Raw genomic sequence first — 72,089 nt, 5'->3', positions numbered from 1 at the left:
TCCTGGCATGCACAGTTTACAGTAGGGTTTGTGCTCCTGTGAGAATCTAATGCTGCCACTGATCTGACAGGAGGCAGAGCTCAGGTGGTGACACGAGTGATGGGGAGTGGCTGTGAATACAGATGAAGCCGAAGCTTCGCTGGCTCATCAGCCACTTACCTCCTGCTGTGTGGCCTGGTTCCTAATAGGCCATGGATCAGTATTGTGGCCTGGGGGTCAAGGACTGCAGTTTTAAAGGGACAAAGAAAAATGAAGGGCACAGGATAAGTGGGAATAGCGTTTATTTCAGGAAAATTTGTGTTGCATAGCTCCTAGATGCATATAACTATGCGTTTTTCTGTGTTTCAGAACAAAAATGTTGTTCAGCAATACAGGAAACATTGGCTAAAGGAAACAAATATAGACATCCACATATGCCATGATCTGTGAGTTTCAGGATGGGATAGGTGTGCAAAAATTATTTTTCATGCTTAGATTATACTATACATAAAACTACTATGACATTGAATACCAAATGTTTTTATGAGGGTGCAGCCTCTGCAGCTACATTATCTGGGTTCAATTTTAATTGTATCATTTATTTCTTGGGTAACTTTGGACAAATTAGCTAAGTTATCTATGCTTCAGATTTGTACAATGGAATCTCTTAGAGTTGTTCTGAAGAGTCAGTGAATTACTAGAGGTAAAGTACTCTAGTAATTGATACAGGAGAGTAAGGCATTCTCAGAAGTCACTCTCATCCTGACCTTGCCCTTTCTTCATGGCTGACTGCTAAGCCATTAGCTAAGCAATTAGATCCAGACCATGACAGTTGCCCTATTTTTCCCCTTCCAGGCCATATGGGTTACTTTCCTCTAATAAGTTTGCCTAAAGCCAAGGAACAGTCCATCTGCCACTTAAGAATAAATTTATTGCTTTAACTTAAAAAAAGAAGAGAAAGAAAGGAAGGAAACAAAAGAAGGAAGGAAGGAAAGAAAGAGAAAGAGAGGAAAGAAAGAAAGAAGAAAGAGAGAGAGGAAGGAAGGAAGGAAAGAAAGAAAAAGAAAAAGAAAGAAAGAAAAGAAAGAAAGAAAGAAAGAAAGAAAGAAAGAAAGAAAGAAAGAAAGAAAGAAAGAAAGAAAGAAAGAAAGAAAGAAAAGAAAAGAAAAAAGAAGAAAAGAAAAGAAAAGAAGAGAAAAAAGAAAAGAAAAGAAAAGAAATGAAAAGAAAGCATCTCTGTAAAGATGAGCTCTTCCTTGTGGTAGCCTCCTAGTCAGGGCTGGGCAGCTGGTGCAGCCAGGCATCCAGGCACTGGGGCACAGCTGAGAGAGAACGCAGGGGCTGGCACTCCAAAGGGGAGGTGACATAAGGATCTGTAATCACTGATCCAGCAACTCCAATACTGTCTTTGTTTCACTGAGTTTTATATTTGCTGAAGAACTGGAAGTCTCCCAGCCATTCATCACTGGTCAGTCTAAGTGTGTGCTGTAGAAGAGTCTCCGTTGCTAGCAAGTGAGGAGAGGGAGGTGAGGGCCGCTCTGGGCCTGATTTCAGCTGCCAGGGAAATCCTGGCCCTGGTTAGCACTCTGCTACATGGTTGGCATGGAGCGTAGATAATAGAGACTACCTAACAACTGGGGACTTAGGGGAATGACAAGTCCTGGTTATTTTATTAGCCTTTTGCTGGTATATTTCTTTCCTTCTTCTTTGGGCTGCCTCATTAGAACCCAAGCTATTAATATTGTGTGTGTGTGTGTGTGTGTGGTTGTAAGGGCCTACTCAACTTACTTAATAAAACATTTAATTTAGTTCTATTTAATTTTTAAAAATAGATAATACCTTCAAATGCTTCAAAATTCAAAAGGTACAATGATGCAATCCCATTTCCATTCTCAAAGCCATTTAATGATACCAGCTCCTTATGCATCTATAATCAATAACACATGAACATATGTACATATATTATACACATATCTAGTCTTTTCTGTCAATCTGTCAATCCATTTATGCATCATTATTATATTATTTTAATTACTGTAGCTTTATAATATGCTTTAATATCTGATAAAGCTAGTCTACCCTTATTACTCCTCATTTTCAGAATTTTCTTCTCCTATACTTGCTTATTTACTATTGTATATGAATGTGAAATATTAATTTTAACATATTAATATTAAATATGATTATATTGCTATAAAAATCCTTTTGTTAGGACTGCATTACATTTATGGCTTAGCTTAAGGAGATTTGATATCTTTGTGATCCTGTCTTGCCATCTAAGAAAGTCTTATGCCAGAGAGCAACACAGATGTGACATCCCTGGGAGCTTTTAACAAAAATGCTAAGCGCTTGTATGCACTGTGCGTGCCAAGTGTTTGAAGCAGGTCATGCACTAGTGCAGCAATAAATTTTACTTTAGGACTTGAGCAAAACATTTCACACTGTATTGTGGTTGTGTCTCCACAGTGAATAGTAAACATTTTTAATTTAAAAACACATATTAAGAGCCTTAAAAATTCACATTCTAATAATTCTCTTCGAAAGCAAGGAAATTAGAGACATGAAGAAAGCATTGTATACCAGTGCTTATTATAATGTTTTTATAATAATAAAAATTAGAAATGATGTAAATACATATTGGTGGAGGCTTGGTTAAATCATGGCAATCCTTATCTTGAAATGCCTTTCAGTGATTCAAAATTTTTCTTTTCATACATATTTATTGACATAAACATTCCAATTATAATTTTAAGTTATAAAAAACAAGAAAGTAAAAATACATTTAGTATGGCTTGGATTTGTTTTTAAAAGTTGAGTTGTATACATTATGAATACTTTGAAAAAAGACAGGAAGGCAGTAAACCAAAATGTTAGTATTAGCCATCTTAAGGGTTGGATGGTACAACTATATTTTTTTCTTTGTGTTTTGTATTTTCCAATTTTTCTACAAGAAGCAGGATTATTTTATAATCTAAATAATGAAATTCTTAAAAATTAGTTTCCATAACAAGGTTGTAGTTGAATAACAAACATAGGAGGTATATTAGTGGTTAACAAATACAGCATTATCCAAAATCAGAGCAGCCTACAAATGCTGAATGTTTTCTTCATTTTATTTATGACATGGCTGCCCTTCCTAACGGAATTCTTATTGAATCATGCTTTTATTAAAGAATGACTGATATATAAAAACATAGCTTTAAAAATGGTGGCTGTAGAAATTTTTTAAAAGAATCACAATAGTGAAATTAAATGTGCATATTTAGAAAGAAAAGTAATCATTAGACAATTTTATTACTTGCCAGTAGCATGACTACTGTACACTTCTTTTAAAATAAAGCAAAGCAACGTAAAAAAAGAGAAATCACTTATCGTTATAATTTTACCATCAAAGGAAGTTTTAACCACCTATAAATCAGCAAGGACAGAAAGAGGCTAATTCCACGATCGTGATGTGGATGAGCAGCAGATGAGGATGCCAATGTGTCTGCCCTGTTTTTACTGCTGCTGAAATATCTATTTCACATAGAGCAGCATCTGCTTCCCATAGTGTGTTTATATGCTCTCAGGGTGAGCTTTATCAACTATCTGCTACTAATCCTGTGCCAAGGAGTTATATTTACTTCTCTCAGACACAGGGAAATTTGAGAACTTGGAATCACTTTAAGAAATGAACGTGTCTTTTAAATTTGGTTTTATTTGAAATGTGTCTAGAATGCCTTTTCTACTTATTCCAAAAAGTGTTTTATTGCTGAGTTTTTAAATGTTATTCCTGAATTTTGTGAGAACTTCAGTTTATAATACACATAAACTGGAGACTTTCCTGGAGACTTGGGCAATGAACTACTTTGGGCTGGAAATTTGTTGACATCTTACTATAAATTTTAATCAATGAAAGTACATTAGGGTTTAAAATGACAAGGGAAGATTTATGTACTTTCACGTTGGAATTTGGGGAGAATAAAAAAAATTTTTGGAAATATGTGGTTTTTTATTTTATACTAAGACTGTCATTTATATATTTGTGTGTAAGATACCTGTAATTAAATGTTTTTCCAAAAAGTGATGATTTTTCTAAGGTTGAGAAATAGAATTTATAGCTCCCAATTGTTGGAGTCTAGAGCTAATCCTACCCTCACCTATACTTTCATTCAAAATCTTTTATTGAGCACATACTGTACTATGCACCATACATTGTGCAAGAGGCTGAAGATAGATAAATAAGACATGATTCCTGCCCTCAAGGAACATTCAGATGAGTGAAAGACAGAAGCCAAGTAACAGGATGGCCATAGTGACAGAGTAAACTCCATATACCAGGTGTTATGAGAGATGGGAGAGGAGCACTTGGACTCTGAACAGTGACCTAGAAATTTCACCCCGTGGGTGGCATGCTCAGTGGAGGGGGTGATAATGCTGCTGCTGCCGACTGATGATGCTGACAACAGTGATAACAGGGCCAGGCACTGTGCTCGGCACTGTATATATACATATATATTACCTGTTTCATCTACACCTTATTCCAATGAAATAGGTAGTACAATAATTTCTTTTTACAAAGGAGGAAGCAAAGTTACCAACAAAAAGAGGCAGAGTTGAGGCATAAAACTGGATCCATTTGACTTGGTGTCTAAGCCTTTAAAGTGTTTGGGCTTTGGAGTTCTACAGAGCTGGATTTAAATTCTAGTGCCACGTGTTCTAGCTGAGTAATTGTTGGCAAGTTAGTTAACCTCTGTAAGCTTCAGTTTTCTCCTTTGTAAAATGAGGATGATGATAGCACCTGTGAATGATGATGTCGGCTTCCTACCTAACAGTGACCCTTTCTTCCCTCCTTCTTCCTTGCCCATAGAGCCCACCCCCAATCAGTGCAGCTGAAAATCACAGATCCTCACGATCTCAGCTGCCCTTGCAGCGAGGGCCTGAACACATGACCTAGTCCTGGCCAATGGGGTCCAAGGGGAGAAATCAGTGGGAGGAACATTTCCTCTCTAATAAAAGGATGCTAGAAATCTGCTTTCACGATATATGGTCGCGTGAAACCTGGAACCACTCTAGCCGACTTGCAATGTAAAAAGAAGACGCCGTGGACACACTGAGGAGAGCTGCAGAAAGTCAGTAAGTGAAAGAGTCCTTGTTGACATCACTGAGCCAATGGCCTCACTGAACTGTGTGAGACGGTAAATTTCATTATTTAAACCACTTTTAATTGAACATTCTCGTACTTATAGATACATCAAATTTATTGAGGTTTAGATGAGTTAAATTCTGTAAAACATTTAGTATAATACTGGTATACAAGTGCCCAATGATAGAGGCTATTAGAATCTTCTTGGTCAAAGTCATCTAAGCATGTTTTCTTTTTTTTTTTATTTTGTAGCTTTTGAATATTAGTAAGGCATGGAGTTTTCTTTCCTTTTTTAATAACCATTTCTAAATTTACCAAATCTGAGCATATAAGTAATTATGTTAAGTAATAATGTGTATACTAAGTGAGCATATTATGTATAAGTAATATATAAACCAAATAGTTGATGCTGTTTGACTTCTCAAGAGATTTAACATATTGCAAAGTAATGGCTAAGTGAATTAACACAGAACATTGAACTATTAGATGAGCTTCTGGATTGATCATTAATTTACTTTGCGTATCCATTCAACTTATTCAAGTTTTATGTAATAATTTGTATTAAAGGAATATAGGCATCCACATGAAAGAGATTTTCATTTTCAAAAATTAAAATAGCATACGATTGACCATCAGAAGCACACGTGCAGTTGAACAAGATAAGTTTACTGCCCACTGCAGAGAGGGAGAGCATACCCCACAGGAGACCATGGAGCACCTCAGTGAAAGGGCGTGAAAAGAACCTCTTATGGGGTCAGGCTTTGGTAGGGGGATTTGGGAACGGGTCTAAGAGAGTGAGGGTTTGTTCTAGACCGCAGACTACAAGAAAGCAGGAACAATGCTATGATTGGATATCTCAATAAGTCTTATCTATAGGAAGGGGAGATTAGAATGAGGATAAAATTATAAGTGGTCAATAAGTAGCAGTCAATTATTTTGGCCAAGAGAGGGGATGTTTGATATTCTGTGGGTGGCACACTGACTTTGTTTTTTTTTTTTTTTCTATCCATAGATAAAATTATAAAGAGACCTTATTTTGTCTCATTTTATCATGGCCTTAGAGTAACATTGTCCAAGGTTAATATTCTATGAGATGATTTATGTATAGTAGGAGAGTAACATGGCTTAGTGTAAGGTGAACTTCTGAATGTCAGGGGCTGTCATTTTGATTTTCTTTTCAATGCAAGGTGCAGCAATATAAAATGCACATCTGCCTTTTTATATGTAATGTATTTCAAAATTCAAAATTAAAATCAATAAGGTGATTGTACTTTAATAAAAAAAAAGAGCAAAATACTGTAGTTTCTATTAGTGGTCCACACTGGGAAAGTTCTATAGTTCTCTTTGCTGATTTAAGGAAGTTAGATTGGGAATTCCCCAACAATAGAAGAAAAATATTTCCTTAAAAGAGGATGGTCTTAGACTGGCCATATCCTTCATCCTGGTACAAAAGATAAAAGGAAATTTCTATTCTATGTTTCAGTCATTTCACAATTACATTTTGGCAATCAAATCCCAGTTAACATTCTTAGTTTAAAAAAAATTCAGTGTTTACTTTTTAAAAAAATCTTTTGACTGTCCTAAGTTTCTCTTGTCTGTATGTTTTTAAAAAAGATTTTAAAAGATCATGGTAATAACTTCTTAATTAATATACAGGGAATAATATTATGAGTCACAGATGAGCTTCAGTTGTGTTTTAGTTCTGGAAATATTTTAATGCCAATGGCCAGTTGAAAACTGATAATAAACTATGAAGACATAGGTGTAGGAATAATGATAAAACCTGCAATTAGATTCTGGATTACAAGTTGGAAAATAAACTAGGAAAAAGTCAAGGAGACACAATAAAAGTATTTTATTAAATTCTATTTCTGACAAAACGTTTTTAAAAGATAATACTTGGATGATAACTGAAGTAGATGTTTCACTACTGACTCGAAATAGGCAAAAACCCTGTATCTCTCCCTCAAAACACCCCTGATATATATGAATTCAACTTAGGGTTTTATTTATTTCATTTTTATTGCACAATTTTCTTTATTCAGAACGATATAAATGCCTGTATTCTAAAATCTTTTTGTTTTCCATGTGAGAGATCTCGAGGGTGAAGATTACCATAGAGCTCTCTCATTGCTTTGGGTTTCTTCTTTTGCATCATGATACTGATCACGACACCCCACGATGGAAAGCAAGATGGGCAGCATGTTGAGACTGTTGCTCCCTCCCACACGTCCCGACAGAAAGGCTCTGGTGTGAGAATAGAGGAAGCCACATCCAGGCTGATGACTCGGCTCTACGGATCTCAGGATGCTTAGCAGTGGACGATAAGGGGGAAAATGCTGTTGCTGTGGTTCTCACACCTCATTGCGCATCAAAATGACCCAGAAAGTGTGTTAAAACACAGCTTGCTGAGCCCCACCCTGAAGAGTTTCTGATTCCTTAGGTCTCACGTAGGGCTCAAGAATCTGCATTTTCACCAACTTCTCAGGTGATGGTGATACTGCTGGTACAGGAACCACACTTTAAAAACCATTACTATATTGGAAAAGGAATTACTTAAATTCCTACCTGTTGAACCCCTGCCAGGTGGGTTATATGTTCCTCTGTTCAAGGCTAATCTTTCAACGTGAGTCTGATGTGGCCCAGCTTCAAGTCTCCTCCTGTTGCTGAGGCCCTGACTCTGTCTCCTAGACCTCTTGTCTAGAGCCTGAGTCCTGAATCCCAGCCATCTTAGGCTGCATGTTCTCCTGGCCTCCCGCACCTACCCCACTCGCAGTGCCTGCCGGCTTCTCTTCTGCCTGCACCAACCGTTCTGGGCCTGCCCGGTTCTATTATCACCTAAGTCCCCCATGAAACTTATTGCCTGTGAAACTGATTTATTTCATTTCCACTGCTCTGATTTATATAATGAACTAGAATTTTCCTTGGGGGGGGGGCGGTTCAAGAGAAATAAAAATGTTTGATGTCATAGAGTTTTAAAGCAGGGATATATGAATTGTTGGTTGAATCATTATAACTAATAGGACAATGAGCAATTGATTGGAATAGTAATGGACTTCACTCATACCAAGAAATATTTACATTGAACAGAGCCAATAAATATTTGGGAATTGTATTAGTTTTCTCTTGCTGTATAATAAATTACCACAAACTCAGTGGCTTAAAATGATACCCATTTCTTAGTTCGCGGTTCTGTCCGTCAGAGTCCGGCACAGCAGAGCAGGGCTCCCTGCTCAGAATCTCACAGGGCTGAAATCCAAGTGTCAGCTGGCTGCATTCTCCACTGGAGGCTCAACTAAGGAAGACTCAATCTGTTTCCAAGCTCAGGTTGCTTGCTCACTGTCAGCCGGGGCCCACGCTTCACCCCTGGAGGCCATTCCCTCTCACAGGCCCCCTCCAAGAGGGCAGTAACAGAATCTTTTGAGGTCAGCAGGAGAATCTCCCTTAAATTGAATCCTCTTCGTGCTTTGAATTCCTCTGTCTTCTGCTGCTGCCACCAGCCAGAGAAAACTCTTCACTGCTAAAGGGCTTGTGTAATTAGATTAAGTAGGCCTAACTGGATGATCTCCCTTTTGATATATAACGGAGCATACTCACGGGGGTAATGTTTCATTATATTTACAGGTTCCTCCCACACTCAAAAGGGAGACAATTGTAACAGGTCGCGGGTCACTGGGATAGAATTCTGACTGCTACAGTCCACCCCCGACCCCCAATGATCCACATCTGTCCCACATTCAAAATACATGCACTCTCTTCAAAGGTCTCCAAGGGTCTTTTTCCTGTATAGGATCAGTTCAAAGTCTAAAATCTCATCTAAATATCATCAGCTCAAATGTCCAAAATATCATCACGAAAATCAGGTTTTGATGAGGCTCCTGTGTATAATTAATTCTGAGCACGGTTCCTATCTATTTATGGGCCTATGAAACTAAAGAGACAAGTTACCTGCCCCACACTCTCAACATACAATGTGGGACAGGCATAAGGTAACAGTTACAGGTATTCCAGTTCAAAAAGAAGGTACAAAGAAGTGAACAGTCCAAAGCACAGCCAGCTGGGCCGACTCCACTGGGTTTCAAAACTTGGGAATAATTCTTCCTGGCTCTCCGCTTCAATCTCTAGGGTCTTGGCTTTTCCCATCCAGGCTTTTGGCTCTTCCCTCTGGATGAGGGTCATTGGGGGTCATCCTTTGAATTCTGCCTACCATAGCAATGATTTGACTTTTTGTGTAACCCACATTTCAGATATCTTGAGGGATTGATGGCAGATACATAGGAACACCTAATATAGTGACAAGTATACTATAACCCAAATGTTTATAAAGCTAATGAAATGGCACCCCAGTTTTTAAGCATGATGATGTTAATCACCATATGCCAAATGATGACTAAGTCCCTTGGTATATTTCCCCAGGGGTGATCTAATACTCATAAGTGATGACTTCTAGAAGTAAAGAGCATCCATTGGTATGGTGATCTGACAGATGATTATCTCAGTAATGAAGTATGAGGAAACAAAAGAACTGAGAAAAAAGTTCCCAATAAATGCTTTAAACAAACCAATTAACATTTGTTTAAGCCAATGTTTCTGTAGAATAGTTAATTCTCATCAATAAGAAAAAGCCAAGCAAATATCACTTGCATTTGGGTAGTTGATTTCCTAGTCTAAAATAAGGGGTCCCTAAGACCGAATGTAGGCACAATGTCTAGCACATGGAAGACTTCTGGGGGAATTTCAGAAGTGGCGTTTAAATCTTGCAACCTTGGAGACCACTTCCATGCAAGCTATCCTGAGTGGGAACTTTGGGCAAAGTCATGAGGAGGTTGACATGGGCAAAAGAGAGGGGAGAGTATAGTTAACAATAATTTATTGTATATTTCAAAATAGCTAAAAGAGAAGAATTAGAGTGTTCCTAACATAAAGAAAAGATAAACATTTGTGGTGATGTATTTCCCAATCACTCTGATTCGATCATTACACAGTATAAACATGTATCAAAATATCACATGTACCCCCAAAATATGTACAACTATTATACATTAATTTAAAAAAGAGAGAGAGAGAAAATCTTTAAAGAACTATGGTAGACAGGGGCAAAGGTAAAGACCACCTAGTACTTGAAGCCTAGAACATAATTGTGTGCCTGAGTCTGATTCAGGGGTTATCTCTGAGATTTCTGAATAGAGGAAGTAGAAGGGTTATTGTTGGAACAGCAGGGCAGAGATAATACTGGGAATAGAGTGGGAAGTGGGCTGGTGGACAGAGGTGAGCTGAGGATGGGGGAAGAAGTTACAGTGATAGATAATGTGCACATTTCGTTCTTCACGTATTAAAACAATGGTCCGGGCCTGCTGTCAGCACAGAATGTTCCCTGAGGCATTTTTCAAGAAACACTCATGGATTTGTGCTAATGTAGTCATCTTTTCTTGTCCAGTCTCTCCTGTGAACAAGGCCAAGGATTGTAGTGGGTTATTGTTGCAATTACTACAGTGCACAGGGTTATGTGAAAATTCAGTTTGTGGTGAGAGAACCACACAAATTTCACCAGCACAGGTAGAACAAGAACTCTGGATTTTGGCTTTTTTAGATAATCTAATGGATACCATTTATTGAGTACCTCCTGTGAGTAAAACACTGTATTATGTGTTTTTAAAATGTCATCTCATTTAGTTTTCAAAGAAATCCTTTGGTGGTAGGAATTTTTGGTCCCAATTTAAAGTCGAGGCAACTGGGGCTCTGAGAGAGGTTATTATTAATATTTCCCAAGGACAAAGTGGTGGTTGCCTCCGTAGCACTCTGCATACTTTTCTTACAATTTACCCATTAAATTGAGATGGCCTGTGTATGTGTCTGTCGCCCACACCAGACTGTGAGGTCATGAGGAGGGGCCTCTTCTTATTCTGAACCTAACGTGGGCAGCACACGTGTGTTGAACTGAATCGTCTGCCTCTAAAGCCTGTGCTCTTATCCTCTGGCATGATGTGCTAACCACCTAAACTCAGTAGCCATGAAAACATCATAAAAATGTGGCAGGGACACAATTAGGGCCTGCAGTCAAGGAGAGCCACAGCATTTTAGTACTGGAAGGCCTTCTAGAAATGGCCTATGTCCTTCCCTTCAGAAGAATTCATTCCCAAAATTCTTTGTTCAAGGACTTTCCTCTTGATGATGAGAAACTGGACTCCATGAACAGCACATAGAAACCGTCGTGAAAAGCTTTCTTCCTCTAACTTCCTCTTGCCCCCCCTCCACCAGCACACGGAATAACAACAGAGGTTCGACAATAGTTATGGTATGCGCCCTGTGCTCCTGGCACTACTGCTTGGCCCTGTAGAACAGGACCACGGAGCGACAGGTTCACAGACAGTAAACGAGGCGCGACAGCAGTGAGAGCGCAGGGGCGATGGGAATCAACTAGGGGGGCCCAACTTAGTCTTCAGGGTGAGGACAGGTGTGAGGGCCGTTTAAGTGGAGGCCTAAAGGCGGCGTGGTTCAGTAGGCATCAGCCAGGAACAGGCTGTGCACAGGGACTGAAGCTGAGTGACGCACGAGAGTCTAACACAGGCACAAAGCAACGTCACTATGGCAGATGAGACGTGGAGGAGAGAGGTAGGAATCAAAGGCGTAGAGCAGGTGGAGGCCAGATCCTGGAGGGTCTTGGAAACCACAAGAACATCTGTAGACTTTTCCTAAGAGCAGGGGGAAGCCACTGAATCTGGAGGAGCAGCATGGCATATGTGCCTTTCTCTCTGGGCAGCTGGGGGGAACTTTGGTTAACGAGGCAAGAGCAGTTGTGGGTAGACCAGTTAGGAGGCTAAAACCTAAGGCTGGAAGGGTGGATGACACAGTTTTTAAAATATCCCCCTGCCTGGCACCACCACTCCTACATTCACCACCAAGTTATGTCTCTGATGGATACTTTGTGTCCATCACGGAATAGTCTGGAAACTCCATGATTACAGTGCTGTGGACTCTGTGGTCAGGCCCCTGCCTGCCTCTAGCTTGTGGGTCCAGATCTCCCTCTCATTTGCATTCACAAATATTATATTCACTTTGGCTTTCTTTTACTTTCACAAGGGCACTGGGTTCTTTTCTCACCCCAGGACGGGCCCTTAGCAAACTCCACCTGGACGGACCACCCTTTCTCCCTGCTCTCATTTGCTAGTTAACTGCTCCTCTAGCTTTCCCACTTGGTGATGTTTCCTCAGGGCCGCCCACCCTGACCCCTAAGAATAGGTCAGGCCTCCTGTCGTACGTCCTCAAAAGTATCCTGTGTTTCTTCTTCCTAGTGCTTCTCTCACTTTGTATACATACTATGTTGATTTGTCTACGATTTGTCAGGAACCCTTTGAGAGCAGTGAGTGAAATCCAACTCAAAACAACCTAAGCAAAAGACAAAAAGTGAGGGGAGGGGATGAGAGGCTGGGACAGGGCTACACGTTGCCTAGCTCCAGGGAGCACCATTCCACAGTCCTGGAGGTGAGCGACAGTGGTACTGGCTGGCCTCTGATGTGGCAGTTCCATCTCTCTTTGTTCATGTTGACTTCAGGTGCTAGAAGGCTAGCTCCGTGTGCTGGACCCCAGAGGCTCCAGGCTCATGTCCTCCCAGCTTCAGACACAGCCGGAAGGATTTTCTTTATCACCAGATTCACAGAAAGTCCCCAGACTGATTTCAAAAATAAAAGTGAGGCATATAGAAAGAATTTCTCTCTTAGGTAAAAGAAATCCAGAGCTAAGTGGTTTCTGGCATGTCTGTTGCTCCTCAGTGCCAGGGACACAGACCAAGGCCTCATGTCTGGGCCCCCCACTGGCACGGACATCCTCAGGGAGGCCTCTCCTGCAGGTAGGGTTCAGAGGATGGGATTCTCTGGTAAGGTGTTTACTCAAAGAAGCCAGACACAACAAAACAAGAGGATTGAGTCCAAACCATAATCAATCTGAGCTATCCATAGATGATCCAGTGGAACATGGTCATGTGTCAGGTCTAAGGGCAGATACATCTACAAATGGGCAGTGAATCCAGGGCTTAGGAGTCTAGGGGGCAGGAATGGGGGAAGAAGGCAGGTAGGAAGCAACTTAAGGGAAACAGCTCAGGATATAAACCATAAGCTAGAACAGGGTGGAGGGGGCCATTCTTGCTGGTATTTCTCCAGCAATGGGGATGTGAGCCTGTTAGCTACAAGTTGCAGGGTAGGTTTCAGAGAAGTGAGAGTCTTTCAAGGAGCCAACTAAACCCAGCAGTTCATTCTCAGATCTAGGGACCGAGGGGGCAGGGAGAACGGCAACTCGGAGAGCAAACACCCATTACGGAGGAAATACATTGGGGAGGCGATGTAGCACCTCCGTTCTGGAGTCAGATTGTCTGGGTACAAATTCTAGCCTGCCACTTACTAGCTGCGTGATTTTGCTTAAATTACTCAACTTCTCTAACCCTTGTTTTCCCCATGTGTGAAGAAGTATTTACAATGTCTGTCATGAAAATTAAATAATGTAGCAATCCCAACTTTTTTGCACAGCTTCTTACACACAGAAACACTAGATAAATGTTCACTGTCATTGTCAGTAGCAGCAAATTATAATAATAATTAGCAACAAAGGAAACTGAGGAACAAATTGGAAACCATAGTCAGCCCTAGAGCCCTCGGATGCTGGCTTTGAATTGCCACACCCTTTTCTCGTTCGGGACTTTCCATAAGGTATTCCTCATGCCTGGAACTTCTTTTCCCTCCTCTACATCTGGCTAAAACTTCCACAGCTCCTTCAGACCTCAGCTGACATGTCCCTTGCTCGAGCGTGGGGCCTCCAGTGGTCCTAGGGGCACTGGCCTGATGAGTACGCTGAGGACATTTGAATTTGCCGCGCTGTGTCTAGTTTGGCCTGGGAAGTCGGGCAGAGGCTAAGTTCAAGGTCCAGCTTGGTATCTGACACAGGGGTGAACTGAGTCTCCACGTGCATTCATTCATTTTTATTCAGCAAATATGCACTGAATACATCCACCGTGCCAGGCACTCTGCTGAATTGTGGTGATTCAGAGTTGAACATCCAAATAGGCCCTTGCCTGCCCTCTTGGGCCTTCTTGTTGTACAAGGGAAACAGACACAGCATCGTGAGGCTCCTGAAAGAGGAGATAAGAGTACGATGGGAGGTATGGAGGGGGTGGAGGAAGTAGGCAGGACATCAAGTGGCATCCAGTTATAACAAGGGAGATACAGAGGCTGAGAAATTGGCAGGGCCCACCTTGACTCAGCATGTAGACGTTTTTCTTTGAAATGGAAAAGCAGATACCTTGCAAGTACATTTTGTGAGTTTTCCTCTACAAATGGAGTTTAAAAATACATATTTCTCAGAGTCATTATGAATGGAATAGAAATTATATGTTTCTCCTCTCCCTGGCCTCAGAACCAGGGCACTGCTCAAACCACTTTACTTTCCCAACACATCTAACATTTTCATTTAGGGTTTTAGCAACTTCATGTTTCCCCAGGAACAGTGGGTGGGAACTTTACATCACCGTAACTGAGGGACCCAGAATGGTGATTTCACCAAAACAAACACACCCTGGGTATTATTGTTTATTCTGAGGTTGGATGAAGCAGAACAGTAACAGGGTTCTTCCGGGAAGGAAAAACATGGGATTCTAGCCCCAGAACCTACTGAATAGACACACTGGATTGAGTATGTGCTATTTTTTACATTTGTTTTTGTGGTTTTTGTTTTGTTTTTGAGATGGGGATGGAACAAGGGCAAATTGCTTTTTTTACTCATTGATCCAGAAGGCACACCTTGAGATCTAAGTCAAAGACTTGTCCTCTGGGGCCCCTTTGGCTTTGTAGCCAGTGACTTAGCTGGATAGTTTTCAGTAAATTGTGTCCATCTAGCTGTCAGTACAACCGAATGTTGATTTTTACTTGGCACCCTCCAGGCTAGCAGAAACTAGGCCTAGTTCCCATATGCTCAGGCTTGGGTTCTACCTGAGGAAAAATGTATAGCCATAGCATCAAGTTCAAATTACTTACATGACTTCCTAAGATGCTCCCTGACCTGCTTCTTCATTTCTCACTGCTCCCCTGTTGCAGATTATTTACCAGCCAGGCGGGGCTTCTTTCAGTTCTTCAGCAGCCAGCCCTTCTCTTGCCACTGAGCATTTCTCTCTGCTGCAACTTTCATCATATCTCCTCTTCATCTGTGAAAACACCTACTTAGCCTCCAGGCTTTTGCTCAGTCATCACTGCCTCTGCAAAGCCTTCCTCCCACCACGCCTCAGCCCAGAGGAGGCTGTTCAGATGCTCCAGGAAGGCACAGACGACATGATCTTGCTCATGCACACTGTGTTCCCAGCTCGTCACTGGGCCTTGCACATAGTCAGCAAGAAATACCTGTCGAAAGAATGAATGACTGAATGAATCAATGAATGAGTAGATGGACAAAATATGCCTGTCTTCTGCAAATGACCAATCAGAGGATTATTTTCAATAGGGACTTGGAAGGTAAAGGGTGTTTTTGGTGTGCTTGGACTGGATGTCTCAGACTAAGGATTTGAAGCTTGTCTAAAGAACGTGGGAAAACAGTTATTAGTTAAAATAACAGTAAACTGATTTAGTAAAAAAAAAAAATCATGGTAAACTATTTGTACTGAGCCTAAGTACGATGGATGCACAGCAGTAGTCAGTTTCAAGGACACAGCTGCCAGCCTGCTCCTGAGGGTCTGAGCTACACTTCTCAAGGGGAGAACCTTGAGTCTATACCACAGATCTACACTACTGAGAGGGTTTAGATGGTTCCCCACGGTTGCCCCACAGCAGTTGAATTCACAAAACTGACACTAAGGGACTATCTTCTTCTGCCTCGGAATCATAAATTTGGTAAGTATGGTAAGCTACTCTGGTCATACGTGGCAGGCAGAGAGGCCAAGACTTGGCATGAGCCCTACCTACTAGATTGGGACAGGCTTTGAAGAACTAACCTAGTCGCAGAGAATAATGCCAGGGGAAGGGCCACCATCACCAAGAAGCACAGCAGCCTCAGTCAAAATATGGGCAACAAGTGGCGAGGGGGCTTCCAGTCACCCGTACTGGGAGTCTGAAGGTGAGTTCATGGCTGGCTCCAGCGGGAAAGAGTCCTTACCATCAGGTGGAGTTCAGGACTGGGGTGTGGACAAGACATGTTGGAACTGCCAGTTGGTGGCAGGAGAAAGAAGCCAGAAACAGGTTGGATTGGGCCTGGAAAAAGTGACCCTGCTGAGGCACTGGCCTCTTCAGAGAGTGGCCAGCAGTGAAACGTGCTGGGCCTGTGTAGGAAGGACCTAAAGGTAGAGTCAGTGGACACAGTCACTAGACACCCAGGAGGTCAGGGGCATGGGAGGTGAGGTGCATCTGCTCCCAGGGCAGAATCATCTTACAGAATGCCACATGGGATATAGAGGATTCCACTGGGAGGATGAATGGCATGAGGTTCCTAGAGCTATGAGCATCTTCTGGGAGCTGTTGAAGCAGCTCTGGAATTTGGGAAAATCACCTTGGCAGAGAGAGAATCATCAATACTAACTCATTCCAATTGCATAGGGGGAAGAGGGGGTGAGTGTCCAAGGAGGTGGCTGGAAGCTGCTCCACAGGGGATGGTGTTGGTGGGTGTGTAAGAAGGCAGCTTTGACACAGAGGCTGGAACTGGGGCAGGATGTGAAGACACCAAAAGAGTGAGGTTGGAAAAGCAAAGTTCATTTTGCGGGCTCTGAAAGAAGTAAATCACCAAAAGATCATTAGGGTGTTTAGGGCTTGGCCAGCAGGGACTTTGCAGTGGCGTCTGACGTGTTCTTCCCAGGGCTGGGGCTGGGGGTGGGAGTGCTGTAGACCCAGGCAGGGGAGGCAATAGGGACTCCCTGTTCTCTGTGGAGACCTAGATAGACTACTGGGTTAAAGAGATCTGACTCCTCCCTTTCCTATAAAGTGTGGCTCCAGTGATTGGGTGGGGGCTCATATGTTTGTAACTGACAAGAACCTGGCCCCATCTCACATCAGTCCGGGTGGTGACAGAGAACTCAAGACCAGAGTTCCTCACTTAGGGTGTGGCTTATTAGACTGTAAACTGGGTTGATAAACTCACTAACAAATAATTCTTTTAACATGTGTGTGCTAACCCTTTAGCCATAAGGCCATATATCTGTGGGCCTGGGCTAACAAGCTCCATGTAGCAGTCCTGGGTTTTCTGTCCGACATACCCTACTAAGCAGAGACTCACTTAATGGGAAGGAAACATGTCTGGGACTCACAGCAACCAGACAAGTGACTGGGACCCACACCTGTGATGTCACCTTCTCTTGAGAAAGTTGGAGGACAAGGACCTATAAGGCATGGGTCTCAAACTTAGGAGGCATAAAAATCACCTCTAAAATTTGTTAAAAATGCAGACTCTTGTACTTCACATCAGAACTAATGAATCTGAATTTCTGAGAGTATGTCCCAGGAATCTTCATTTTTAATAAATTTCCTAGGTGGTTTTGTATGCTGCGACCTGCAAGCCATATTCTAAGAAACAACAAAGTGGAGGCCCATTCTGGGGCAGCAGAGATGGATTTTTCATTTTATGAGGATTGGGCCTAGATGTAGTTATAAGGAGTTGGGGAGAGATGTAGACAAACTGTGCAACAATTAATAAAAATGAGATGAGATGGATAGACATTGAGGCTGGATAATTTCTGGACTTGTCAGGCAGACTGGGGCTGAGGCCAAGGAATTCCTGGTGAGGTTGGAGCTTTCCTGGTTGACTGGACAGACATCCACACAGGCACGGACAGCCTGTCAGAGTCACAGACAGAGGTCAGGGCAGGAGGAAGGACTGAGACTAAAGCTGCAGCCAAGGTCACCAACACCCAGAGATCACTTTCAGCTATTCTTGCTGTGCTGACAGGAGTCTGCTGATGACTGGCCTTATGTCGGGGGTGACTTTGGCCTCTTTCCTCTGTCCTACTTCCGGGAGACTCTTTTAAGCCATAAGGAATTCTCAGAACAGATCCTCTGCTCCCAGGTTATGAATGAATCCTCATCTCTCCAAGAAACTTGGGCTTCTGTGCTAGAAAGTCTGGGTGGTTTTGGGATGGGCTGGGCTGGGATGTGAGCACAAAGCTACCAATGGGTAGAAGGTGATTCTTAGGATTCATTCTTAAGATTCCTTTTCATTAATTACTCCTAGAGAGCTAGAGTTAGGGCCCTGACAACTTCAGGAAATAAGATAACGGAAGAAAGGAACAGATACTTTTACAATAACACAAGATTTCTAGCTTGTGATAATGTGATGAGTAAAACCATACCAAAGAGGGAGACTGTGCCAAGAGAAAATTACCAGGATTTGGTGACTGAGTTCCGGCCTCCCCATATCTTGTATCACTCAGGGAAGTAGACACTAGACCAAAATACACAAGAGGAACCTGGAAATCTGCCTGCTAAAGAATTCTGCCCTCTATATTTTTGTGACTTTAAGATTCATTTTGGTACACAAGTTTTCTTTTTAAAACACTAGTATCTCAAGGAAGAATTCTTGCTTTAAGGAGATAACTTTAATCAGGTTGCACTCCTAAAACTTGTAAGAGAGCAGCTACACTGAGACAATGTGAATTTCTGGTTGATTTGCAGAAATAGGAAGCGGTATATTAGTATTAGGATGTACTTTGAGGGAAGGGAGTGTTCATCTAACAGGGAGCCTAGGGTACCAACCTCTACCTGGTGGGGGTGGGGAGGGGAAGAAAGTGGGGCCATCTCGTGTGTTCTCTCAGCTCCCTGCATCCTGGATACTGTTCCTTCCCTTCTACTGCCTTGTGGCTGGGCACTCCCACTAAGTCTTTAAGATTCAGTTTAACCTTCACCTCCTTCCCAGACTTGCCCAAGCAGAGATAGCAGCTCTGTCCTTTGGGCTTTCACTGTCATTTATATTCATATTTTGTTCTGACCTGTTTATAGCTACATTTCTCTCACAGACCATCAATTCCTTGAAAGCAGGGATCATGTCATATTCATCTGGCACCTAACATAATACACAATAGGATCAAATAACTTTTGACATGATAAATGAATTTATGAAAATTAAAATACCTCACCTTGGCTAAGCAAATTATCAGTGTTAAAAAAATAAACTTCTTATAAAAGAAAGATATTTCTAAATAGCACAGGGAGCATACACATTGCTATGCTATTTTTGCATAACTTTTATATTTATTAAAGTAGTTTCCTTTCATACTTTTCTAAATATAACTGTTACCCAGTTAGTTACAAAAAACTAGAGGTATATTTTTATTTGTCCTGGCCTTTCCCCAAATTAGACCAAGTTAACAAAGTGTACCAAAACCATGCAACAGACTGTTTCATTAAAGATTATAGTTTAAACATAGACCTGCAGGAACAAAACATTTAGAAATTCCCAGCAGGAATACTGTAGAAGGAATACTCTGAATATTCTACTAATTATAAGAGATTACATAGACAAAAAAAATCACAAGGTGGCCAAGCAAATCTGGGAAACTTTGAGATACCATTTTACACAAGCCTTGGGCCTCAGGCAAGGCAGAGGCATCAGTGCTCTGGATGTAGGTAACACGCTGCTCCTCCTCAGGGTAGACTGAGTCACCTTGGCTCCTGGAAGTGGTTCTTCTTTTTGTCTATCATCCCTCGGCACTACCTGAATGGGTAATTCAGAGGCTATCTCTGGTCTGTTTCCCCTTTGCCAGTTTTCTGGCTCCTACCTGCACCATCTGCAGACTCCTTATACTTGAGTTCATGATTCTTCTTTTTATACCCCCAGAAGCATTCTGAGGCTTTCAGGAAGACAATAATTGCTGATTAAACCAGAATCCAAAGTCTTAACAACCAAATCAAACAAAAAAGTGGTCCTTCCCATTCATAGATGGTAGGGAGGAGGTGGGTATGTATAAACACAATGTAAGGTCTATATAAAAGGAAATTTAGTTCAGTTTCTATTTAAGAAAAAAAATTATCAAAAGATTGGAAGAACAAATATTGCCACAATCTTTAGAAATGGAAACAACCCCTGATAGGGGGTTGATAAATGAACCAGTGGTCTTCAAACATTTTTGCCCACACATGAAATACTATGTACCCTCTTGCATATTTCTCAATTGACATCTAAAATTTTTCATCATAAGTTTAAGTAGTTGCAAAGGATGGAATTTCCCACATACTATAAAAATTGACATTTTCAAATAAAACAGTCATACTTTTAAATGAATCCAATGAAATCTAAATATCATAGCAGTTATGCAGACCATCAACCATTTAAAAAATATATGAACAAACTCTTTTTTACCTATAGGATATTCTACATAATTTCTTTTTCTTTTTTCCTTTTTTTTTGCTGGGAAAAACTCAGGTGAAATATATGATTTGTTTTTCTTTTCACACTTATAATTCCATTTTGTATTCCCATCCCTCAGGAGTATATCCTAATTAATGTATTTTTATGTTTGAATGTGTTTTATGAATCACCCTATCATATTTCTCTGCAATGAAAATACATGTAAATTTAAATTTTAAATTTGCTATGACTGAAAGACTGTAAATGTTCATTTTCTTCTAGATTGAGGCATCATTATATTTATTAGTAATTATCAAGTATTCAAAACAATACAGAATTTATTACAAACTTTTATAATTATTAAACGTGATGTTTAACAATTAGTGCATGCATTTGTTGTTAAATACTACTTCTTACTAGAATGAGACAGAGTTCAGTATCAATGTTCTATCAATGTTTCATTTTTATAAGTTCTGAGAAAATGTTTTCACATTAAGAAGTAGATGGGTCTATAAAGAGTTTTGTCATTATCAATGTCACTAAATTTTTTGAACTCCTTCCAATTTATAAACTCAGTGATCTTTAGGTCATATTTTGTCAAAAGCAATTATTTGGAAATCATCTGACTTGCAAAAGAATTTGTTACCCAGGCATTAGGAGTATACACTTTCTCATTACAGCCCAGTATTTTAAACTGATAAAGAACTGACAATGATTTCCTGAGGTTTTTTACAACCCAGAGCCATGCAACTTCTTTTTACAAATTAGGAATTATACAACTATTGTGAAAATGTAAAATGAACCAGTCAGACACCTTGACCACGTTCCTTCACCAGCAGATAAATTTTAGGAAAGAATACAGGCATATATTGCAGATTCAGAAACTGGTGTCCCTCAAATTAAGTGTCCACTTACCCCTTAAATATTCCATGGGGGATACACACCACAGTTTGAAGATCACTGGTGTAAAATTTTACATCATCTTATTGAATTAGTCGGACAGGTCAGCTCAGGTTAAGTCTTGGTTAGGACACTGTACACCGGTGTCTGTACCCTAGAAATACAGAACTGTGATCTACACCCTAGGGATAAAGCAGTCAGTCTTTTTGGTGGTTTAATTTTTATAGATGGCTGATCTCACCCTTTACACTCTCTTCTCAGTGGTAGTAACCTTAACGTCAATTTTGGGAATCTGATGTTGAGTGTATATACTGACTGCCAAAGGGAAATACTGTGCTCCACTTAAAAATGATCATTAAGACTGTAAAAACATGAGAAATGTTCAGAGCATGACATGGGGAAAAAGTAAAATATATAGTTTTATGAAAATTATTTCAATTATGCAAAACTACATAAACTTCTGAACAATCTATATGTAAATATGCAAAAATGAAGTTGTGTTTTTTTTATAAAATGTTTTTAGTGGCTTCTAACATGATGATGATTACATCCATGATGCTGGGGGGTCACTGTCTGCTGTAATATTCTCTTTCTCTAAGTGTACTAGGAATTGTGTGAGTTTAAGTTCCCCCAAATAAAGTGTTCAAGAGGTTGAAGGTCTGTTTTCAAAAACTGTTTTCTCATCATGATTCATTATGGGTGTTATTCCCCAATCATGTTTAAACTCTTCTTCAACCTACTTTAATACACCCCAGGTCTTAATGGCACGAATTCCAAACTTTTTAGCTTTCTTTCATTTCCTGTTTTTATTACCCAGAGTTCAAGAACTCGACCTTGTTGACTTTATACTGCTCTTAAGTTTTACCATTTCCCGTAGCCTTTATATTTTTTAGAGACTATATTTTAAAAATCAGTCATGTTTGGCAGGCTGCAAAACTCATCTCATCTTCTGAAATACGTTTTCTCTGCGTATTCTGAAGCATAATTACGACCTCGGCATATTCCAGGGCCCACCAAAGCAAGGGCAGTGGAGACTACTAGTCCGAGAGTGTTGCTGCGTACGGGAAAGTAACATTGTTTACTACTCCCCAGGGAGCTCTGGGATGCGACCAAAGATTATCTACACGAGCGTCTTTCAAAAGCGCGAGTACATGGATCCCGCGAGATCTCGGTAGACTCTCAGTCTACTTCGGGCCGCCGCGATGCAGCAGGGTCCCACCCCCTCGCAACGCCCCGCCCCCGGCGCGCCGCACGCAGGCGCGTCCGTCGCAGTGCTCGCGGCCCCGCCCCTTCCACGGTGCTCCGCCCCGGCCGCGGCACCCCGCCCCGCCCCTAGGCGGTTGCTCGCTGCAGCCGCCGCCCTCCCCCGGCCCAATGGCGCGGCTGCCGCGTCAGTGATGTGAAGCGGTGTTTAAGCTTGTCCGGCCCCCGGCCCGCAGCCCATTACACCATCCGCCGCGGCAGCAGCTGCAGCCGCTGCAGCCGCTGCAGCCAGAGCAGACTCAGAGGGCGGGAGGCTGCTCGGCGTGGCGGGGCGGGGCGAGCAGCGCGGCCGGATTCATTCCTGTGCGGCGCGGGGCATGGAGGAGCTGTGCGGCCGCAGGCAGAGCAGGGCGGCCCGGGCGACGGCGGGCACAACGGTTTCCATCTGAAGGGGGCGGCCCGAGCCCGAGCGGCAGGCGGCGGCGGGGAGGACTTGCCCCCGGGCAGGTAGTGGCGGCGGTGGCGGCCTGCCAGGGCCCGGGCCGCGGCCTGAGGCGCCCGCGGGAGGCCTGGGCGGGAAGGAGGGCGCCCCCGGGAGCGGAAGGCGGGCGGCGGGCTGGAGGCCACGGGCTCATCGGCCCGTCGGGAGGGTTGTGGTCGATCGAGGAGCTCGGGAAGGCGCTGCTGGCGTCTGGAGTATGTGTAGTCGGAGGTTCTGTAGGGGCGACTGTGGTTTAAGGAACCCGCGGATCCCTGGGGTGAGGGGTGATCAAAACGGGGCGGGCGAAGTTAATGGCTAAAAGGCAGCCGGATTTCCTGAGAGGCTCAAGTAGTTACAAAGGAAAGCGAACCTTTCGGGTAAGGGTTTTGACCTTAAGCTGTTAAGGGGTTTGGTGTGTCCGACGTTTTTGTTTCTTGTCGAAACCCATCTCAGCCACAACGAGGCCTTCCAGCCTCGCGCCCTTGGCCAGCTCTCCTGCAGATGCAAAAAAGAAACATTTCTTAACCCACGGCTCCTGCCTCTTTCGGTTGTACTCTCCCTGGGCGTGTGCAAAGCAAAACTAGAACAAAGCTTGGCTGGTTAGAGCTGGAGGCGAGAAAACCGGTTGCCTGTAGTGTTTAAATTTTCCGCACACGGGGAAGAGACTGCTTCCCACCAAAACATTTGGGTCTCTGTGTGCACCCTTCTGTATTTTCCTTTTCCACCTTTTTTTTGGGGGGGGGCGGCAGAATAATCGTTCAAGTATGACTTTTTTCTCCGTTGCCGCAGAAGTGGAAATCAAGAAAATTTAGTGCTTTTGCCTTTACCTATGGAAAATTCAAAACTGCTTTTTTTCTTTCTCTAGTTTGGTGCTCTGGTTGTCAGATGTTGGAAGGAAGTAGGACAGAACATACTCTCCGTGGTTTTATATCCGTTCTGAGGTGCAGTGATTAACATTGCACTTTGGTTCCCGTAACTCCTGCCTGTGTCGGTAGAGTTAAGCTGGAGCTCTGCTTTGAAGGATAAATAAAGCACAGCCTCTGAGTTGGACATAAATGGATCTAAAGACAGCAGTATTTAACGCAGCTCGGGATGGCAAACTCCGGCTTCTCACCAAGTTGTTGGCAAGCAAATCCAAAGAGGAAGTTTCCTCCTTGATCTCTGAAAAAACAAATGGGGCCACTCCACTCTTGATGGCTGCCAGGTATGGGCACCTTGACATGGTGGAATTCCTCCTAGAGCAGTGCAGTGCCTCCATAGAAGTCGGGGGTTCAGTCAATTTTGATGGTGAAACCATTGAGGGGGCTCCCCCTTTGTGGGCTGCTTCTGCAGCAGGACATCTGAAGGTGGTCCAGTCTTTGTTAAATCATGGAGCGTCTGTTAACAATACAACTTTAACCAATTCAACTCCTCTTCGAGCTGCATGTTTTGATGGCCATTTGGAAATAGTGAAGTACCTTGTAGAACACAAAGCTGATTTGGAAGTGTCAAATCGACATGGGCATACGTGCTTGATGATTTCATGTTACAAAGGACATAAAGAGATTGCTCAGTATTTACTTGAAAAGGGGGCAGATGTTAATAGAAAAAGTGTTAAAGGTGAGTTCACCTTCTTTGTTTTTATTTTTTAAGTGTCTACCACTTATTTTCAGGAAGTTTGATATATAATTAGAAACATTGGTGTTGAGTAAGCCAACATTGACAGACCTGTTTTGATTAGGTAACTCTTCCAGTATAACCTTGTAGAGTGTTTCTCTGATATTTGATAAAACATTGAACAAGTGTGATAAAAGACCTCTGTTACTATGTTAAGCAGCATTTTCTCTCGTTTGGAGTTACTTCCAATTCCTGGGAAACGGGTCCTCCACAGTTACAGAGCATATTAATGGTAGTTGACCTGAGCACTTAGGTGTATATTTAATCTACCTGGGAATATAGTTAAATGTAATACATTTTTCTTAGCTTTTTTCTTTTTTTTTAAGAAAAACTTCGGAGTAGGAACTACTGTATTTAATGAGTCATTGTTTTGTTTGTTCTAGGTAGGCATTTCATTTGTTATTCTGTCAGGAAGGCTAGGCCAAACTGACCTGGAAGGATTAATACCAGTGGAAAGGAAGAAAATCTGTTCACTTATTTCATATTTATTTGTGGCCAATAGAAATTCCTTTTATATAGAACATGTATTAAATATAGCAAGAGAGAAAACAGATTTTTAAAACTGCTTCAATACTGAGTATGCAAAACAAGTACTAGGTTAAACAGATGTGGATTTGTTGGCTAGCAACAAGGTAAACACCTTTTTCCAGAAGAAGAGCTCAGGTTTACAATTGTGTATAATTTTCATTGACTGTAATAGACTCAAAGCAGCAAAGGTAGTTTAGAATTTTTTTAAACCCTTAAAAGCAACTGTTTTCATAGCATAATTTTGATCCTTGTTTTCCTTAAGTCTATTTATACAAAAGCAAAGTGATTTACTACCTAATTTTAAAAAACTATTAAAATTTAAAAGTAGCATACAGATATATTAAAAAAATTCAAACAACACAAATTGGTTTACAATAAAAGATAAGTCTTATTACCGCTGTTCTAGACATGCACCCCACTGGCAACCACCATTTACAGTTTTTTGTGTGTCCTCTTAGAGATAGTCTGTGCAAATACAAGCATACTTCTCTGTGGTCTTCTCTCCCTCGCTTTCTCCTCGCTGTTGGTTGCCAGGTACTGTTCTGTCGTTATTTATTTACAACCTTAATTTATCATGGATGTCATTCAACTCCAACACACATAGCTACCTCATTCTGTTTCATGGCTATACAGTATTTCATTGTATGAATATACATAATTTATCTAGTCTCTATTGGTGGACCTTTAGATCATATCTGGTACTTTGTAATATAAACAATCCTGCTGTGAACATTCTTGAACAAAAATGTGTCTTTGCACACTTGTGTGAGAATAGCTGTAGTATAAATACCTGTATTTGGAATTGCTGAATCAAAGTGAATATGCACTGGTAATTGTGATAGTGTCTGATTGCCTTTCAGAAAGGTTAAACCACACAATTATGGGACACTACATAGTGCATACTTACTGAAGATAGTATGATCTTTTTGGAAAAAAAAGGGTTGTTGCAAAAATGATACAAGATCATTGTGATTTTCTGAAATTTTTTTTCAGGGAAAGTATAAAAATCTCACAAAATCCCAGTACTCAGAGTTAATCCTTCCAAAGATGTTTCTGAATTTTGCTTGCAGATATATATACAATTTTATATGCTGTTCTATAACCTATTTTTTAGCTTATTAAATGTTATCTTTAATGTCATTAATTATAGCTCTTTAATTTCAGCAGCTACATACTCTTCTAATGGAGTTTTATGTTGCTTCCAGTTTTTCTTCATGATAAAAATTGTTTCTGTAAACATTCTTTGTTATAAATTTTTTTATTTCTGATTATCTTTAGAGGTAGTTTGTTGGGTCAGAAGACAGCATGGCTTTTTCCTTTTAAACAATCATCTTTTGAAGAATGCATAAGGGAACAAATTACTGCTGAACTATTAATATTGGGAGTGCTTTGAAATCATAACTAGAAGTGGAAGGGTTAAGATGTATGACTGCTTGTTTAGGCTTGTTGGATTTTTGTTTCTTTGTTTAGGTGTGTTATTCATCACCTTAATGACGTGCAGATTATTGATAAACTCATATATTTAAGCCAAATTGGGGTATGTTTTAAACTCTTATGTCATTGGAGAGATGAGTGCTGGTACTATTTCCCTTATGTTTTTTAAAGCTGCTTTATATGCTTTTGGAGACAGAGTATATGAAGAAACTATAATATAAACAGCTCATATTTTGTCAGCATTTTTCCCTAATAAACTGTGAACAGTATTTAACTTGATTACCTTTGAACTCTTTTGGAAGAATGTTCCCTTTATCATCACCATCATCTTATAGCCTTATACGTGAGGGTGTGTATGCTCCCACTTTTGGACACATGGTCTGCTAATTCTAAGTCATTTTTTCTCCAGTGTCAATATCTAGCATATATTCCTTTAAAAAAATACACACAAATACACATAAGAAAACCATTTCATACTAAAAGTCGTTTTCAGATAATCTCAATTTCATAACATATAGACTTTATCACTTTGTGTGCAGTACTTTTACCTTTTCATGGTGCCTTATAATTTCAACAGTGATTCTTCATGAATGTTGGGGGCAGATTAAAGTACATATGCATCGTCCCTTACTCTGGTTCTAAAGCTTCATTTCTGTGGTAACCATTCTATTATTTATTCTGGACTTTTTAATGAGTTAATGGTAATTAAAAAAGCAGGAACCAATTGAAACTGAGGCATGAATACTGGAGAGGAGTCTTACATAGCAGCAAGGAAGGATTTTTCCCACATTTTAAATCCTCGTCCAAAAAGTGGAAAAGACCAATAGGACTAGGGATAAAATGGAATAATTTCTTAAGACATTTTAATGTGTCATCCGTGGTTGTGAGGAAAGAAAATGCCAATAGATTGTGTTTGGTCTGCTTAAATATAAAATGCATGTGACTTCTACATTCCATTACTTTTTAACAGGCAGTTGATATTTGAATATATTATTTAACCTCTTTTCATTACTTTTTAACAGGCTGTTGGCATTTGAACATGTTTTAACCTAAGGTGGAATTCATTAATTGAGAGAGCATTTGTTGAGTCCCTCAGTGTGCCAGGCTGTTAGACTTAGGATATACAAAGATGAGTAAAACAAGATATCCAGTCCTTGATTCCCTGCTCTTGAGGAGCTCATGGTTTGATTGGAGAGACAGGTTCATAAGCAGATACTTAAACTACAATATGGTAAGTGCAACAGTAGTACTTTCTTCTATTAGATGTTTGGAAATACATAAAGTATTGTCCAAGTTTATTTGGATAAACCTCAACAACTACCTGAGAGATCAATGTGTTCCTTCTTTCCCCATGGTATTCCAAAAGGGGAGAAAATCTTTGGAATTTAGGAATACCTCTTCAGTTTAACACAACACTTGATTTTTGAGACAGTGGTTCCTACTTAAAGTGATAGCTCTCAAACCAGGAGTGATGAGATAAGCTCCCCTCTGAGCTATCACAGTGATGTCAGTGCTTCATGTGTAGTCATCTTTGGCTTTCTTTGTTTTTTTTTGTTTGTTTGACTTTGAGTTGTTTTTGTTCTTGCTTGGACTCAAAATGAGACTTCGTAAATCCCAGGTGAAGTTACTGAAGTCCTTAATTTCTGCTTTTACACCCTAATTGATGGGGAATTGAGCAGTTGAAAGTGCTTGAGTCAATACTACCGACCAATAGAACAGCTTTGGATTGGTATTAGAAGACTGGCCATAGAAGATACTCTGTCCTCATTCATGGGTCATTTTATATACCCAAGGCGATTAAGGTATTAGGTTGGTGCAAAAGTAATTGCGGTTTCAGCCTGAATTTTAAATCATTATAACTAGGCTCAAACACATCTTTATTAATCAAAATAGGAACCATTACAACCAACACGTTTTTGCCAATGAGAAATAAGTTTGTTTATTCCTGTAGTGTAAAAATCCAAGCCTTGGGATTCCACGAACTCTGGGAAAGCATTTTCTGCATCCTGCTGGTTGTGGAAGCGTTTTCCCTGCAAAAAGTTGTGGAAATGCTTGAAGAAGTGGTAGTCAGTTGGCGAGAAGTCAGGTTAATATGGTGGATGAGGCAAAACTTCGTAGCCCAGTTCATTCAACTTTTGCAGCGTTGGTTGTGCGATATGTGGTCGGGTGTTGTGGAGAATTGGGCCCTTTCTGTTGACCAGTGCTGGCTGCAGATGTTGCAGTTTTTGATGGATCTCATTGATTTGCTGAACATACTTCTCAGCCATAATGGTTTCGCCTGGAGTCAGAAAGCTGTAGTGGATCAGACTGGCAGCAGACCACTAGACAGTGACCATGACCTTTTTTTTGGTGCAAGTTTGCCTTTGGGAAGTGTTTGGAGCTTCTTTTTGGTCCAACCACTGAGCTGGTCGTCGCCAGTTGTCGTACAAAGTCCACTTTTCATCGCACATCACAGTCCAATCAAGAAATGTTGATATTGTCAGGTACAATAAGAGAAGATGACACTTCAAAACGACAGTTTTTTTTGATATGTGGTCAGTTCATGAGACACCCACTTATCAAGCTTTTTCACCTTTCTGATTTGCTTCAAATGCCAAATGACCATAGAATGGTCGACCTCGAGTTCTTTGGCAACTTCTCATGTAGTTGTAAGAGGCTCAACTTCCATGATTGCTCTAAATTGGTTGTTACCAACCTCCGATGGCCGGCCACTGTGCTCCTCATCTTCAAGGCTCTGTCTCCTTTGCAAAACTTCTTGAACCACGACTTCACTGTGCATTCATTAGCAGTTCCTGGGCCAAATTCATTGTTGATGTTGTGAGTTGTCTCTGCTGCTTTATGACCCACTTTGAACTCAAATAAGAAAACTGCTCAAATTTGCTTTTTTTCTAACATCATTTCCGTGGTCTAAAATATAAACAGCAAGTAATAAGTCATTAGCAAAAAAACATAAAGTGAGAAATGCGCATTAAAATGATGTATAATGTAACCACATTTAAGAATGTATTCCAATATCGAATGGCAAATTTCAACAGTGCTAAAACCCCAGTTGCTTTTGCACCAACCTAATAAATTGATAATAAGATAATGCACACTTTCTGTGGGAAAGGCAATGTGTTGCACAGTTTGGAGGCTATGAGAAGATACAGGGCATCACATTTGTTAACTGTAAATATTCTATGCTGTAGGATTTTAGAGTGTATTGACTAGGAACACTTCATGGAGAAAGCAGAGTTTAAATAGCCTTGAAAGGATTGCTGGAGTTTAGATCTGCAGAAAGATTTTGATACAGTTTTGCAGACTTAGGACATGGAATAAGGAAAGGCACATTGAGGAATACGCTTGGAGGGTCCAGGGATCGGAAAGTAGGCCTATTTGGACCAAAGGGCACTCAGGGCTAGATTTATAAGGGACTTTGAATTCTCAGTAAGGGAGTTTGATTTTATTCCTCATGCAGCAGTAAGCCAGTGAAAGTTTTTCAGCAGAATAACTGGAATTTTCTTTAAGGGAACTCATCTAACTGTTTTCTACTGCACGGTGAGTCTTTTAGGCTAGACACCTGGTGTTTTTATCATATGCATTAGGAAGAGTATCTGGCCTATCCTGGGCATTTGGTAAATGGGCCTGTTGAATGAACTTGTCGGATTTTAGAGAGGAAACTATAAGCTTCTTGATGGCAAACACTGTGTTTCTGTAGGGAAATATATATATACATGAAGACATGAAGTGACAAAGTCAGACAGTAATTGCCAAAAATGAGCAGTATAGGTAGAACTGTGTAGGAGTTCAGAAAAGGGAGAAATCCATGTAGGCACGTGACAGATATAGCTAGCATTAAAAGGGTTTGACAGAGCTAGTTCAGGCAGTTTATTTGTTTTTTATTATGGCAATTTTTTCACTTAATGAAGAGAATGCATTGAAACACTATGTACTTTCCACCTTACTCCAATGATTATCCATTTGCCAAAGTTTTAAAAAAAAGTTTCTCTACCCTCCCGTTGTTTTCTGTAGTAGTTTAAAGCAAACCCAAGGCGTTATATTATTTCTCTTACATAATACAGACATTTTAGAGTATAGATGTATTTTATTAAATGGTTTTTTAAAAATTTTATTTAATATTTTTTCTCCACTGTAAGCACGTAAGAATCTGAAATATAAAAATCCCCCCTGTCAATTAAAAACTCTTGATATTCAGATAATAGGCTAAGATAATGATTGTTGTCATGGTAGATTGGTTATTTTAGTGTACTTTAGTATTATTTGAAAATGAGTGTTGGAAGCTGAAGTTCTCTTTTCCTTCTTGACTTTGAAAGCTCTTCTCAGCTGATGGTTGCCTCAACACACCCATTGCAGAGAAAAGTAAAAGGGGGAAGGAAGAGACTTAAATTTTATTCGACTCTGTAACATGTCTGTATTTACTTTGATTTAATAACAATGTTTAATTTATTTGTTAAATTCCTTAACATTTTAATCCCACATCATCAAGTTGTTCCTGCAAGTTGTTCCATTTTCATTCTTTTTCCTCCTATATCCCGTGGTGTACCTCTGTGTGTCCTCAGAGAGACTTGATATCGTAGTTGGATAAACTAAGCTGTAGATAGGGTGTAAATTGAGTTCAGTGGGGAAATATCCATGTGGTCTTCTGTCCCTGGAAATTGGGTTTTAAACTGAGAATGCTCACAGAATCGAATGGAGGTTGGTGAAAATGAGTAGATCTTGAGCACTACTGCTGTTTCAGAGTTGGTGGCAGCAACATGAATTTAAGACAGAAGTTTTACTTATTGATCCTCGCGTATGTAGTTCCCCTGGGTTCATCTTTATCAGATTTTCAGAGATTGATTAATTAAATTTGTTTAAATGCAGGAAGCCCTTGGCATTTTGGAATTTATGCTATTGACGCATCAGGAATATGGGATGGAAGATAAAGGTGGAAGAGGTAGGGAGAGGCTCAGAAGAAGTCAGACAGATGCAAATCTGATAAAAACATCTTTCTTCCTCTTTTTATTCACTCCCTTTGGGAAGAGCTGTGATTAAACAAGGCATCTGTGAACTAGAATTGCTAGGAAAGGAATTGTAATGTTCAAGCTTCAGTCTTTAGATGAGCTTTTTTACACACATTAATTGTTTTTACTCTTCCTCTTTTATTAATAGCTCCACTGTTCTTAGCCTTTAAAATACTACTTAACATCAAGACCCATTTCAAAGGCAATTCCTGATCCCCCTCAAGTTATAAGAATTCATCTTATGTGGATACAGATATTTTTTAGGGTTAAACTTAGTGGTGAGCTCAAGGACCTGTATTATTAAATTTCTGTATGTTCCTAGCTCAGTGCCTTATACAAAGAATTAATGAAGGGAGGGCACATAGTAGTCTTGGCACTATTTGTCTGTCTTTTTTCTGGACTTGCTCAGCCCCATCCACAAAATTGAGGAAGAATGGGTTGGTAGCAAGCATAGTAGGCTGAACAAGAGGGATGAGAATTGTTTTTTGTATGTTTCCAGACAAAGCTATTAGAATAAAAGACCCTTTGATTTCTGATTCTATCAGTCAAAACTTATACTTTTACCAAAAATATAGTATTTTAATTGGATTTTTAAATAGCTTTACTGAGATTTAGTTCACATACCATTCACCCATTTAAGGTGTTCAATTTAGTGCTTTTTAGTTTGTTTTCAGAATTGTGCAACATTACAACCATCTTTTTGTCACTCCCCCAAAACTCCTTATCTGTTAAGTCATCCCCTCCCATCCCCACCCCATACCTACAACTGCTCTGGTCATAGGCAACCGCCGATCTCCTTTCTGACTCTATAAATTTGCCTATTCCAAACATTCTATATAAATGAAATCATATATGTGGTCTTTTGTGACTTCTTTCACTTAGCATAATGTTTTCAAAGTTCATCCATTTTGTAGCATGTATCAGTACTTTCATTTCTTTTTATTGCTGAACAGTGTTCCATTGTATAGATATACCACTTTTATCCATTCAGCAGGTGATGAGAACCTGGGTTGTTTCTACTTTTTAGCTGCTACAAGTAATTCTGCTGTGAACATTCATGTACAATTTCTTCTGTGGATGTATGCTTTTATTTCTCTCAGGAATATATCCAAGAGTGGAATTGTTGGGTCATATGGTAGCTCTATATTTAACCTTTTGAGGAATAGCCAAATGGTTTTCCAAAGTGGCTTTATCAGTTTACATTCCTATCAGCAATGTAGGAGGGCTCCAGTTTCTTCACATCCTCTCCAACACTTGTTATTACCCTTCTTTTTTAATATAGCAATTTTAGGAAATATGAAGTGCTATCTTATTGTGATTTTGATTTCTATTTCTCCAGTGGCTAATGATGTTGAGCATCTTTTCAGGTACTTAATTCATGTGGTTATTGGCCATTTGACTATCTTTTATGGAGAAGTGTTTTCATATCTTTTGCATGTCTTTTAATTGTATTATTTATCCTTTTATTACTAAGTGCGAGAGTTGTTTATATATTCCAAATATAATTCTTTTATCAGATGTGTGATTTGGAAATATTTTCTCCCATTCTGTAGATGGTTTTTTCACTTTTTTGATGGTGTCATTTATAGCAATTTGGATTTTTGTTTTACAAACTGATTTTTTAAAAATTTGAGTGTGGATCACTTATATAATATTGGACTTAAACAGGAAATTATTCTTAACAGTTGTTAAGAAAAGACTGCAGGGTTTACTGATATTGTTTACTAGATAGGAACTTTTCTATGGATGAAACTGTGTAATCTAGTTGTAAAACAAAACCCTATTCCTGCTTCAGCATATATTTAAATTTAGAGTAAATAGGAATGATGAAATTTGATTTCTGTTTGGTGTAAAGCAGGGCTGTGACCTAGTCCTCCTTTTTTTTTGTTTCAGACAGAGGAGTCTCTTTTGCCCTGGGTAGAGCACAGTGGCATCATCATAGCTCACTGCAACCTCAAACTCCTGGGTTCAAGGGATCTTCTTGCCTCAGCCTCCCGAGTAGCTGGGACTACAGGTGTGCACCACAACACCTGGCTAATTTTTCTATTTATAGGAGAAACGGGGTCTCACTCTTGTTCAGGCTGGTCTTGAATTCCTGAGCTTGAGCAATCCTCCAGCCTCGGCCTCCCAGAATGCTAGGATTACAGGCTTGGCCCTGGCCCCTTTTAAATTTGTATTCATTTGACTTGATATATTTATTAGATATGGTAGTTATGTAACAAATGTTTATGTAGCAAACAAGAAAATAAGATTCCTCCTCTATTTCCTTGCTACTCAAGGCATCACTTGGATGCACCCCAAATCAGCTGAGTCAAAATCTGCATTTTGTGAGCTAGGATGATGCCACTGCAGTCTAGCTGGAGTCACAAAGCAAGACTCTGTCTCAAAAAATAAATAAATAAAGTTTTAAAAAGCTGCATTTTACTGTGATCCTCTGGTGATTTTGTATGTTGAAATTTGAGAAGCACATCTTTATTAGACTTAAACACAAACACACACCACCACCCCCACTGCCACCACCCCCCCCAAGCTTGGCCTGTGTGAGGAATTTCCCAACAGCAGAACCTATTGAATTGTTATTGCTAGAAAATGCAATTTTAAATTATAGATATTTTGTATCTGTTAAATATTTTATAGTCCTTAAGAGGACATTTTTATTTTATTAAAAAGTTCAATAAATTCTGTCTGCTGCATGAGAGTGCTTTAGAGGCTGACTTAATCTTGATCCAGTGAGTCTTAGTAAACTTGCCCAAATTATTTATATGCTGTATTGAAGTTGTTTTATGGTTTAGGTGGTTGACTGGTAACAATAGCTTACCCTTATTTGAGTTAAAACAAACTCAAAGCATCTGTTGAAGCCAGAGAATTCTTAGGCTTCAAACTAGTTCTTACCCAAATACTGGTATGTTTTTGGGTTACTGATTTTGAGAAAAATATTGACCCCATTGTTAGGCACCTACACTTCACAGTTCAGCAGGAATTTTTATCTCTTATGTGCCTGCTATCAAAAGATTATAGTTGTCTTTAAAATAAATGGTGGTGAAGATTGTCACTTCAGATAATTCTTGAGAAATACTACCAAGCTTTAATGCATGAGCACTTCCCGTAGTGTCCTGCCCTTAATGTCCGTCCCAGAAGCCTCCCAAAGAGTATGGCACTTTTTATTCTTCCAGATTTTCTTAGCACTGTTTCTGTGTTAAATTATAAAGCTGAATATAAAGCTGTATTTGGATTGTACTTTTAGCTTCCTACAGAAATACTTTAACTAAATTAATACTTAATGTTGTACCATTAGCTTGATTTCTAAGAAATGTCCATTTAACAAACATATCTTTTGAGAAATCATAAATATTTTCCATTATGAATTCAGTGCCAGAAAATTTTTCTCCAAATGAACTTTTTCTTAATCAGGCATTGAGAATTGTATAGTACAATGTGTTTTTTTCTTCCTCTTTTTCATTAGCTAAAAGTAAATTCATTAAATTTCAAAGCTAAATAGCCTTAATTTAATTTAAGATGCCCGATAGTATTTATTTTTGAACTTTGTGTTCTGTTTTTTATTGCCTTTTTCACTCTGAGAACAAGAAGATGTGAGATGCAGAAATCTTTTGGAAGTGCAATCATTGTATTATGGGAATGTTTTTGGAGATGGAAAATCTTTTGGTAGTGCAATCATTGTATTATGGGAATGTTTTTAAATGACATATAACCCAGAAAAAATGCCTGAACTGAATCTATAGTACTTGGCATATATTGTCATGTACCGGAAGTTTAAATCGATGATGTTACCTAGCAAAATTTAAATATGATTTTAATGGTCTTTGGCATATAACTTAGCACAGACTAGTCACAAGACCACAGTAATTCAGTTTAAATTTGGCTTGTTATAATAATTTTTTATAAGAAATTACATTAAGTATAGCGTCTCTAACAGTCTTGAATGAAAAAACTGATAGAGCAAAATACTTACAGTAAATATGACAAACAGCTGGTTATCATTTTATGAAGTGCTTACACATAGAAAGTCAGACTAATCCCAGAAATGGAAACATATATAGACATGCCCTAAAAGAAAATAAAATTTGTAAACAAACATGGTAAAATTTTCTATTTACCTAGGAATAGAGGTAATGTAAATTGAAAAATTAATTTCAGTCCTAGAAGGAATACTGTTAAAATGGAACTTTAAAAAAATTTTATAATCCCTTTGGAAGTGAATTGAAGATATATATGAAGCCATCATACATTTGTGATTCTATTTTAAGCTAAACAACTGTTTTGTCATTTGTTTATTGAAGTATAATCTACATACAATAAAATCCATCCTTTTAGTGTATATAGTTCTGTAACTTTTGACTCACATGTATTGCTCCTTTATTAAGGTCAGAACAAAAACTTTCTTTATGTCCTTTGCAGTAAACCCCTCCTCCAGCCCCTGGCAATCACTGTTATCTGTCCTTTTAGTTTTTTAGGTATTACTTTTAATAGTGACAATTATGAAGCAACACAGCAGATACCCATCAACAGGGAAATGTTTAAGTAAATTATGGCATGCCCCCTTACTTGAACTTTCACCATAAAACCATTAAGAAGCCTTATGTAATATCTATCTAGTTTCTAGAGACTGTGCAGACTATGTAGTAATATAACAAAATGCCCAAGATATAGGTGAAAAGCAGGAATCAGTTGTATATGTACTGATTACAACTTTGCCAAAACATACTATATAAAAAGACTTGAAGAGTGACACAAGAATTATAGTTGCTTTAAAATTATGCTTTTTTTAAATTAAAGCCTCTGTTTTCCAAACTTTAAGTAATGCTCCAGTCTATAATTCAAAAACTTATCTTTAGGGCCTTAGAGGACGTGAAAGTATAGTGATTATATGCTTAATCTGTTAGAGTAATTTAAAAGATCTCCATCTAAGATTTTACTTTTTGAACTTCTCTCCTCAGAAGCTAAGTTTGAATTACTTTTTGTGATATCAAATATTAAAAATTTAGAATCTGCCTTAGCTTTAGCAGTGCTATTTGCTTCTAGGATATAAAAGAAATATAAGATCTGTATGCTTTAAGAATAGACAAGTTGAGCTAAGAAAACCTATTTGTGAAGCAGCAACATCATACTATTGTAAGGTATGGTAATAGTAGATGTTATGTGAGTACCTGCCGGGATGAGTGATATATTTATTCACCAGGCATTCTTAAAATGACAAAATTGTTATGATACAACCAAGAAGGCCTCTTTGAGCAGCTGAAATTTCTGGTGAAACTTGAAAGACAAGAAGTTAAAATGGTAAAGAAGAAAGAGTGCATTATAGGAAAATCAAGAACAGAGGCATGGCTGTTCCTGGTGCCGTGAGAAGTACTTAGGATGGAATAATGTGAAGCATAAGCAGAATCTCTGCCTTATTGATAATGTCTTTTTGGTTATGGCAGGGCATTGGTAAACTATGGCCTGGGGGTCAAATCTGGCCCACCCTCTTTTCAGTACTGCCTGAGAGTTAAGAAATGGTTTTGACATTTTTTAAAGGTTGAGGGGGAAAAAAATCAAAAGAAAAGTTTCATGACGTGTGAGCATTACATAAAAATCAAATTTCAGAGTTCATAAGTAAACTTACATTGGAAAACTGCCATGTCCATTAACTTAACATATTGCCTATGGATACTTTCCTGCTACTTGGCAGAGTTTAGTGGTTAGAACAGAGACCTTATGGCCTGCAACACCTAAAATATTTGGCCTTTTACAGAAAAAGTTTGCCAGCCCCTGGGTTAGATTCACAGTGAACCCTTCATAGCAGAGATAATAAGAAATGAGCCTGAAGAGGTGGGGTAGGGAAATGTTTCTTTCTTTTAAAATTCGTATTCTGTAGTCTCCAAGATTAAGCTTTATTTCACATAATGTACTTTCTAAAACCACAGATTTCTTGTCATTGTCCTCCCCTCCACACAAATAGTGCTTTGAGAATCAAATGCTTTAGAATTTTGAAAGCCATCTCAAAGACTTTATGCTGTTTCCTTAGGAAGCATGAAGGCTTTTGAGTTGGAAAGTAATGTGATTCGTTGAAGTTTCATTATGAGGTTTGGTGTATATTAGATATAACTTATTCATTGGAGTTTAGTATGACTGGCACTTCATATATGACCTCAGAAATGAGCAGTACACTGAAATGGCACTTGGGAGACATGGTTTTATGTTTTAACACTAATTTCTCTCTATTGTTTTCTATTTGTATGTAGAATAAGTTTATCTTCTCTGTCTTGCATAGTTATTAATATATAAAATTAAAAGGGGGCAACAGTTAAATAAAATTCAGGAAAATAAAAAATTCTCTATTAGCATATTTACACCTTTTCATTAATTTCTGCTTTTTATTATTTGCTTCTACTTTTTCTAGGTTTAATTTACTGTTTTCCCCCCTGACTTCTTAAGATGGAAACTTAGCTCTATTGTTAAGCATAGTTTTAGCCATATCTCACAAGATTTGTTATTTAATGTTTCTGTTGTCACCCAGTTAAACATATTTTCTGATTTCCATTGGACTTTTTTCTTTGACCCATGCATTATTTAGAAATGAGTTTTTAAATTTCAAATATACAGATTTTTCTAGCTATCTTTTTGTTTTTGATGTCTAACTTCATTGTATTGTGGACTTAGAACATACTCAGTAATTTCAGTTCTTGACATTTGTTGAGACTTGCTTTATGGCCCAGAATATGGTCATATTTGTATATGCTGCATATATCCTTGTGAAAAAAAATGGTTTTCTATGGTTGTTGAGTTTTTTTATATATGCCAGTTAAATCAAGTTTGTTAATTGTTTTCAAATCTTTATTCTTGCAGTTTTGTTCTTCTAAACTGAGAAAGGTGTGTTCAGATGTAATATATTTGTGGGTTTGTCAGATTTTGCTTGTAGTTCTGTTGATTTTTGCTTTATGTATCTTAAATCTGTGTTATTAGGTAAAAACAAATAGAATATATCTTTGTGTTTGAAGTTTATATCATTGTAAAATGTTTCCCTTTAAACATGCATTTTAAAGTCCACTTTGATATTTTAATATCAGACAGGTTTCTTATATTTAATTTTGGTATAAGGTATATTTTTTCTCACTTCCAAAGCTCTATCCTTATATTTAAGGTGTGTCTCTTGCAAGCAGTGTGGCTTGAGTTTTCTGTTTGTATGTTCAGTCTGACAGTTTTTTCTTTTAATGGAACCATTTAGTTCTCTTGCATTTAATGTAATTTCTGATATTTAAATTTTTAATCTCCTAGCTACCTTTTTAATTTTTTATTTATCCTGTTTTGTCTTCCTTTGTCTTTCCTATTTTGCCTTATTTCATTTTTTTCTCTGTGTTAATGTAGTAGTTACGTGTGCATACCTTCTAACTATTATTTTAGTGGTTATCCTAGATGGTACTACTTTTGACTTATCAAGGGCTGACATAAATTTCTAATTTTATGTCTTTTCAACAATGCAGAGATCTTAGGACACTGTAACTGCAGCAATTACCCTGCTTACTTTTATGCTATTGCTGTCAAATATTTTACTGCCATATATGTGTGTGTGTGTGTGTGTGTGTGTGTGTGTGTGTGTATCTCAAGCTTTACAAAACATTAATGTTTTTAAAGTCGGTATTAATTTAGATTTACCCACAAATTTACCAGTTTTTGTTGATGTTTATGCCCACATCTCTAAGCTTCTATCTAAGCTTCTATGTGGTTCATCTTTCTTCTGCCTAAAGAACACCCTATAGTATTTAGGTCTGCTGGTAATCAGTCTTTAGTTTTTCCTTCTTCTTTTCTTTCTCATTTGAAATGGTCTTTAATTTTCATGTTTACTTATGATGTTGGTATAGAATTCTCTGTTGAGAGTAATTTTCCTTGGTGTTTTTAAATACTATTTTATGTTTCCTGGCTTCTGTTCCTACTGAGAACTTTGCTATCAGTTTGATTGTTGCTTTTTTGCTGGTAATTTCTACCCATTATCTGGTTTTAAGATTTTTCTCTTTGTCCTTAGTTCTCAGCAGTTTTGCTGTTGTGTACCTCAATGTGGTTTTCTTTTTATTTATCCTTCTTGGAGTTTGTAAAACTTATTAAATTTGTAGTTTAAGCTTTCATCAGCTTCTGAAAATTCTCATTAAATATTGCTTTTGCCCCATTTTCTTCCTCAAGAATTCTGGTTTTGAGTATGTTACCCTTCTGACATTGTTGTCTCTGCTTTCTCATCCTTTATTGCTCCATGCTTTTTTCTGTAGATTTTCATCTGACCTATCTTCTAGTTCACTAATTCTCTATTCAGCTGTGTGTAAATCTGCCTTTAAAGCTACTCATTGAGTTTTTCAGTTCTGTTAATAGAATGTCCATTTGATTTTTTTTAAATTTCCAGTTTTCTGTTGAATTCTCAATTTTTTAAAAATGTCTTTGAATATTCTAAACGTAGTTATTTTAAAATCTGTCTCAATAACTGCATTATCTGGATCTCCTGTTGAGCTTTTCTGGCAGCTCTAATTTCTCTTGGTTTTTGTTGTGGTTCTTTGTTTTCTGTCCATTATTTTTGATTGGATACCAAGCATTATATGTGAAGAATATAAAAAATAATTTGAGTCCTAGTATGATAATAATCATCTAAATACTGTTTATATTTGCATGTAACTTTTGATTATGTAACTAGCAATCCTGGATTATTTTAAATTAGATTTCATTTCCTGTGATGGCTTGTCTATTTGCAGTTTACCTTGACTCTCTAGGGTGTAGCCCTTTGGAGCGCTAACCTAAAGTGTAGGGTGTTTTCAAAATTCCCCTCTATGCGGGCTATGGACCCCAGTTTTCTCCTCTAACCCTGCAAGACTGCCAAAAGTTCTGCTCAGGTTTTCAGCTATCTCTTCCAGAATTGGTGGCGGCCATAGTAGGAAAGCTGTCTCAAATTCTGGACTTTACTCTTCTAATGTTCTTTCTTCTCCTTGATATCATTCCCTTTTTATCTCTTAAATTCTGTCAGGCAGATTTTTAAAAATGCATTTTTCAGCGTTACTAGTTCTTAGTGGAAGGGTGATCACATTACAAGTATCTCTGTCGTTACTGGATGTGAAAGTCTTCCTTATTATTTTTTTAAAGTCACCTTTTTTTTTTAAATATGTGGGTATATTCCAAATGAATATATTTTACATTTTTTCAATAAATAAGTGCAGAAATGTTAAACTGGCTTTTGCTACATTTTTATTCTTGATTTTATGCTACTCTGATTAGAGCAGAATGCTGTCTAAGCTTTCTCTTTATATTCAGATTTCTCTTTACTTATATTGCCTATTTCTTAGAAAAAGTGAGAGTAGTAGAGGTTGTCAATTCAATAGAGTTTTAAAAATATAATCAGTGGTAGTCATGTTTACTTGAAATTATTTTGAACAAATGAACATCAATAGTCAGAAGTTGTGGGCTCTCTCAGTTCTTGGTTACCTTACATATTACTAAAACATTTTATCAGATACTATTTCATTGTGGACCATTGAAATCGTGTCAGAGTAAACATATCCAGAGTCTGTATGTAGTCCTTATAGGTATTATGGAAGACTAAACAGGATAAATTTGTGGAAAGATTAAATTTTTAATGTATAATAACTCCTGTTTTTTCTAATTTTACTTGTAAAGTAGATTTATTATTTAAGGTATTCAGATTAAACCACTTTCTGATACACATGCTGTGCTTGGGGTCCGCAAAGTCATCCCATATTTAGAGGTAACTCACTGTACAATTTTACTCATGGCTAATATTTATTACAGTAATAAGGACACGCAGCTGGATCGCAAGGGGGAACAGCACAGGTAAGGTCTAGAGGAATCCGTGTGTAGGCGTTTGTATGCACTCTCCCTCTCATGAGGGATCGCATAGAGCACACTCTTCCCCAGCAATGAAAATACATGTGTGCCATGTTTCTGCCCATGGAAACCCATGAGAGACTCAGCGCTCGTGGTTTTTATTGGGGGCTAGTCATGTAGGCACCCTTTGCCTAGCACATATCCAAAATTTCAGACTCCCAGAAGGAAACCAAGTGTTCAGTACAAACTTCATTGTTGATAGGAACAGTTTAGGCACAGTGAGCCACTCTTAACATTTAGGAAAAATTTTATATGAGTATAGAGAACTGTTTACCAGACAAGTTCCCTAATGCCAGCCAAGGGTCAACCTTGCAAGTAGGTCTTTCTAAGGATAGCAGTCTCAGCCTGCTATGTTAACTGTTTTCTGCAGACATGCCTAAAATGACTCACTGTCGAAATTATCTGCATTGTTTATAAATATCAAAGGTCTGCATGATAATTCCTATTTTGATGATTAGTAAACTGTTTATCATTAAACTTAGCTAAAATACCTGGTATTTATAATATCTTAATATGTTTCATACAGGCTTGTACTAATGTGCCAATGCCTGTTGTCACTTGTAATCCATGTGTGGGAAGAAGAGGACAGTGTTAGAACATTTAGTACATCTAAAAGAATGTTTAAAAAATTAAATTACAATGGGAAATAATCCATTATGACAGGACACTTCAGATGTCTCTTTTTAAAGTTCATATTGAACCACCCACATATTTTTCAGATTTCAGTAGACTTGTTTTTCTTATGTGAGCTTTTTGAGGGAAGTACTTTGTTACCATGAATTTTGGCTAAAGCCGCTGAAGTTCACTTGACACTCAGAAATAAATATTGAAAAAGTAATTTGTGACTACTATTAGAATCAAGTTGAGGAATCTTAGATATTAAAGACTAGATTCCTGTTTATAAATGTGGAAGCTGACCAGAAAGTTAAGTGACTGTCAGCAGAACTGTGCTTAGCTGGTTACTTTTATTTCATCCATTTTTAGTCAGAATATGCACTTGAAAACATTAATGAAAAATGCCAAGAGGCTATGGATTAATTTTGAGTTTCATCTGGTAACTTTGGTTATCTTTTCGTACCTAATTTGGTCATGTCGTTTATTCAACAAGTTTCTTCAGCCCCTGCTATGTATCAGACACTAATTTTAGGCACTGGAGACAATTTTTCCCTCATTTGTAGTCAAAGTATGTCCTACTTAAGGTGGCTTGGAGCTGCCTGCTTTTCTTTAGGTTCTAAAGTACATACATGTACTACATTATATCCTGATCCCTCAAAGTATATCTTTTTTTCCTCTCTTTAAGGTAATACTGCATTACATGATTGTGCAGAATCTGGAAGTTTGGACATCATGAAGATGCTTCTTATGTATTGTGCCAAGATGGAAAAGGATGGTTATGGAATGACTCCCCTTCTCTCAGCAAGTGTGACTGGTCACACGAATATTGTGGATTTTCTGACACACCATGCACAGACCAGCAAGACAGAACGTATCAATGCTCTAGAGCTTCTGGGAGCTACGTTTGTAGACAAAAAAAGAGATCTCCTTGGGGCTTTGAAATACTGGAAAAAGGCAATGAACATGAGGTACAGTGACAGGACTAATATAATTAGTAAACCAGTACCGCAGACACTAATAATGGCTTATGATTATGCCAAGGAGGTAAACAGTGCAGAAGAGCTAGAAGGTCTCATTGCTGATCCTGATGAGATGAGGATGCAGGCACTATTAATTAGAGAGCGTATTCTTGGTCCTTCTCATCCTGATACCTCTTACTATATTAGATATAGGGGCGCCGTCTATGCAGACTCTGGCAATTTCAAACGATGCATCAACCTATGGAAGTATGCTTTGGATATGCAGCAAAATAATTTGGACCCTTTAAGCCCAATGACTGCCAGCAGCTTATTATCTTTTGCAGAACTGTTCTCTTTTATGCTACAAGATAGGGCTAAAGGCCTGCTGGGTACTACTGTCACGTTTGATGATCTTATGGGAATACTGTGCAAAAGCGTCCTTGAAATAGAACGAGCTATTAAACAAACTCAGTGTCCGGCTGACCCGTTACAGTTAAATAAGGCCCTTTCCATCATCTTGCACTTAATTTGCTTGTTAGAAAAAGTTCCTTGTACTCTAGAACAGGACCATTTCAAAAAGCAGACTATATACAGATTTCTTAAGCTGCATCCGAGGGGAAAGAATAACTTCAGCCCTCTTCATCTGGCTGTGGACAAGAATACTACATGTGTAGGGCGGTACCCTGTTTGTAAATTTCCATCTCTGCAAGTTACTGCGATACTGATAGAATGTGGTGCTGATGTGAATGTCAGAGACTCCGATGACAACAGCCCCCTACATATCGCTGCTCTGAACAACCATCCAGATATCATGAATCTCCTTATTAAATCAGGTGCACATTTTGATGCCACAAACTTGCACAAACAAACTGCTAGTGACTTGCTGGACGAGAAGGAAATAGCTAAAAATTTGATCCAGCCCATAAATCATACCACATTGCAGTGTCTTGCTGCTCGTGTCATAGTGAATCATAGAATATATTATAAAGGGCATATCCCAGAAAAGCTAGAGACCTTTGTTTCACTTCATAGATGATAATTTGACTGTATTTTAGCACTGTTAAAGCACGAATTGGTAACAGTTGTTTCATAAATGAGCACTGTTGTGATAACACCAGCATTCATTTAGCTTGATATCATCGTGCTCTCATTGGCTAAAGCATTACAAGCATCAAATTTACAAGTTTGGTTTCCCAGTATTTAATATAAATATACCATATAATATATTGTTTGTGAATTATTGAAAAATGTAATGTCATACTCAAATTTCTAATTGTCTGCCAAAGGCTTATTCATTCTGGTTTTGTTTGCTGTTGGTTGTTTGGAACAGAGTTAACCATTTTTCAGTGGTGTCTTTATACTTTACTGGTTTGTGAATTTTATATAATTGAAGGTCTTTTTTTTCCTGCTGCTTCCTTCTCTTCTTCAAGTTTCTCCCCAGTTTCCATTTTATTTTTTTTCCTAACCATTTCTATTACAGTTTTTTCCCCGTTATGGACCCATGCTAGGTTGTACAAACTTTATGGACTTATTACCATTTGCAGTTACCATAAGTGCTTTATCTTCTCTATGCACCGGCTTAAACTTGACTGTTGTATGTTAGCATATTTTCTATGCAGCAGTTGGTCAACTTCAACTCAAAACACTGTTTTCTTAAGTTTGTTACGAAGTTCATTTTACGAAAGTACTCTTACAGCATGACAATTTTTAGAGCTATAGGTTAGCTATCTTAGCTCAAGCTTTTTGGTTTGTTTTTTTTTTCTTCACATCTGAGGTTTCTTTTCTCTAATCCACTGAAATTATTGTGTGCTAAATTTGGGAAACAAATCTATTCTAACTCATTAACCCAGTTGAAATTTAGGTCTGTCATCTTAATATATCATGCAGTAAAAGGAAGACTCTTTCTAAAGTGACCCACCTTTCATGCTGCTCCAGCGTTGTCCTGCTTGTGCTGATGGTGTGACTAGGTGTAGAGAATTTGCTTAAATTTAACCTCAAAGTTTATCACACAGCTTAACAAGTCACATTGAAACATTCAGTAATTGAACTGCAAATCACTTTTAGTTACAAAAAGAGCTAAAGCATGTCAGTGGCATGATGCTTGCCAAGCCAGATCTAGGCATCTAGGATAATTAAGGTATTTTAGTATGCAATTTACTGCCATAGTATCAAAGGTCAGTAACAGTGTTCTTTCTTTCTTCAGGCTTATGTATACCTTTAAAAATAACTTGCATGAATTACTTTGGTCTCAATTATTTGTTACCCTAGTTAAACACAAAAGGTTGCAGTGCTTCCTGTTCCCTTACTGAAAGTTAGCTTTTCTTTTCTCTCCTCCTCTTCTCTTCTCTTCTCTTCTCTTCTCTTCTCTTCTCTTCTCTTCTCTTCTCTTCTCTTCTCTTCTCTTCTCTTCTCAGATTTGCTAATGCCACAGAAAGGGCTCTTTTAACTTAAGAAAAGATAAATGAAAGTACTTTCTAAAAAAGATTCAGGTAATTATCATTCAGCACTTTATTGTAATTCAGAATAACATTTATGATGGCATATTTGCCCTGCAAATGTCTTAATGAAATTGTTCTGAATAAAAAGCTCCTTATTGATTTGAGAAAAACTCAGTTTACCTGTGAGTTTAATGAACTGAGTCATTCACTTGGATTTTTGTGTTGACATTTTATTTTGAGGGTTGATGTTATGCTATTTAAGGAGTCATTATTGCAACAGTCTCATTAGGTTTATCATCATCTTTAGTCAGTAAAAAACTTGTAATGAATAGTAAATAAAAAGAACATTAGAGTTTTGGGTTAAATAATTGAGGTTTAATTTTTAAAAAGATATTCTTACTGATTCTTACTATGTTGTAAATTTAATTTCACCATTGAAAAAGGTGGATTCAATATAAATGGACACTCTCCAACCTTTTGATGAAGAAGTTTTACTTTCTCTCATTTACTGTGGACAAATTTGATGAAATATGTGAACTGCCATATATATTAAGGTACTTTGTGATTTAGACCGATATTCTAGAAATATCAAACATCAATATTTTGAAATCATCTGCCTCTAACCTTGTGGTATAAAAATTATATATGCATGAGCTATTTATTTTTTAAAAAGGAAAACTTTGCCAGTATGGTAAATCTACATTAGTTGATCTCAGTAATTTTGAGGTAAAGATGACAATTGGATTTTTAAGTGATTTAATATTTTCCCCTCCTTTTTGGGGGTGGGTGGGAGTTCTTACATGCTCTTAGAGTAAGGCATATCTCACAGTGTTTTACAGGTGAACTTCAATTGTGCAACTCCAGTATAAAATAAGGATTTCTTTAAATACCACTTTTCCACAACTAAAAAAAGATAACTTAGAACTCAGTCTTGGTAACTAATATGCCTTATTTCAATTAGGAAACAATTCTTTCTTCTCTACATGCCATCTCCACAAATGCCATTGGGAGCTCTTGAAAAATCAGTTAGTTTAATATTTAATAGCTCAAAATTGTCCCTGATTTTATTTTAGGGTAACTCGGTTCATAAATGTGACCTCAAACACTTAACAGGGCTTCATCAGTAAGTATTCTCAAAATTGTTGTGAGACTGAATAAAATACTTAAATTTGTATTATTTTTTAACTACAGATGAGTACATTTAAAACTTAACGAGGTAATTATACTCATGTGAGTCAAAGTAAACTGTACATTGTAGCTTGGTGGTGTTGACTAGAGTTAACGTGTAAGTTTTGATTACATTTCTACAAAAATGCCCTACTGGGGCCTCCTGAATTTTAGATGTTCCACTATTTTGATCATTTCTGGAAAAGAAACGGTCATCAGACTCAGATTAGATACTAGTCTGCTTTATGAAGACAAATGGATTATAGATTAAAAAGTAGTCATTTTTCTTATTCGTAAATCTGACAGGCATAAGCCCAAATCAACAAAGATAATCTGGTATCCTTTATGAGTTTGAAGTTAAGTGATTGCTCACTTAAGGTCACTTAAGGTCATGTGACTACCTTAATGTGTACTATTTTAGAGACCCCATCTACTGTGACTTGGGAAAATTCATTAGGTTATATTTGGAAAAGTAGCTCTTTATAAGTCCTATCGCCCAGCAGAAACCTTAGCTGAATTTACAGGTGTATAATCCTTGTGATTAATTTTCTTAGAATTGTGGGGGCTGAATAAGATAACAACATATTCTTGTACACTGTAACGGCAGCATTATTGCTTGGAACTTTAACCATTTTAGGGTTAAATACTAAGGAAACAAACTAATTGGTCATCATTGTTTTCTTCTTTTTCTTTTTTCCTTTTTTCCCCTCATGTATCACTAAACAACTAGTTTCTCTCCCTTTCCCATTGTGTATTTCTCAAAAGAAGTACTGTATTCAGATGCCAGCCAAGAACTTGTCACACAATGGAAAATGATATGCCACAACATTCATTGTAAGGTTTAATAAAATTAAATTTGCACCAAATTTAAGTGTATTCTTATTAACTCTTAGAACTTGATTGGTATTAATATAAGTGATAGTGGACTTATGTTTTAGAAAACACCAAATTGATAACTTATGGCCAGTTAGAACTTCAGAAATAGTATTTATTGTTAATACCTCCATGTAAAAATAACTTATTTTTATTTTTCTAAATTTATTCTAAAAAATAAGTTTATTCTAAATTTTTTGTCTGGTAAAGACTACAGAAACTAAAGATATGGGAGGACTTGTCAAATGCATAGGAGAAGGGCTGCCTTTAACTCTTGTTCTTGTTTTTTAATTGGTTTGGTATTTAAGTATCAGACATATGTTACTATAAAGGTAAGTTTTATAAATTTATTTCTCATCACTTTTAAATTGCAAAATCTAAGTAGTCTTTGTTTTTTCTTTATATGTAAGTTACTTAATACAAAAAGTTTTAAAAGAGCCAGAAAATGCACTGTTCATAATTTCTAAACTCCAAGCATAAATTGAAATATCCAATTTTATAGGTTTTCCCCTTTTGAATCATTAACATGCATTATCCATGACAAGTACAGGCTTTGTCATCCTTTTACAGGGCCCTTGTAAACATTTCTTATTTACCCTCAGTTTTGTGGTTCTGTGGTTGTCCCCACTACCACCACCATTCTCTAAAAGGAAATCTTACTGCATTTATAAGGAAACGAATATTATATTTTTAAGTATCTGAGCAAGAAAATGTCTTAACATGTCCTCAAGGCACTCTGTTTCTCCAGAAACTTTATTTCATCTTTTTCATCTCTACTTTTGCATAGAATGTTCTTTGTTGAGAAAGTTGGGGCTGCGGGAGTTAAGTGAAAGGATTAGTTCCTGGGTGCCATGTTACCTTATTGTATGTTTGTTGTAAAGGCTCTTTCATTTTATTTTTTTTATTTATCTTTTGGGACAATGTCTCCGTTGTCCAGGCTGAAGTGCGGTGGCACCATTATAGCTCGCTGTGGCCTCAAACTCCTGGGCTCAAAAGATCATCCTGCTTCTGCCTTCAGAGTAGCTAGGACTACAGTCATGTACCACCATGCCCAGCTAATTTTTTTTTTTTTTTTTGGTAGAGGGTCTTGGTATGTTGCCCCGGCTGGTCTTGAACTCCTGGCCTCAAGTGATCCTCCCGCCTTAGCCTCCCAAAGTGTAGGATTTCAGATGTGAGCTACCATGCCCGGCAAAGCTCTTTTAAATAAGATTTTCTCTTATAAAATTACAGCTTTATATATTCTGTCAGTTTAGTTGATTTTCCTAATATATATATGTCTGATTTCAGAAGTGAAATAATAGAGCTCTCTGCCGTAAAAAAAATTGAAAAGTTATACTTAACAAAGGAAATATATTTAAGACACATTCGCATGGAGAAAGATTTGATGAATAGTGGTGCCACTAGTACAATTAGCGTGCTTATTAATCATTGTATGTACTTTGCTGTAAGTTGAGTGGAGTGGTTTAAAGTATTTGATGTTATTATCAGCAGAAACAAAAATGGAAAGATTATTCAGTCTATTATAGAAAAATTTTACTTATTAAAATTTTATTTATAAAATTTTCCAGTGATCTTGTGAATTCTACTTGATTTATTTTAGACATATTTGAGCTAATTATGTATTTTTCTCTTTTCCCAAAGACCAAATATTTGTTAATGGCAGGCTTTCCCCCTTGTTTACGTAACAGATAATCAGTACTAATTGATTCTAGGATTGGTATTTATTTTTAAAATGTTTTTGTCCTTGTAATTGTCTTAGTAGATTATAAAGAATACTGTGATAATACATAGTTGTTCTAAAACTTAGTAGGTACCTTGATTTTTTTTAAGCAAAATGCATTTAATATATTCATCACATAGGTCCAAGTAGAGACAGTTAAAAAACACAAACAGGACAAAATTGACACCACAGCTTAAGATATAGAAATCAAAGAAAGGAGGATGTAAGAAAAAATGAAAAGACAACACAGGGAGAGAAGCTGGACAGCCTGGGTCAAGGACACCTACTTTGAGTAGGATTCTTGCAGGTACCTAAAGGCTATGGGATGTTTCCAGAATTTAGTAGCATTTGTGTTCAAAGCTTTGCCCATGTTGCCTTCTAACAGGCTCTGGATGGAGATCAGGATGAGCCTGACATACAGGGTGGTCCACTTGTTCTTTGGGACATCCAGGCAGATGTTACCTGGGTGTACACGTTGCAGTGGTGGTAGCCAGGTATGAGGAACTTCCCTGTGAGGACAATGTACATTTAGCACTGGAGCACTCCAGGGAGAGCTTATACCTGAAGATTTCATATGCTCTTGCCATGGCTCCTTGGATGATCCCTACGCATTTGGAAAAGTAGTCTGATTCAAGGAAGGCAGGATTTCTTTTGTTGCCAAACATCATGAGGGTCATCAGCTCCATCTGTCACCTCTTGCCAAAGGAGTCCTGGGTGGTGCCCAATTGGGTCAGCTCCCTTTGCCAGCAGTGGTAACGATGCTGGTGGCAGCTCTGGGAGGCCATCCTCACCTTGATTCTTTTTTTTTTTTCTTTTTGAGACAGAGTCTCACTCTGTTGCCCGGGCTAGAATGAGTGCCGTGGCGTCAGCCTAGCTCACAGCAACCTCAAACTCCTGGGCTTAAGCGATCCTCCTGCCTCAGCCTCCTGAGTAGCTGGGACTACAGGCATGCGCCACCATGCCCGGCTGATTTTTTCTATATATATTTTTAGTTGTCCAGGTAATTTATTTCTATTTTTAGTAGAGACGGGGTCTCGCTCAGGCTGGTCTCGAACTCCTGACCTCGAGCGATCCACCCGCCTCGGCCTCCCAGAGTGCTAGGATAACAGGCATGAGCCACCGCGGCTGGCCCCTCACGTTGATTCTTTAGCAAAAATTATACCAGTTCAATATTCGTTCAGTCATTAATGAATTCCTGCAATACCAGGCACTATGCTACATGGTTATTGTATGCTTTCACTATGGAAGGGTTTGGAAAATGACAAAGAAAACCACTAATCTAACCTCCCCATTATAAAGTATTAATTCTTAGGTATGTTTTCCTTTTTTTCTTTTTCCCATTTTAAATCTTAATTTCTTTCAAAACAAATAGAAATTCTTAAAGTAGTGGTAGCTAAAATTTGGTAAATTATGAAAATAAAGTTAGGTCAAGAATGACTTTGAGTGTGCCCAATTTATATTGGAAAGTTGAGGGAGAATCAGGGATATTCCTCATGCCCTTTCAGGGTGATCTTTCACAAAAAAAGTCCACATTCTTTGTCAGTAGGCAACAACTTCTGTTTATCTCTTCAGTAGCTGATAGGATAGCTTATATTCATTTAAATATACCTTTTTAAAGAAATTGTGGAAGCTGTTATACAGAGTTTATGAAATACATTTAAACCTTTTTGATTGTAATCTTAAGAATAAACTGGTCTTTTGTAGTACTTTGCATCACTTAATAACTGGGGTATGTTCTCTTTAGGCGATTTTGTCAGGAGAACATCAGTGTACTGACACAAGCCTAACTGGCATAGCCTATACACACCGAGGCTGTATGATATAGCCTATTTCTCCTAGGCTACAAACCTATGCGGTATGTTACTGCTCTGAATACTGTGGGCAATTGTAACATAATGGTAAGTGTTTGTGTATCTAAACATATCTAAATGTAGGAAAGGTACAGTCAAAATACAGTATAAAAGGTTTTTTAGAAATGGTACACCCGTATAGGGTACTTACCGTAGATGGAGCTTGCAGAACCGGAAGTTGCTCTGGGTGAGTTGGTTTGGGAGTAGTGAGTGAATGTGAAGACCTAGGACATTACTGTGCACTGCTGTAGACTGAGTGTGTATTTAGGCTACACTAAATATATTTAAAAAATTCTTTCTTCAATAGTAAGCTTACTATAACTTTTTACTTTATAAACTCTTAAATGTTTTTAACTTTTTAATTCTTGTAGTAACACTTAGCTAAGAACACAAACACATTATACAGCTATACAAAGGTGCTTTTTCTTTACGTCCTTATTCTGTAAGCTTTTTTTCTGTTTTATTTTTTACTTCTTAAGCTTTGAGTAAAAACTAACACAAACACACACAGTAGCCTAGGCCTAACGGGTCAGGATCATCAATATCACTGTCTTCCATCTCCACATCTTGTGCCACTGGGAGGTCTTCAGGGGGCAATAACACGTGTGGCTGAAATCTAGGATAACGATGCCTTCTTCTGGAATAGCTTCTGAAGGACCTGCCTGAGCTTTTACAGTTAACTTTTTAAAAATATCTAAGTAGAAGAGTACACTCCAATGATTAAAAAGTACTATATAGTAAATACTAGATGATAGGGAATTTTTCAGTTCCAGTATAATCTATGGTACCACAGTCTGGTATGCAGTCTGTCCTTGACAAACATCTCTCTGTTGTGTGTGACTGTAGTTCTCATTCTGTATCACTAACTTTGAACAAGTCTTGATATATTTGAATAATGAAAACTATTTTTAATTTTACAGGTAAAATATATAAATTAGTAAGAGTTGTAGAAGGTTTTGATTTCTTTATGTCAAAACTTCTAAAAAATTTGTAGTAATTTTAGATTTACAGAAAAACTGCAAAGTTAGTACAGAGTTCCTATATACCCTTCATCCAGTTTCCTCTAATGTTAATACCTTATATAAACATGGTACATTTGTCAAAACTAAGATATTAACATTCGTATGATCCTGTTAACTATACCAAAGACTTCATTTGGGCTTCACCAGTTTTTCCAATAATGTCCTTCTTCTCTTCCTGGACCTAATGTAAGATACTACATTGCATTTAATCATCATGTCTCCTCACTCTAACAATTTCCGAATCTTGTTTTTCTACCATGACATTTTTGAAGAGTGCTGATTAGGTATTTGGTAGAACATCCCTTTAATTCAGGTTTGTCTGATATTTTCTCATGATTATACTGAGATTATGGTTTTCTGGGGAAGAATACCACAATGGTGAGGAACCCTTCTCATTACATTCGATCAGGGTGTAAGTGACACCAACATGACTCATCACTGGTAACAGTAACCTTGATCACTTGGTTAAGATGGTGTCTGCCAGGATTCTCCATCGTAAAGTTATTTTTCCATTCCGTATTCTGTGGAAGCAAGCTACTAAACCCAACCAATGCTCAAGGGGAGAGGAATTAAGCTCCACTTCCTAGAGGAGGGTATCTACATATATTTGAAATTCTAATGTAAGGGAAATGGCTACCCTTCTCCATTTAGTCATTCATTTTTCATATAGGCTCATGGCTATGTATTTTGTGTGTGTGTGTTACAATCCAATACTGTAATTATTTGTTTTGTTGCTGAAAGTTTCCCAGCTTTGTCCATTGGGAGCCATGTCCTTTTGACATGCCCCCATTTTTTCTCCTTAGCCTTCTTTACTTTCTGGCATCACAAGGTGCCCCAGGCTCAACTTGTGTTTTCTCTGCCCCAGCCCTAGAATCAGTCATTTTTCCAAAGAGCTTTGTTCCTTTTATTGAAGTACGATATTTAGAACCCACAAGATTTGAGTGCTGGATGTGTTTTTTTTTTTTTGTTATTGGGGTTTCTCTGCTTCTAGAACTCAGTGAACAGAGTGTACATACATATTTCCAATGACTTTTGTATTTATCTTTATGTATGTATTTAAAGTATGCCAGAGTTCATACAGGTATCTCCAACTCCTAATTCAGCACCGTAGAGTTCGTTCTATTATTAACTTTCCCCCTTTATTTATAAATCCTTTCTCTGCCAGTGAGAAACCTAATTCCCATTATCTACAATCTACTTACCTATTATTTCAGCCCTAATACACATCTAAATTAGTTTCAGAATTGCTAACCCAGTACACCTGTGAGAAATTTACCTACTAGATTACAGTGTTTATATACATTTCTTTTTGTCTTTAACCTTAAAGTATCAGTCAAAACGCATTCCAAAATTACTTAAGGCATCACCTTTTTTCCCCTACAAAACTTTTTTAAGGACTATTTTTTAATAGAAATGAAAGAGTGACTTTGGGGTGATACAAGATTTTGACTACCACTATAGCTCACCTTCATCAAAAACAAGAAAATGTATAAAAGACAGTTAAAGTAGATACCTGTTGCCACTTAAAGTTGTTCTCACTTTCCTGTCTCAGCTGATTGTCCAACAAATCCAACTCTAGTACCTTTTCACTGCTTCTGATTTTCTAGTTCATTTTTTTAAATCTAAAACTTTGTGATTACTAAAATTGAATCAAAAGTTTTCAACTGGTGAAATTTATCTTCCTGCTATTTTGAATAAAGTCTTAAAAATGAAATGATGTTGAAGGATTGTTAGGAGTGAGTGGGAGTGAGGTTAGAAAGAATCTTAATTATCTTTTTAATTGTGTTTCTTAAAAGGAAATTATTCTCCACGTTTAAATAATGAAATACCTTAATTTGTGCTGAAAGCCAAAGTAAGAGTTAGAATTTCTGGTCACTTTCATAATATATCACAGTACCCTGTATTGAATGAATTGGCTTTCCTTTAGGCCTCAACTACTTTTTTATATATAACATGAAAGAATATTGTTGGGTCAGAATGACAGAACTTAAACTCCTCTGGCCTGCTAATGTTGTGAAAGTGTAGGAGAAAGAGTGTTTATGACCTACGGGAACTAAGTTTTGGAATTTATTATGTACATTCACACATTCAACAAATTTATTGAACATTGAGCAGTATGCAATGAGTCAGGGATGTAAAGATGAATGATATACTCCTGCCATTGAAAAGCGAGTAATATTTTGGGGGAAACAAAGCTAATTTTCAACTATACTCTGACTTTTATGTTTAATAAAAATTGAGGTAGGTCTTGAATTAAAATTGCTTATATGTTACATTGTCTACTTTTTTTTTTTAAACCATAATTCACACTTTAGAGCTGACTGGCTAGTGTATCTTTTTATCAAAATGAGGTTTAGAGGAAAAGTGCACAGTCCATTGACTGAATTTTCGTCATCTTTTGACATCATTATTGTGCTCAAAATTTATACTGTATATTTTATTTTGAAACTTGTACTTTTTCTTAGATGAAATTGTAGGAACTATCCTTTGAGTGTGTGTGTGTGTTTGCAAGTGACTTTTTTTTGTATTCTGAACTCATTAAGACTGACCCATGCTGTGCATTCAGAATTCATGCTCACCATGATTGAAAAGCAGTCAGTCCACCAGGTTTGGTAATAAGAGCTGTTCTTTGTAGTCAGGAATTTCAAATAATTTCTTTTTTATTAAGACATGGAATTGGCAGAAGAATAAAGATGAGTGGGGGATCAAAAATAAATCTTACATTTTAACCTTTTGTTAATCTTTTAAGCCATCAAAAGTAATTAAAGAATTTAAAAAATCTTGAAATTGATCCAGAAAAATTAACTTGTTGGCTACCACCTGAAAAGGGGAAATTTGGCTTGAATGAGATTTTTCTTTTCTTTTTTCTATTCTGTAACCTCTGTTTATACGCTGGTCATAACATTGTCACAGGTGAAAATGATTTGAGGACATTAATCAAATGAAAATGCACTTCTGCTTTGCCTAAGCTAGGGCACTGAGCAAAGCGTTAATGAGACCCAAGTCTGAATATTTAGAGCAGCACTGGTCTGTGTGGGGCTTTGTTTTGTTTTTAACCTAATCTGAATTAGTGTTTTAACTATTGTATTTTAACTTGTTTACACTTAAAGTCCTTTCTAATTTGCTTGGACTTATGTTTACCATCGTATTTTACCATGCTTTTACTTACTTTGATTTCTCACTTCCTACCTTCAAGGAGATTGTTTTCTCTATTTCTTTTTCCTTCTATTTGTTTAGCATTTACACATTCTACTTTTTAGAAGATCTTTTTTAGTGGTTACCTTTACATTTTTAACATGAGTACTGGCTTGAACTGTGGGCCCCCAAAGATATGTCCACCCAGAACGTTAGCATATGACCCTATTTAGAGTAAGGGTCTTTGCAGGTGTAATTAAGGTAAGGATCTCAAGGTGAGGTCATCCGGGATTAGGGTGGGGCCTAAACCTAATGGCCAGTGTCCTTAGAAGAGACAGAAAAGGAGAAGGCACAGAGACAAGGGGAGAAAGCGGATGAAGGCAGAGTCACACATGTGAAGGCCACGTGAAGACAGAGGCAGAGATGGAAGTGATGCAGCTATAAACTGAAGTAAGCCAGGGATTGCTGGCAGCTGCCAGAAGCTGAGAGAGGCATGGAACAGGTTCTTCTCGGAGCCTCCAGAAGCAACTTACCCTGTCCGCAGCTGGATTATGATCTTCTGGCTTCCACAACCGTGAGAGAATGAATTTCTGTTGTTTTATTTGAGCCACTAAGTTTGTGGGAATTTGTTATGGCAACCCTGAGAAACTAATACAACCTGTATTCTGGCTTAACAGAGCTATACGTAGTAGAAAGACCTTGCAATGTTTTAACTCCTATCATCTTGCCCTCAGTTTTTGGATTGTTACAAATCTCAGATGTTTGCTTCATCTTGGTTTTAACCCTCCTCCCATCCTAATGAATCATTTTGTTGTCATTATTGTTTTAGTTTATGTTCAAATGTACTTATTCACCAGTTTTCTTGATATTCATTACTTGCATTCCATTCTTTGGGGAAAATTGTTCTTTCTAAACTATTAATAAAAGAAGTATTAATAATATTCTTCTTTTGAGAGCAGGGGAAGGAGGGTTCTGTGTGTATTAAATAAACTATGTTTGTTCTCACTCTGACAGCTTTTCCCTAAGCATTTTGCGGATACTAATCCATTCATTGTCTTTTGTCCTCTAATGTTGCTGAGTTTTGTCATTCTTTGTTCCATTGTGAGTAGTCTTTTTTTTTCTTCTCATTTCTTTTTAGATTTTCTCTCTCATTGGCATTTTGCAGTTTCATTATGATGTGACTAGGTTTGGATTTATTTATTTATCCTGCTTGTGACCCCAGTATGCTTCTTCAATCTGTGAACTCACGTCCTTGTTTAGTTCTGGAAAATTATTACCCATTATATCTTTATCTATTGATTGTTTCTCATTCTTTTATTCTTTCGTTCTGAAGTTTCTATTAGGTGTATTGTTAGACTTTTCCATCTGTTCTTTGTGTCTTAACTTTTATATCTTCCATCCCTCTGTACTTTGTAATTTTCTTAAATCTTTCTTCCATTCACAAATTCTATTATCGCCTATCTAATCTGCTAGCACATCTATTAAGTTTCTAAATGTCTATGCCTATATTTTTATTTCTAGAAGTTCTATTTCTTCTTTTCAATTTACCTGTTCTTTTTTTCAGTTTCTGTGTATCTTACTGTAAACATTCCCACTTCATGATCTCCTTTAGTTAGACTATCTTGAGTTCCTGGAGTGCTAATCCTTCTGCTGTCATGCTATTCACTTCATGATGGATACTTTCCTCATGGAGATTGTAATTTTTGTAGCTATGCTCAGCATTTGGTATTTTTTCAAGTGAAACCCTGTATGTCCGTGGCTTTGGGAGTATTCCTCCAGAGCAATCAGGGTCCCAGTGGTTCCAGAATCAGGTTTTTTTAATATTTCCAGCTTGGGCATTTTATATGCAGAGGATGGAATTCATCTGGATTTGTGCACAAAGTACAGGCTTAAAGTTTCAGTTTCTCATGGGAGCATTTTATTTTTTAACCTAACCCAGAATAATGGACAGACAACAAGGGATTCTTGCTGTGTCCTTGGACTAGAAGGTTAAGGTTTTCTTGGCCTCCTTTACTCAAGAAATAGTCTTTCCAGTGTTTCTGCCATTATTTGGAATTCAGTAGCAGCTTTCTGTCTACCTAGGACTCAGGGAGATGCCTTCCATATGGGCTAAAACCTTGGTCCCTAGGCACGAGTCACTCTGCCCCCATTGGTGTTGGTGTTAGCTCGTGCACTTACTGCTCTGGCTTTGAATTCCCCCCTTCAATTTTTTTGTTTGTTTGTTTGTTTTTCGAGACAGAGTCTCACTCTGTTGCCCGGGCTAGAGTGCCGTGTCGTCAGCCTAGCTCACAGCAACCTCAAACTCCTGGGCTCAAGCGATTCTCCTGTCTCAGCCTCCCAAGTAGCTGGGACTACAGGCATGCACCGCCATGCCCAGCTAATTTTTTCTATATATTTTTAGTTGTCCGTATAATTTCTTTCTATTTTTTAGTAGAGACAGGGTCTCACTCTTGCTCAGGCTGGTCTCGAACTCCTGAGCTCAAACAATCCTCCCGCCTCGGCCTCCCAGAGTGCTAGGATTACAGGCATGAGCCACTGCGCCTGCCCCCCAACCCCCCCCCCCGCCTTCATTTTTGAAACTTAAGGAGTTTCCTTTCTTTCAAGCTTAGCTATGTATTAAAAAAAAAAAAAAATTGTGTGTATTTATCCAGCATTTCCATGCATTTGGAATTGGAAAATAGTCTGTACTAAGCTAGTTCATCATTTTCATTTCAAATTGTGCTAGGTCACAAGTACCAAAGTTATTAAGGGATTTTCTCTTTCATAAATCAGAGTTGATTCAAGGTCATTCTTATATTGATATTCTCCCTTAAGTTCAGTTACACACGGTTAATGGATCAGAAAAGTGTAGAATTGTAATTGTGCCGAGAATCATATACGATGCTGGGTACACTCACGGAATTCAGTTCTGAATGTGAACCTTGTCATTCCTCTGCCACAATAGAAAACAAAGTTGCAGCCGGGCATGGTGGCTCATACCTGTAATCCTAGCACTCTGGGAGACCAACACAGGGGGATCCCTTGAGGTCAGGAGTTCAAGACCAGCTTCAGCAAGAGTGAGACCCCATCTCTACTAAAAATAAAAAGAAATTAGCTGGGCAACTAAAAATAGAAAAAATTAGCTGGGTGTGGTGGCACATGCCTATAAATCCCAGCTACTCAGGAGGCTGAGGCAGGAGGATCGCTTGAGCCCAGGAGTTTGAGGTTGCTGTGAGCTAGGCTGACGCCACAGCACTCTAGCTCGGGCAACAGAGCAAGACTCTGTTTCCAAAAAAAAAAGAAAAAGAAAAAAAAGTTGCTTAGAGTAACCTATAATGAGGCCAAGATTTGGGACTGAGAACCTTTTGAGCCACTGAGCCTGTCTTCATTTTGTACTCACAGACTGCTGTAGGCCTAGCTCAAGTAAACCTTCCTACAAGGTCTAGGGTAAGAGGAGGGTGAGAGTTTGTTTAGTGCATTTCCTCTGCTTTATTAGAAAAATTCATTCTTGAGTTGTTTTGCTGTATAAAGTACAACTTTTGTTTTCATTCTTATTTACTCATATGTGAAGCATTTAATGTTTAGTGGCCCTTTAATGTCATAAGCCTCTAGCAATGCACTAATATCTCAAGGTAGCTGAAAGAAATGTGTATTTAATATATCCTTTCAACATAAGCACTCTATTTAATATATATTATATACTGACCCTTAAGACACTATTTAATATATACATATATGAATATAAGTAGAGAGAGATATATATATAGCTATATACACATACATTTCTATATAGAGAAAGAGAGGGAGAGATCCCTCCTAAGACACTATTTAGTATTAATATATATCTAAATGATGTACCTAGTTGGATTGTGCCAGCAGCATAACAGTATATTTGCTGGAGTGCTCATGTCAAATGTAAGGAGTATCTTATTAAATTATAACGGCAAGACTGTTTTTAGTCATACAAAATGCAGGTCGTTCAAATGCTAGGTGTCATTTGAAAAAATGACAGGAAAAAATTAGATCCATGAGATGGCAACACACTTTAAATAATTGTGACCACATTTGTTTTGCTTGCTAGTTGCCTAGTTACCCATAGGACACGACAAAATTGCAGACACAGAGAAGATGCGGTAAATTACCCTGATTATCAAACAGCTGAAAAATAGTTTGGCTCTGGTGTGAGAAACTTATCTGTTCAGAAAATAACTCACAGCTCATTGGAGCTTTTTTTACTACATCGAATCCATTCAGTATCCCTCTTTGCAACATGCAATTGCAGTGTAAAAGGATTAAGTGTTGATTCTGGATTTTTGTAATAGACAATTACAGTGTAGAAGAATTAAGTATTAATTCTGGACGTGTTCCAGTTTCCTTGGGCGACTACTAAATATCAACTTTTATAGAAATGTAAAATTACATGTAGTTTTATTTATTCATTTAATTAGATTCAACAAACTAGGGGGAAGACAGTGATGACCAGAACACAACACAAACTAAAGAAAAAAAGGGAACTAATCAGTAAAATATTAAAGAGTAAAGATTGATCAATTACTTATGTACGTAGGTCTCTATTTACTAGCTATATGGCCTTGAGCTAGTTAATTAACTTTTCTAAAACTCAGTTTCATGGTTAATGAGAATTAATATTTTTCTCAAAAGGTTTTTATGAGGAGTTAATAAAGCATTTAAAAGGTTAAGTAGAATACCTGGTACCTAATAATTTCTTAATAAATGTAGTAGCTAGTATTGTTACTTGGTAGAAAAGTAGATCATTAATATATTCATAAATACTAGATTTATTTGACTTCTAACATTTAAATGAACTTTAGTTCTACAATGAGCTTATTTTATATGTGATCAAAAATGTAAAATTTTTATTTTTTGAAATCTGGTATATAAAACTGAAGATCGTAGCTGGTAGTCAAAAGAAGTAAGTTGATACGCTTTCTTGAAAGATGACCTTGGAAGGTAGTGGGAGAAAAGAACTTAGAAAAGCTTCATTCTTAATTTTAAATCCTGACAAGCAAGGCCATGAGACCTAATGCATTAACGTTCTATAATATCGTTAAAAATAAGCCCTGAAATAGCAGGCCCTGGAATGAGAAATGTGCTAAACTTTTCAAACACTTCACTTTGAAGGGTCTCAATTGTATTGTATTTCAGAGGTGGAGAACTGATTTCTAATTCTGCATATAAGGGAAAATTGGTCACAATTTCAGTATTATGAGCAGATTCCTAATACCCAAAGGGAATTATGTTCTGTCTTTTATTGCCTGTGGGAGAGGCGTTGCTAAGAGACAGAATTCCTGATACATTCTGAGGAAAGCAGCTTGTCACTTTAGTGATTCGCTGAGAATAAAATGCAGCGAAGGCAATGCATTGTCATAATCTAAGGCTGTTACTAGCCAAAGAAGAGTGCATCTCTGGCTGATTAGACATAACTCATCTGATTATGCGAGGCTCAGAAAACAAACCTTAAGAGCCTATATATTGATGCTATGGAAGCATGTATGGCATGTCAAATCATTCTCTTGTGAGTGTTTGACAGATGAAAAGAAAAGAGCTACAGAATCCAAGGATGGAAGGAAACTAACACACAGTGAACACTTCCATATAAGCACTGGGCTGGCTCCACCATGGCCACATCTCACAGAGTGCCCACGATAATCTGTGAAGGAAGTGCATTATTTCCACTTTACAGATGAGGGAATAAGAGCATCTGAAACTTAAAAGTCACAGTGCTCGTAACTTCGAGCCTGTGCTTTCTGACTCCAAGTGCATAGTTCTTGCCACTGCACTTACCATGTGTCCTCTTCGGTTTTCAGAGACTAAAGCAGGGTCAGAGTTAGACCACAACTGCAAAAGAGATTGGCCAAGTTCCATGACGTCAAGACACAGGCCTAGATTTTGAAAAAGGCCTTGATTTCTAGCTTCCTTTATCTGCTGAAGAATAGGCATTTCCTTGTCGTATTTTATCCTCTAAGATACAACACCCTCAGGTGAATATGCATTCTTGCCAAACACCTCCATGTTGCAAAGGATAGGGAATTACTGATGGCCTTTCAGTGACAATACCACGTAGGAGGCTATTTGAAACGGCAGGGATCTCTAGGATTCCTTCCCATTTTGTTTCTGTTACACCACCACATGTCTAGGCTTTCTCCCTCACCTTCGCAGCACTCACATCGGTTTTCTCCATTATGATAACTGGGTTCAAAAATAGCTCATGGGAATAAATATTGTATTCAGAAGTAGGAAAATTCATTCATTCAACAAGTATTAATTGAGAGTATACCATGTGATAGGTGGTGTTACAGGGGCTGGAAAATCAGCAATTAAGAAATAGTCTCTATTAATATCCCCATGGAGTTTATCTTCCCATGGAAGCAAGACATACAAAAAATAATTTCAGACTCCATGCTCTGCAGAAAACCCCAATGTAGAGGGATGAAGAGTGTGTGGGAATGGGGCTTGGCTGGCAATATAGGAAGGGTGATTGATTACTGGGGCCTCTCCAAGGATCTGCTATTTGAACTGAGACCTGAGGGGTAGGAAGGAGGAAGCCATGGGACCTGGAGGCAGAGTGTTGGGGGTAGAGAGAACAGCAAGTGTAAGGTCCCGAGGTGGGCTCTTGCTTGCTCATTCAAGGAATGGCAAGGACATAGGTATGTGTGGGAGAGGTTGGCAGTGCATTATATCAGGTCTTGTTGGCCATGTGGAGGAGTTTGGGTTTTATTCTGGGTGGGACAGGGAGCCATGAGAGGGTTCTGATATGCTCTGTGTTATTGAAGGGTAACACTGGCTGCTGCCTGGAGGATCAGTTGTTGTGAGTACAAGCTGGGAAACCTGTCAGAGGCTCTTGCTGCAGTCCAGGTGAAAGACGGAGGAGAATGGAACGAGGGTGCTAGCGGTGGGAATGAGGAGAAGTGCAAGGACTTAGACTCATGCTTAGAGGCAGTTACTAAAAGATCACTGGTGGGCTGAGTGAGGAATGTGAGGGAGAGAAAAGCGATTGGGGCTCCAGATAAATGCTTGGCGACTTGTCACTTTCTTAAGAGTCATAAAGCAAGACCTACCTGCTGATGACAATCCAGTCATTTCTGTCACTCCTCAAAGCACAGCAACAGTGACTGACAGTATATATTTACACTTCAGTGCTGATGGAATTTTCAAAATTGAAGCTTTAAAATGTTTTAAGATTATTATTTTAATTTTGTCACAAAAAGGAAAGAGCAAAATTACCTTAGCTGTCAAAATCTTGAAAATAAAAAGATCCAAAGACAAAAATAAATGAATTCTGCATATGATTGTTGGTTCACATGGAATATAAAAATAAAACCCACAATGAAAAAGCAAATTTAAAAGATGTTTGCCTATTTAGAGATTCATAGGAGGAAATATTAAGGCAGTCTAACCATCTGTGGTTAGAGTACATGTTTCTCCCTGAAATAATAATAGTTCAAAAGTGAAAAAAATTAATGATATTTAGCTCATGGGTCTCTAGTGAGTGCAGAGATTTAGATACACCTGAGTGTTCAAACAGAAAAAGAGAACACCAAATAAATCTATGGTGAGAAGTGGTTGAAGAGAATGTGTTGTGCTCTAAAGGGAAATGGAGACAGTACCTTCAGTGGAACATAACAGATTCCCTCTGGTGCAAATTCATGACAATTACTATGCAAAGTAGCTGTCCCTGATTGCTAAGCTAATGCACATTACATTAACATAATGTATTAAATTAGTCACTGTCATCAAAGTAATATTTAAAAGTACATGATGAAGATGAAAACGCATTTACCAGTACGTCACCTGGTGATCTAGAGGGGGTATTTATTCCCCTCCTCCCCACCACCACCCTGGCATCAACCGTCCTTGTCTTCTGGGAACAGTTGTATGATTTTGTTTGGGAGGTGAACTCCTCTCCTGGTGGTTACAGTCTTAATGGGATTGTCCTGCTAGCACCGATCAAGGTAGGGCAATCAGATGTTCTGTGTCTGGATTAGAGTCTGTATTTAATACAAACACTAAAAAATGGCTGGCAGTCATTAAACTCAGCAATTGAAGAGACACCCTGTTGGCTTCAACTGCCTACATTCCCAGAGCAGCCTGCTTCCTGTGCTGGTTGAGACCTGGTTCTGCAGCTTTTCCTTGTTAAGTATCAGCTACCACATGCTCTTAAAAAAATCCCTTTTTTTCCCTTTTGCTAAATTAGCTGGTGTTACTTTCTATTGCTTGCAACTGAAGACAATTTGCTAGCTGAAACACAGTTAAATTGTATCTTTTTAGTATCAAATCCTTGTTTTAGTAAAAACTATGATTGACTGTTTAGCAAACGAATACTAGAAAAGACTTTTGTGCTCTTTACATGCCTAGTTACAGCTAAGGTTTCAGAAGGTAATTGTGTTAAGAATCTGTGTATTTAGAAAGGGCGTTAGATGTCACATCGGTTCCCATCGGGAGACACTTGGTGAGATATAAACGTTCATTCAAAGGAATGCTACTATTATCCTACAGGTTTTCTTTTTATATGGTCTAAAACAACTACGTGTCTTATACAGTTTTTGAAGGTCCATGTTGCCTTTTTGGTCTTTGAAAGTGTTCACAACTCATTAAAATGCCACTGTGACCTGTGACTTGCTGTCCAGAGAGACGGGAGAAGCCCAGATCAGCCTTACAAGGCACACGCAGGGCGGTCAGCCACGCAGAGATGTGAGCCTCCGCGGGGTCCTGGGCAGGGCCCGGCCTAGAATCCCACCTGTAAAGCATGATGAGGGCCCATTTTGGAAGATGGGAAAAGGAGAGGGTGTTTAACTCTTCTCATTCTGCACCATAAGCCTGTTGTTTCCACGTTGCTTCCTTGGTTGAAATGAAGAACATGCAATTAATTTAAGCAAGATAGTCAAAGAGAACCAGAAGGAAAATAAAGCCGCTGACGAGGAAGGCAGCTGAAGTTGTAAATGACGTGAAAAGCAGGAGGAGGAAGAATATAGTTAACTACTCAACCAAGTTCATGTAGAAGGGGGGTTGTGGTGGGGGTGGGGAAATGTGTGCTTTAACTTGCCGTAGGCAAGGTGCCAGCAGTGATGGGTGTTCTATATAAAACAATAAGTGAAATAATAAGGCGTTGGATGCCATTGCTGAGGCTGCATTTCTTCCAGCATTGAGTTCCAGAAATGAGGGTCTTCGAGAAATACACTAATCAACTTACTTGCTTTTCAATCAATTATATCAAATAATATTTTTTATTATACTAAATTGTTACAGGGATCCGTCCTCCCCAGGCTTTGTGTTTCCCCAAAGGCTCTTCCACTTCCAGCCCTTCTCTCCAACTCTTACTCCAGAGCAGAAGGAATTATCTGATCAGAGAGCTTGGTGACTTTGCCCTGTCAGGTTTCTCCCTGGCCAGCCTGCCCTCAAGACAGGTGCAGCCCCCATTCACTCCCGCCCCTATGCAGTAAGCACACCTGGGTTAGGCCCAGAGCCCACCTTCTGCACACACTTCTAGAGACCTCTGTCTCTCTGTTTGCTGTCAGGGCTAAACGGGTATGAGGCAGCAATTCCCTTTGGTGCTGCCTGGGTGAGTTTCGTGTGGCCTGGAGGCCAGGCGCTCCTGCAGGTGGATCGCAAGATCCAGACCCAGGAGGCAAGTGGTAGGGATTCTGTCCAGAGGTCAACCTAGTTCAAATCAACCGTCAGTGCTATGAGGAAATCACACCGGTGCTAGGGATGGACGGTAAGGGAGAAGAGGGAATAGATAGGGTAGTTGGGGAAGGCCCCTCTGAGGAAGTGACCTTTATTTAAGCTGAGACATGAATGCAATGAAGGAGAAAGTCTTTGTGAATATTTGGGGACAGAGTGCTTCCTGCATAGGATACAACAAGCGTAAAGGCCTTGAGGTGGGAATAAGCTTGGATTTTCAGGAACAGCAGAAAGGCCAGGGTGGGAGAGTGATGGGACATAACATCAGAGAGAGAGGTAAAGACATAGGTAGAGATTGGGAAGTGGAGACAGAGTCAGTAAAGGAGAATGAGAAAGCAGCTGTAGTAGTAAGGGTTCTCCAGAGCAAGGGACCGATAGGGTGTGTGTGTGTGTGTGTGTGTGTGTGTGTGTGTGATTTATTATAAGGAATTGGCTCACACAGTTGTGGAAGCTGGGAAGGCAGTGTGAGTTAGCAGGCTCAAGACCCAGGAAAGCTAATAGTGCAGATGAAGTCCAAAGGCAGTTTGCTGGAAACTTCTCTCCTACTCAGGGAAGGGTCAGTCTTTTTTTCAATTCAGACCTTCAACCGATTGGATGAGGCCCACCCACATTATAGAGGGCAATCTGCTTTGCCAATTAAAATGTTACTCTAATGTTAAAATCTACCAGTTTAAATGTTTATCTTTTCCAAAAACACCCTCATTTAGAAACACTCAGAATAATGTCTGACCAAATATGTGGGCACCCCATGGCCTAGTCAAGTTGACACAGCAACTTTAAAATTAACTATCACAGCAAAATTAACTATCACAGCAGTACAATGAAGTAGGAAAGTTGGCTTCTTGCTCTTAGCACTTTCTCATATGCCATATGCAAGTCAGCTAAACAAAGGTGGCAAACAAAAATGGCACGTTTAAGTTCATTTTTTAGCTGGAAGCATAGGAGCCAGGAAGGGACTGTAGGGGCTGGCTAGGCCAACCTTCCATCCAATGCAGATTTTTCAATCTCCGCTTAAACACCTCCAGTGCTAGAGAGCTAACTATATTGTAAGATAAAAAGTTATGTTAATGTGACTTTCGTTTAAAAAGTTATACTGAGCAAAAACCTTCCTTGTGAAGCCTAAATATCTCTCGGCTTCCCTAGCATGTAGTCAGGAAGAGTCCCATTACCATTAACACCTGAATGTCCTAACTCTGCAGCACCACTCCTGCAGACGGCTTTCACAGTTCTGGAGCGTGGCAGAGCTTGGGGACAGCTTTATGCATCCTGGAAACACAGCTTCCCCACGCCCCTGTCCCCCACAACAGCACAGACATACCCCCAGGTAGTTGAGTCAGGATGGATTCAAGGACTGTTTATCTGAAACTGCTTATCTCTGACATGCAAATCTTGCTGCTAAGTCTGCCAGGCTGCTTCCAAATGGTGAATTCACTCTTAAAGTCCTCTCTGAACCCACAGGCTGGCTTCTGTCAAAGTCCTGAAGGCTGTCAGCCCTGTCTCTACATGTCTGAACCAAATTGTGGATATAGTTTTTTTTTTTTTTCTCCCCAGCCTACATTTAGGTCAGTAGACATAAATAGATATGAGGAGGGAGGAGTGTACTCCATCTCCAAATACATATGTGAATACTAGTTCCATTCTAGCTAGAGATACTTTAGTTGGAATGACTACACTGTCAATAGAAAAGAACCCAAACTCTGTAAAATAATTTAAAGAGGTTTATTCTGAGCCAAATATGTGCAACCATGGCCCAGAGCCACACGTAAGAAATCTCGAGCAAGTGGTCTCGCTGTGGTTGGGTTACAGTTTGGTTTTATACATTTCAAGGGCACAGAAATGACACGCAAAGTCGTCTATCAATACATGGAAGACATACATTGGTTTGGCTGGAAAAGGCAGGGCATCACGAAGTGGGGCATTACAGGTTACAGATGGGTTTAAAAATTCTTTGATTTGTGATTGGTTAAAGAAATGAAGCTTTGTCTAAAGGCTTGGTATGTTTTACGTTAAGGAAGTCTGATAATTGGAGACAAGCCACTGGACATATACCGGACATATGCCCAGACTCAAATGTCTGTTAAGTACGTTGATAACCTGCAGGTGTGATTTAAGCTTTGTCTTGTATAGCCTTAGGCCTGTTAATGAGTTACAAAGATATTTCCAAGAAGGGAAGGGGGCATGACAAGGCATGTCTGACCTTCCTTCTCATGGCCTGCAACTCAGCTTTAGGGTTTTCTGGAGTCTGCTTGGCCAAAAGGGGGTCCATTCAGTCCGCTGAGGGGCTGAAGATTTTATTTTGGTTCACAATATAAGCACTACTCTTCAAGAATCTTTGGAAATTGCCCACAAGCCATAGAAAAGAATATTCAAGTTAATCCAAAGAAAGAGGATTACAGAATAGAGAGCCCAGAAATAAATCCATGCATCTGCAGCCAACTAGTTTTCAACAAAGGTGCCAAGAACACACATTGGGTAAGGGACAGTCTCTTTGATAAATAGTGTTCAGAAAACTGGATATTCACATGAAAAAGAATGAAACCGGACTCCCATCTTTCACTGCATACAAAGATCAACTCAAAATGGGCTAAATACTTAAATGTAAGCCCTGGAACTATGCAACTGTTACTGAGCAAGTGGGCTCACTCCCAGTGCACACACAAACCAGTAACTGTGGGACTGGCTTTTGAGAAAAGAAGAGCTTTTATTACAAAACCAATCAGCAAGCAGACAGGAGTGGGCTCAAATCTGTCTCCCCAATTTGGGGTCTGGGGCAAATTTATGGGCTCAGAAGGCAAAGGAAAGGATTTAGGGATCTTGGCCTGGCAGGGTTTGATTAGAGGGTTTTAAATTTGACCATTTACAGAAAGGTATGTTGAGGTGGATTTTAGCCCTAGATCTTGTGGGCCAAGGGACCCCTCAATTCTGAAAGAGTTCTGGCATTAAGGTCCTGGTCATGTCCCATGGTCTTCTTGGTTCTGAGGTGAAGAATTGTTGGTTCCAGGTATTGTTAAAAGTCAAAGCTTTTTCTATTGTGTATGCCTGGGCTACTTGACTTGCAGTTTTTGGCTCTGTTCTAACTAAAAGATAACTTGATATTTTGTTATCAACAGAGTTGATAACAGTTTGAGCTGGTCCTGTGGTTACAAAACAATTAGAAGAAAACATGCGGGAAATGCTATAGGACATTGGACTGGGCAAGGATTTTTTGGATAAGACCTCAAAAGCAAAGGGAAGAAAAGGAGACCATTACACACTGTTGGTGGGAATGTAAATTAGTATAGCCATTATGGAAAAGATTGTGGAGTTTCCTCACAAAATTAAACATAGAACTACCATATGATCCAGCAACCCCACTGTGTATATATCCAAAAGAAATAAAATCACTGTTGAAGAGATATCTGCACTCCCATGTTTATGGCAGCACTAAGATATGGAATCAGCCTAAGTGTGCAATGATGGATGAATGGATAAAATGTGGTATATATGTATACTCAATAGAATACTATTCAGCCATTAAAAAAGAATGAAGTTCTGTCATTTGTGACAACATGGATGAACCTGGAGGACATTATGTTAAGTGAAATAAGCCAGATACAGAAATACAAATACCACGTTTTCACTCATATTTGGAATCTAAAAAAGTTGATTTCATAGAAGTAGTGAATAGAACAGTGGTTATAAGAGGCTGGGCAGGGGAGTGTGGAGACGGGATGAGGAGAGATTGGTCAATGGGTATAAAGTTACAATTAGAAAAAAAAGAATAAATTTGGGTGTCCTATTGCATGGTAGGGTGACTCTAGTCAACAGTAAGGTATTGTGTATCTCAAAATACCTAGAAGAGAGGATTTTGAATGTTCCCACCACATAGAAATGACAAATGTTGAGGTGATGGATAGGCTAATTAATCTGATGTGATCATTACATGATATATACATGTATTAAAACATCACATTGTACCCCATGAATATGTACAATTATGTGTTAATTAAAAATTTAAAAAAGAAGAAAAGAAAGAGGATTAATACAGAGCTATGTCCAACCTCTTTAAGGTCTTGCTTTATACTTTAAGAAGTGAAACACTTCACAGACAAAGTAGTTCTGGAGGGGACTGGTTCTAACATTCAGCATGCAGCTGGGCCACCTCAGATGTTTTAAGCCTGCTGTTATGGACTGAATGTGTCCCCCCAAAATTCATGTGTTGAAACCTAATCCCCAATGTGGTGGTATTTGGAAGTGGGGTTTTTGGAAGATGATGAGGTCATGAGGCGCAGTCCTAGTGAATGGGATTAGTGCCCTTATAAAAGAAACCCCAGAGAGCTCCCTAGCCCCTTCTGCCATGTGAGGACACAGTGAGAAGGTGCCTTCTAAGAACCAGGAGGTGGGTCCTCACCAGACATAAATCAACTGGCACCTTGAAGTTAGACTTTCCAGCCTCCAGAACTGTGAGAAATAAATTTCTGTTGTTTAAGCCAGCCAGTGTGTGGTATTTTTGTTATAGCAGGCCTAATGGACTAAGACACATGCTATTCACAAACACTAGGGCATACCATCTTTTGTCTTGATTTATTTAATTAGAAATTCAGCGGCCATTCCTTTTTATGTATTTTGGTATATCTTGAAAAGGATTGGTTACAAGAATATGAACAAATGATATTTTTGGTAACTGGGTTTTATTAAGAAATTGAAGATACCACTAAACCAAGATTCCCAGCAAACATTAGCCACTCTGTGTGCAAGTCTGTTTGTCTCCTCTGTCATGCAATGTTCTTCTCTCAACTCTTCCCCAACCCCCTCATCACCTCACAGAATCTCAAACTTTGTACATCCAAGAATTACATGTACACAGCAGCATTCATGTTTCTTCCCTCAAAAAATGAGGTTTCTCTTAACATAAATATTTCTAAGATACTTAAGTTTTTTGTAGTATTTGTGATGACATCATTTGTTACTAAATTTTGTTCACTCAATTGTCAGCTACTTCAGAAAGGACTAATATCTCAAACATCTTTTAGGCTCATATGTCTTAGATCCTATCCTGCATTTAATGAATTATAATTGTTTGGTGAAGGGGTAAAAATAATAAATGCATTCTATCTATATATTGACATATTGTTTGGAAGTAAATTATTCTCTTTTTGAAAGGAATTATATACATAGTATTACATATTTTTGAATATTTGAAAAGAATGAGTGTCATTACAATTTCACTATCCAGACATAACCACAACTGAGATTTTGGTGTGTTTACTGTAGTCTCTGATTACTGGGACAATCACATCAAAAAACTTTTATTATAAGTCAAATATTCCTTGTATAACTGTATTGTTTCTGCCCTTACCTCACAGCATTTATATGTTACATAAAAAGAAGCTAATGTAATTTCTTTTGTTTATTTTATTTAAAGAGAATCCTTTCGATTCAGGGACAAGTGGCTTCACTGACACTCTTGTCCAGATTTGAAAGATCCCTGTAGAAGCCAATGTTCATCGCTTAGAAGCAGCAACACCAACCCCACCCTATTGAACTTCGGGGTTTAGGAATATGTTTGCAAGTGGAAAAAAAATGACTGAGACAATGATTTGAAGGACTTTTGTTTGTGTCTTGCTTTTTTGCCTTAATGATCAGTCAAATTTGCTTTGAGATCTGAGTTATCTGGGTAATTATTCCCAGCTCTTCACTTTTCTGCTTTTGTACCTTTCACTAATAGGCTGAAAGTGTTCAAGCCACTGGGCAACCTTTCTAGATGCTACTTTTTCCTCCAAACAATGTAGTTAAGCCACAAATCACGCTAAACTCTCTTGCCCTAAAGGTGAAGTGCTCTGGGCCTCAGGATCATCTCTGGAGATTCCACCAACTGGTTTGCTCAGCACTCATTCCAGCCCCATTTCTAGCTTGACTTCCTGTTCAAAGAGCCTAGAGAACTAAGCATTCACTTTTCTCCCTCCCTTATAGGGAGGGCTCTGCATGTGACCTCGCTTCAGGGAAGGGGATGGATCTGTGTGAGACTTGGAGGTGAACTCGGCACAGCAGGACAGTGGCTGGGCAGTGGGGTAGGAAACGGTTCTTTTGACAGGAATGGTGCCAGAGGTGTCTGTTCTTTGAAGGCAGCCGAGGCAGAGTTTCTGGCCTCAACTCTTGTCAATGTAGGTGCAGAGCCACAGACAGCTGGGTGTTGTGTTCTGCCAAAACAGTGATGTGTTGCCGGGTATCTTTCTTCTAGGGCTCAGTTCTCTGGTCCTCCCAGATTCTGTAAGCTTCTCAGATCTTTTCATTAATCCTTTTTGCTTACCCTAGATAGAAAGGGCTCGCTTGACTACAGATAAGAACCTGACTGTAGAAAGAGATGTATGGGCTAGAGGCATAGTAGGTCTCAGCTTGTCTGAATTCCTTGGTTGGTTAAAATTGTAAAAGAAATATTTTGGAACTTTGATAAAGTCAACATTTTGTTTTCCAACAAAGGATTTTAACAAAACAAAATCAATTCATCATCATCATAATTTATCTAAAGAAATATTTTGAAGACCAAAAAGTAGGAAGGACATACACTCAGAAAAAAAGGACAGTTTTCAAGTTGAACTAATTTAGCTTTATGAACAATCACACAGTAAATCCTTACATTTGCCTTTTATCGCCCTTGGTAAAATTTTATTATAGAAAGTCATTGGGAAACCATTGGTCTAGGTGTCAGCAAACTTCAGCCTACCATTGACTATATTTGTAAATAAAGTTTTGTTGGGACACAGTCATGCTCATTCACATACATAGTGTGTACGGCTACTTTTATGCTCCAACAGCGGACTTGAGTAGTCATGGCAGTGACCATATGGCCCCCAAAGCCTGAAATATTTATTGTCTGGTTCTTTAACAGAGTAAGTTTGCCAACTCTGAATGACTTGTGAGATTTCTTCCATCTAGAAGATTCTCAGATCCTTGAGTAATACCTTTAGGGGTTCACTTATAGATCTATTGTTTGCACTCCCATAAGTCATTAGGGAATTCATGTCTTCAGCAAACATTTATTGAATCCCTGCTATGTGCTATGCTCTCTTCTGGGTGCTGGGGGGATACAGGATGAATTAGAAAGACCAGTTTCCTAACTTCACAGAATGCACATTCTAGGGAGAAGAGACAGATAGTAAACAAGTAA

The 72,089-nt window shown here is 38.5% G+C and overlaps 1 protein-coding gene across 1 annotated transcript; it reads left to right on the top strand.

The window, feature by feature from the left end:
• Window positions 1-22,603: 22,603 nt before the first annotated feature.
• FEM1C (fem-1 homolog C) lies at window positions 22,604-47,527 on the top strand. The gene is made up of 3 exons (XM_045565764.1): window positions 22,604-23,014; window positions 23,854-24,587; window positions 42,783-47,527. The coding sequence occupies exons 2-3, from the start codon at window positions 24,044-24,046 to the stop codon at window positions 44,090-44,092; spliced, it is 1,854 nt and encodes a 617-aa protein (XP_045421720.1). The 5' UTR covers window positions 22,604-23,014; window positions 23,854-24,043; the 3' UTR covers window positions 44,093-47,527.
• The last annotated feature ends 24,562 nt before the right edge of the window (window positions 47,528-72,089 follow it).

This window comes from Lemur catta, chromosome 12 (assembly GCF_020740605.2).
Source record: "Lemur catta isolate mLemCat1 chromosome 12, mLemCat1.pri, whole genome shotgun sequence".
In the NCBI taxonomy this organism is placed as follows: domain Eukaryota; kingdom Metazoa; phylum Chordata; class Mammalia; order Primates; family Lemuridae; genus Lemur; species Lemur catta.
Note: the sequence above shows the minus strand (reverse complement) of the source record. Positions and strands in the feature narration are given on the sequence as shown.

Excerpts from the sequence above, each read along its gene's own strand:
- FEM1C (XM_045565764.1), top strand. The coding sequence starts at position 24,044 with ATGGATCTAAAGACAGCAGTATTTAACGCAGCTCGGGATGGCAAACTC. Across the intron at positions 24,588-42,782 it reads TAATAGAAAAAGTGTTAAAG|GTAATACTGCATTACATGAT; the intron begins GTGAGTTCACCT and ends CCTCTCTTTAAG.